Raw genomic sequence first — 70,463 nt, forward strand, 5'->3', positions numbered from 1 at the left:
CAGAGGAATCAAAGGACTTGCTTTGGGCTTCTGTAGCTGTGCCTGAAGCCAAAAGACTTTATTGGTTAACCCCGTCTGCTCATTCTTTCTCAGACTTTTCTAGTGCTCCCAATAGACTGCAGCTTATGGAATAAGAGTTTGGGTGTGAGGCTGTTTAAGTTCTAATTCTGCTTTCATTTCAAAAGGGAACTAGGCTTGATAAACACCAAGACACATGAGTTCAAGTAATAAGACAATCAGAAAAGAGAAAATGTTAAGAGCCCAGACTGCTTTTCTTTCCTTTTTCTTTGGGTGTGTATGTAGAGGGCGTGTGCATGTGGGTATGAATGGAGTAAGGAGTGGAGCCAGGGGTCAATTTCAAATAGCTTCTTATCACTCACCACCATAGTTTTGTTTAATTTAGTTTAGTTTATGAGACAGAGTCTCTCATTGGGCTGGAGCTCTATGATTTAACTAGACTCCCTGAACAGCAACACAAATAAGCCTCCCTTCACTCCCTTCCCAGGGCTGATAGGGTTACAGCCATGCACCCTCACGCCTGGATTTTATTTGGGTGATAGGGATCTAAACTCATGCTAACACTGACCCATTTCTCCAGCCCCCATACTGCAGTCTGCCAGAATAACTTACTGCTGTGGAAACTACATATCTACAAAGAGCAGTGCTTTGCTATACTGGGCACAATACACTGACTGGGCTGAGGGTGGTCACTGATGTTTATAATCCAGCACTCAGGAAGCCGAGGAAGGATAATTACAAGTTGAGGGCAAGCCTGGGCTACATAGTGATCTTGTCATAAATAATAATAGTAATTATGATGATGATTCTTTAACTGGATTATTATCAGGAAGTGCTGCATACAGTTACTGCGGCTCTTTTCATTTCAAAAGTCTGACCAGAAAACTCCCTAACAAGATTGCCCAACAATTTGTCTTTTAGCTAGTTCCAGATCCGGTCAACCAAGACTGACAAAAACACTAAGTTAAGTTATATATATATCCTTAACTATCCACTCTATCACAGGCAGCTGTAGTGTGCTTACCCAGCATGCGAAGGGGCGGGCTCCTAGCATAAGGTCACCTTCCCTCGTCTTATGCTGGAATTTGCTTCTTTCATCTTGCGTTTCTTGGAGCAAACAGGGTAGAGGCCCTGAAGTCTATGTGCTTGGTTTCAAATTCAGAAAGACCAGTAACGGTAATCTTTCTGTTACTCTGTCTTGGCTTCATTTGTAAGGTAGAGAAGCTAATAGTACTTTATTTGTAGTTGTGGGTAAAGACCCTATGGGATGTTATCTATAAAATGTTCAACATGGTGCTTGGCACACATAGAAAACATCCAATAAGCGTTGTATACTTATTATTCAGAGTAAACAGACTGAAATAGTAACATGATGGGCAGAAATGTTACTAAAACAAGAGATCAAAGAAGCTGAATTGAAGTTTTGAGGCAAAAGAGAAAGGGGCATGAGGTAGACAAGGTTGAGTCAGAACCAGATAGTAGCAAGCAGGAAACTGGACTCTGGAAAACCTTAAAGAAGCATTTCTGTAGATTTGGGATAGAGAGGAATTGTAGACCTTAGAGATTTAATTGAGGCAAAAATTAAGATCTAGAGGGTGGGAGTAGATGAGATGGACTTACTCTTATTTGCCTTGCTTAGGGCAACTCGGGGGTAAAAACAGCTGAACTCCAAAGTGTGGGCAGAAATAGTAAGTAAGGAATTGAGGACACTGGGGAGGAGAGACAGCTCAGCTGGTAAAGCAATTGCCATGCAAGTGAGAGCACCACATAAGATGCCAGTTGTGGTGACTCAACTGTAACCCCAGTGCTGGGAAGGCAGAGAGAAATGTTAGCCAGTCTAGAGGAATATGAGAACTTTGAGTACAATGACAGACCTTACTTCAAAACTAAGGTGAGTGGGGCTAGCGAGATGACTCAGTCATTAAAAGTACTTTGTGGTCATGCAAAGGCTCCCAGTTTGGTTCCCAGCATCTGCAGAGGTTTTCAACTGTCTGTAACTCCAGTTTCAGGGGATTCGACTCCTTCTTCTGACTTCTGCAGGCATGGTATGTGTCTTAGTTAGGATTCTATTGAACAGACACCATGACCAAGGCAACTCTTATAATGACAACATTTTATTGGGGCTGGCTTACAGATTCAAAGGTTCAGTCCGTTATCATCAAGGCGGGAACAAGGCAGCATCCAGGCAGGTATGGTGCAGGAAGAGCTGAGAGTTCTACATCTTCATCTGAAGGCTGCTAGTGGAAGACTCAATTCCAGACACCTAGGAGTAGGGTCTCAAAGCCCATGCCCACAGTGACACACCTACTCCAAGAAGGCCACAGGTCCAAATAGTGCCACTCCTTGGGCCAAGCATATACAAACTATCACAACATTTCACCTCCAGATGTCTCAGTTTACCTCCTAAGCAACAAGGATATTCTCTTACATACCCACAATATTACTAATTTGGAGGGGAAACATCACATTAATCTAATACAACCACCAACATACATTCTGTGTTCAAATTTCTCCAGTTGTCAAAAGAGAGAATGTTTAAACACTTTTAAGAAGTTCAAGATCAAAGCATTTCATCTGCCTGTTACATTGTTTCCAGTCTTCAGTTTGAATATTCTGTTACCTCACTCTGTTCTTCACAATATTATGTCCTTCCGTAGATAGTCTGGACCAGTTATCCTCTAAAAAACTCCACATTCTGGATTTCTGTGACTCTTTCTCTTATGAAACCAGGTCAAATATTGCTAAGCAAAACACTACAGTGGTGATGGTGCATACCTCCCACTGTGTCAAATCAAGAGGCACATTGTGTGGTGTCATCTTGATACTGTGACACTTGCCAAATATTTCCATTGCAAAGGTAGATTTTCCCCCTTGGAGCCAACAGACATTTGGGGTAGTGATAATTTGATATTCTGTTTCCAAAGAACTTACTACTGGCTTGAAATATACTGATGATAAAATTAGAATCTGAAATGTTTCTCTGACTTTTTATATTTTCTTCCCAAAAGATTTAGTGTGTGTGTGTGTGTGTGTGTGTGTGTGTGTGTGTGTGTGTGTGTGTGAGAGAGAGAGAGAGAGAGAGAGAGAGCAAGTGCCCAGGGATGTCAGAAAGAGGCATTCCATACCCTGGAGCTGGAATGTGAAAATTTATTTTGCAGGCTTGATAAGTATATATATATATATATATATATATATATATATATATATATATATATATATATATATATATATATATATATATCACTCATTCATTTAAGCAATAAGTTTTTGTTTCTAGTAAATGTTTTTAGCATCTCATTTTAGTTTTATGTAGTACAAGAGCCTCAACCCACACCTCTAACATGCTAGGAAAGCATGATACCACTGAGCTAAAGCCCTTAGGGATTTAATTTTCTTTTCTTTTTTCTTTTTTTTTTTTTTTTTTTTTTTTTCCGGAGCTGGGGACTGAACCCAGGGCCTTGCGCTAGGCAAGCGCTCTACCGCTGAGCTAAATCCCCAACCCCTGGGATTTAATTTTCAAAACTCATTCTTGATTAGTTCCAAATAGCTTGTCACTTCCATTGTGACTCTGTTTTATCTACATTGACAAGTTATTAAAATAGAGAAGCCTTTCTTTTCATTGTGTTAATTGAATTAAATTTAATTTTATTGTGATTAGGATAAAGAAACAAGTGTAATAAAGAGACAGCTTTTAGCATATTTGAAACCATCATAGTTTTTAAAAAATATTCTAGATATTTAAAAATAAAGTCTTGGACTGGAGAGATTGCTCCGTGGTTAAGAGCACTGACTGCTCTTCCAGAGGTCCTGAGTTCAAATCTCAGCAATCACATGGTGGCTCACAACCATCAGTAATGGGATCCAATGCCCTCTTCTGGTGTGTCTAAAGACAGCTACAGTGTACTCATATATAATAAATAAAGAAATCTTTAAAAAGAAAAGAAAAGGCTTCCTTCACTGCCTCTCTCCCTCTTTCCTGCCTTCCTCTTTTTCTTTGACTAGGGGTTTTCCTTTATAGCTAAACTTGTTCATCCCGCCTCGGTCTCTTGAGATTTTAAAGTATTTACTACTAAGTCTTGCTATTTTCTCTTTTATTGAGTGTGTGTTCCAGATTATATCCTATGTTCTAGAGTCATTTCTATTGCTATGATAAAAAATGCTAGCAAAAAGCAACTTAAGGGAAAGAGGGCTTACTTTAGCTTGCTTCCTTGTGCTCAGCTCATAGTCTCCACTCTTAGAATTGCCTAGGGAATGTTGCCACCAACAGTGGGCTTGATCTTCCCACATCAATGAACTTAAGGCAATCTCCTAAAGACATGCCCATAAATCACAACCCAGTATAGAAATTTCCTTCTTGAAACTCTTGTCAGGTAATTCTAGGTTGTATTAACTTGACAATTTAAGCCGAGTCCTATATAAAATATAGTTCCAGATAATCTAGGCTATCCTCAAACTTGCTATGTAGTAGAGGATAGCTTTAAATTTTTTTTTCTTTTTCTTTTTTTCGGAGCTGGGGACCGAACCCAGGGCCTTGCGTTTGCTAGGCAAGCGCTCTACCACTGAGCTAAATCCCCAACCCCCAGCACCAACTTTTTAAACATCCATGACTTCTTTTCCTTCTCCTCTTCCTCTTCCCCCCTTCCCCCCATTTCCTCCTCCTCTTTTTCTTCTTTTGGTTTTTCAAGAAAGGATATCTCTGTGTACTTTTGACTGTTCTGTTACTCAATCTGTAGGCCAGGCTATCCTTGAACTCACAGAGATCCATTTACCTCTGCCTCCCAAGCACTGGGATTAAAAGAGTTCATCACCATGCCTGGCAAATTCCATGATTTTTTTAAAATGCAACATGCAAACCTTATATGACAAAACAGGTAAAGTAAAACAGGCATTCATATTAAGAAAAAAACTACAAGAAACTTTATCTTTAACAACTTAAAATAACCTACTTGTGGTTGCGTTTAACTGAACTCAATTGCTGTGAAGAATACAGCTCATGCACATGTATGGATGAAAGATTTGTACATTTTTCAAGCCTTCACTGAACACAACCTTATATACGCATATACATTAAATTTGAGAGAGATGAGATGACCCAGCTGTACTTCACCTTTGTTCTTCTTTTGGAAGAGGTCATCTAAAAGCAAGGGCATGAGGCTCTGGCTCTTGAGTCATGTAATGAACCTGGCCTAGGCTCTGCTGTCCACAGAGTCTCCTCCACTCCTCTTTGGACATCAGATGAGTCTTAGGGACTTGTTTAGAGAATTCTCTGGGTAACATGACATGCCAGTACTCGTACTGCTCATTGAAGTACTTGTCTGAATAGTAGATCTGCTTGTGGGCCACCCTGCCAGGCTCAGAGGGAAAAAATAGAAGCAGGAAACAGAGCTCAAGGGGCTCCATGTCCGTCCAGGGTCGGCGCAATGACTCCATGTCCATGCTTTTCAATTAGTTCCTTTCCATTTAAACTTATTTTTAATTTCTCTTTCATGGGTTTGCTTTATTAGTTGTCTCATAATTCAGTCTAATGTTTTGTCATACGTACCCCCCAATTACTTCAGTGGAATGAATTAATACCCCTACTGTTAGCTGTTCAGTTTGTGTAAACATTTCCTTGGAATTCCTATATACAGGCAATTTCTTTAAAAAAAAAAAAAAAGGTATTTGCTGAGAAGGGATGGCACACGCCTTTAATCCCAGCACTCAGGAGGCAGAAACAGGTAGCTCTCTTGAGTTAGAGGCCAGCCTGGTCTACAGAGTAAGTTCCAGGACAGCCAGGGCTACACAGAGAAACCCTGTGTCATAGAGGGATGGCTCATTTCCCAGCATCCACATGGCTATCAACAGCCATCTGTAACTCCAGTCCCAGAGGATCCGATGTCTTCTGGCCAACATGCACACGGTACATACAGGTAGGCAAAACACCCATATGCATAAAATAAAAATAAATAAATCTTTGAAAAATAAAATAAAATAGGCTCTCACATAGTTCAGGGTGCCCTGAAACCTACTGTGTAGCTGAAGAAGACCTTAATCCTCCTGCCTACCCCCCAAATGTTGGGATCACAGGTGTGTGTCAACCATACTGGGTTTGTCAGGTGCTAGGGATTGAATTTAGGACTTTGTGCAGGCTAGGCAAGCATCCTACCAATTGAGATTCATGACTCAGCTACTCCAGGCACTTTTGGGGTGGGAAGTGTCATTTTCCTCTCTGCAGTCATCCTGATTGCTTTAGGGTTTCCTTATTTTGGCCAAAGATGCCCTGCCTAAAGTCAGGTTTTGTTTGTTTTTAATCCTCCCCTCCCCCTCTCCTTCCTTCCCTTTCCCATCCTCCCATCTAGTGTGTGAGCTCATTTGTGAGTGCAGGCATGTGGAGGTGAGAGGACAACATTGAGCATCTGACCTTGTCTTCCACTGTAAGACAAGGTCTCTTAGTGTTCACTTTGGTATGTTCCAGACCCAAGTGCTGAGATAGACCCCGCTTTGCCTCCCGTCTCCTGTAGGAGCCTGGGATGACAGACCTGTGCTACTGTGTCCAACTTTATCTTAGTTCTGGAGCTCAAAACTCAGGTCTTCACCCATGGACAGCAAGCACTTTACCCAGACATGAGGAGTTTGTCCTTCTGATGTAGAACTTTAGGTCTCCTACTCTGTTATGCTGTTCAGGAACACCACAGAAGCAGTGAGTGACCTGATAGTCTGCCTCATTATTGTGTTTGCAATCTTCTGCACCTTGAGCCCAAGTTCTAAATGAATTACAGCTTCAGCCAGTGCTTGGCGACTGCTTACTCAACCAAGTTTCTAGAACTTTTTTGAGTTAAAGCTGTGGGCCTGACCCTAATCTGTCTTAAGAGCGTGCCGAGTCCCTGGTACCCCAAAGGGCTCTCCTTCCTCCTTACTTTTGCTCACTGGTGAGTTGAAAGCACATTAAATCTTGAGATTATATTAACCCCCAGCTTCTGTTTTGCTTGTTGCTGACGACGTTGTTTCAGATGTGTGAAGTTGTTTATATTGGTTTGACGCCCTCTTCCCCTCCATCTTGTACACAACAAATGTCCTAGAGAATTTCAATGAGTTTGTGAATGCCTCATTAAAAATCTTCTCCTCACCTGGAGCTAAGAATCATTTTTACGTGATTAACTATAGAGTTTCCCCTCCCCACCCCAAGATAGGGTTTTTTCTGTGTATCCCTGGCTGCCCTGGAACTTATTCTGTAGACCAGGCTGGACATAGCAGTTTAAGTATCAGTCCTCAGAAGAATTGGCATTTCTATGGGTTCCCCAGAATCTACCCAGTACCTCTCAGCTTTTTTTGGTAGTTATTTTCTCCTTTGGTGGTTTCCAATCCCTATCCATCAGTATTGCCCAACTGTCTTCATCCTGAGAATGCCCAAAGCTACAGGCAGTGAAAACAACTGAGAGTTTACCTTCATCAAGGATCACTTGGTTCATGGGATTCCCCAGTGCCTGAAAAGTTCTCTGCTCCACATAGGGCATTTATTGCTAGCCTTTTTCATTTATGACCCTAAATTCTGTCATTGTCGTCGTCGTCTTCTTCTTCTTCTTCTTCTTCTTCTTCTTCTTCTTCTTCTTCTTCTTCTTCTTCTTCTTCTTCTTCTCCTCCTCCTCCTCCTCCTCCTCCTTCTCCTCCTCCTCCTTCTCCTCCTCCTCCTCCTTCTCCTCCTCCTCTTCCTCCTCCTCCTCTTCCTCCTCCTCCTCTTCCTCCTCCTCCTCTTCCTCCTCCTCCCCCTCCTCCTCCTCCTCCTCCTTCTTCTTCTTTAAAAATATCTCAGTGAGGACTCTAGTGATTACAGAGTACTTGTTGCTTTTTCAGAGGATCTGAATTCAGCACCCATAACTCAAGTCAGATAGCTCACAACTATATATATATATATATATATATATATATATATATATGTGAAAGTATAACTCAAGTTTCAGGAGATCCTATTCTCTCTTCTGGTCTCTGTAGGCACTCACACACAGGTCTCACACACACACACACACACACACACACACACACACACACAAAGAGAGAGAGAGAAAGAGACATATACATAAATAAAAATCAATCTTTTGCAATCTTTTGCAAGAATAAAATATATTTTCTCGGTGAATTCTCACTAGCTCCTCTTTTGTTTTCAAGACATATTTATGTGCATGTGCTCAAACGTACTCCAGAAAAGAATGCTGATGTCCTACCCTCATCTCCACCTAGTCTTTGAGACTTGTTCTGTAGGTGCTGGGATTCCAACTCTGAATCCCAGGACTATGTTGCTAGCACTGCTAATTGCCGAGCCATTTCTCCAGCCCTCCTCTCCTTTCTCTATAATTGTCTTACACATTTTGGATGCAGTGCACACAAATGACATTTCATTAGCTACTCCGGACATGATATCAGAAGGTTTCATCGAACTTCACAATCATTTCCCACTGACCTCACCCTCTCTATTTTTAAGACAGCAGGGTTTAGCCTTCTGTCTTCTAATCACAGTCTTGTGGTAGCTAGTTTCCCCCTTTTCACATTCCGTAGTTTTTCCTGTCTCCCACTTAGAAACGGCATCTTGGAAGGTGACATTTCAGCTGTAGCAGGCAGTGTCATTGGTACTGGCCCAAAGCCCAGCCTGTACTTCTGTTGTAGATCTTCGCTGACACTCCCATCAGGAGGATGAGATTGGAAAGTTATGTAGTTGAGAAATGAGATGATCCCTAGAGGAGGGAGAAACGAGATGTGGTTTAACAGTTGGTCACGTAGCTCTTAAAATTCATATTCATCCTTTTATGGTCTGATTAGAGTAACACCTCACCCCTTGGGATTTCAAAGATGGTGCTATTGTTCTCTGTGTTCCCTTAACCCAAATGACTTAACCCATCCATCCCTCATTTTCAGAACAAGTTACTAATTCTAGGCTTTTGATGGTCAAATTAATGCTTTCCCATCACACCCCCTACCTCTCCACGTACAGACCTGCCGTGCGTCCATTTCTTCTCCACTCTACCTCATTTTACAGAAATGACTTCCTGCTCCCTCCTCCTAAGCCCAGCGCAGGGGGTTGACTCACCGGCACAGACAGATAAGAAATCACTGCTCCAGTTAAGATAATAGGTCCATAGGAGCTCAGACTCCATGGCACTCTTCGTGTGCCATTCAACCTGGGCCAGAAACAGGTTGAGGCAGAGGAGCAAGCAGATGGCTGGGACCAAAAGGAAAGATGTCACAATCTATCAGCATCTTCTGTCAGCCTTGGCTGCCACCCCCAGCTCCTTTTTCATTTGTAGAAATGAAAGGGCAGAGATCAAAAGGTTTAAAACTTGGGGGGGTTAGCCAAATGAGAAAGAAGGGGTCCTCTACCTTGGTATAAGACAGTTAGACTGTGTGTTCCATGCAATGAGATAGGGCAAGGAAACGGCTACTTGGTGTGATATTGAAGAGACATATAGGATAGGAAAGACTATAAAAGCCCCCAAAGACACTCAGTTTCCTTGACTGTGTTACCTTGGTGCATTTACTACCTTACTAGTCCATACCTGAGCAGAAGCTGAGCATGGACACCTTCAGATCCAACTCAGAGGATACTATTCTTTCTGTAGGGCGGCAAGAGTTGAAGAACAAGCCAAGACCAATAAGCTCACAGAGGACAGAGATGATGAACAAGGCCCTGGAATACTGGAGATAATCTGCAAGGAGAGAAGGAAAGGCCTGGTCAGTCCAGTAACTGACTTCCTCTAGGAAAGCTGGAGAGCCAGGCATAGTGTCATACACATGTCATCCCAGGATGACTCAAGACATGGCAACAGGAGAACTAGGGAGGTCTGGACCAGCCTGGGCTACATAGTGGCTAGCCTGAACTACTTGAGACCTTGTCTCAAACAAACAAACAAACAAATAAATAAACAAACAAACAGGTAACTAATTAAAGCTCAATAAAGTCTCAGAGAAGGGACTAGGACAAAGAAGGGATATGGAGTTTGCCATGTAGTACCATGGACACCAATAAGAACCTCTCTTCTAAGTTTTCATTATCACTTAAAATACCTTTTCCCCCTTCTGAGACAGGGTTTCACTATGCAGCCCAAGCTGGTCTTGAATTGCTGACCTTCCTATGTCTGCGCTAAATTATAGGTACACTCCCATGCTTGGCTACATGGATTTTCTTTACTGAAGACAAAGCCTTTGTTGGTAAATTAAGGATAATACATGAATATTTAGGTTATGTAAATTAGTTTATGAAAGGACTGCCATCACAAACCAGTTTAAGACCCTTTTTTTCTAATTCTAGTTCTATAAGCAATATATGTTCAATCTAAATATGGTAATGAGCACTAAATATAATGAAACAAGAAGACAGCCACATTCTCAATGATTAGAAGTAACCATCGTTAGCATTCTATTGCATTGTTTTACCTTATTTTGTTGTTGTTGTTGTTGTTGTTGTTGTTGTTGTTGTTTGACGCAGCTTTCATGTAGCCCAGGCTAGGCTCAAACGTGTTAAATAACTGAAGACCTCGGACTTTCCATCCTTCTGTCTCTACCTCATAAGTGCTAGCTATTTATTTATTTATTTAGAGAAAGAATGTTATTCTAACTCATTATCTACTGAGTTTGGGCCCAACTTAGACAACAGAGTAAGAGAAACTGGCCTACATTAACCTCCCAAACACTGGGATTGGTTATGCCACAAGCCTTTAGTCCCAATACTTAGGAGACAGAGTCAGGCAGATCTCTGTGAATTCAAGGCCAGCCTAGTCAACAGGACAGTCAGGACCACACAGTGAGACCTTGCCTTAAAACAAACAAATAAACAAACAAACAAACAAAGATTATTTCAATTTTGTCCAGGTGAGGTAGTACACACAGGTAATCCTAGGACTTAGAATATAGATTCAGGAGGAACAGAAGTTCCAGATTTCCTCAACTGCATAGTCAGTTGGAGGCCATAGAAACTACTTGACACCCTATTAGAAGAAGAAGAAGAAGAAGAAGAAGAAGAAGAAGAAGAAGAAGAAGAAGAAGAAGAAGAAGAAGAAGAGGAAGAGGAAGAGGAAGAGGAAGAGGAGGAGGAGGAGGAGGAGGAAGAAGAGGAGGAGGAGGAGGAAGAAGAGGAGGAGGAGGAAGAGGAGGAGGAGGAAGAGGAGGAGGAGGAGGAGGAAGAGGAGGAGGAGGAGGAGGAAGAGAGGAAGAGGAGGACAAACAAAACAAAGCAACCAAAATACCAAAGAATTATGTCTCATGAGGCTGGAGACATGGCTGAGCAGGTAAGAGCATGTAATACTCTGGCAGAGACCAGACTCATAACCTTCTAAAGTACCAGTTCCAGAGGATCCAACATCCTCTTCTGGACGTTGCTGGCACCTCCACTCATGTGTACTAAACATACGTACTTAAAAATTCAAGTTTTTTTTTAAAAAGCTAGCATAGCCTGCTCCTTGTGGTAAAAATCATTATTTCCACTGATAGAATTCATAAGCCTAACTATGCAGGTGAATTGCTTTGAAGCCCCCATCAAGTTAGTCACATTAAAAAGAAAATAACTTAAAAGTAGCTTATTTTATAAGGACTGTGTCACTGAGAATGAACAGTCTGTGTAACCTCAAGAAGCGGCGGCTGGGACTAAGCTGTAGGAAGCCTACAGCTAGGTATATTTTGTAGTATTTAGCTCTTGATGCCTCAAATAGCCTATCCTTGCCTACAACTGCCTAAGTATAGCTAAGGGGACAAGACAGGGAACTTGGCCTGAGTTGGATCTATTTGATTATTTGGTTTGGAAATGTGGATTTCCTCTTGCTTGTGTGAACTAATGAGTTGTAAGGCTAAGCCTGCTGTCGGCACCAACACCCTGATAAACAGGAAAACCTGGGCTGTGGAGATAAAAGCAAACATAAACAATGATGAGTGTCAGCTGGTCACGGGAGAGCCTGAGAGACTGGATGGCCTGGTTGTCTTTGTCTGAGAGCCCAGTCCTGAGTCCCTTCACACCCTCTGCACTTCCTGCCCTTGGACTTTATGACATTATCTCTCCCTTATCTTCTAAGACGTTCACCCTTAAGCTTCCACTTAACCAGTCCACATGGTTCCGGTACTGGGGTTGGGGGGACAGCAAGATGGCTCAGTGGGTAAAAGCACTTGCTGCCAAGCCTGACAACCTGGGTTGGATCCCTGGGACTCACAGGGAAAGGAGAAAAGCAACTCCAGAAAGTTGAGCTCTGATCACCACAGCAAATGCATAACCAGACATACACAAATGTAAATAAATAAATGTTTAACACATAGATGTCAACATACATTCACATGCTTGTGCTTGCACAGATGCACACACACACACACACACACACACACACACACACACACACACAGGTCTGGCTATGTAACCCAGGCTCCTCTCAAACTCGATGTCTTCTTCCCTCAGCCCACCCAGGAATAAGATCACAGGCATGTGCTGCCTACCACGCTTAACATACTTTTTCTTTCCTGAGACAAGATCACATGATTAGAAAGAAATAGGCTTTTGTATAGGTCAGGCTTTCTCAAACCTTTCTGATCCTACTGTCTCTGCCTTAGGGGTGCCATCACTGCTGGTTTATGCTTTGCATAACCCTTGTGAATGGTAGGCAAACACACGGCCAACTTAACCACATCCTCACCCTCCACATATTTTGCATAAGGCAAGTGAGGGAGTGCTCAGCGAGTGAGCTTCAGCTTCTGAAGGTCAGCAAGCTTAGCTGTCAAAGTTTCAAAACGTTTAGGACCTCCCATACGTGTATTTATCAATAAGAAGCCTTGACCTAGGGCTGGAGAGATGGCTCAGCGGTTAAGAGCACTGACTGCTCTTCCAGAGGTCCTGAGTTCAAATCCCAGCAACCACATGGTGGCTCACAACCATCAGTAATGGGATCCAATGCCCTCTTCTGGTGTGTCTCAAGACAGCTACAGGGTACTCATAAAATAAACAAAAGAAAATTAACAAATCTTTAAAAAAAAAAAAAAAGAAGCCTTGATCTAGAAAGAGGAGTGGTCCAGATAAAAAGGACACTCCAGCATCAATTATGTGGGTCACCTGAATCTAAACCTGTTCCAAGATAGTATCTTATAAATGTCAAAAGAATTCTACCTAAAGAATAGTAGCAGCTTTTATTCATTTGGGACAGGAATCCACCCAGGAGAGGAAAGAGGATATACAGGATACCAATAAAAAGGGCAGTCATATTCACAACTTGTCTCAGACCCAAAGATCTTGAAGGAAGAAAGTCAGGCCTGCAATTGTGAGGCCGGTGATACTGATTTTTGTGGCACTCACAGGGTGGCTTGAGTATGTGGCTCCAGCACAGCTCATGGTTGCACAAGGTCCAGAGTCCTGCGTTGAGCTCAAGGCCATTGTTGGTCACCAGGAACTGCACCCAGTGCATTGGGGACGTGCAGATCAGTAGCAAGAGACTAAAGCCAGAGAGGCTGGCACAGAACATCCGGGTGTAGGTGTAAGCCTCACTCAAATACTGCTGTCGCTTCTGGGCTGACATCGATTGTTTGTTGGTAGGAAGGGTAGGCTACAAGGATGAGGGAAATGTTGCCCAAGAAGTTAATCCCAGATCCCTGAGGTCTCCTATCTCTCTCTACCACAATATCCCCAGGTGGGTTTGATCTTACCTCTTTTTAAAAGTCAAAATTTCATAGGTGCTCTTTTCTATCTAGCTCTGTGCTCAAGCCAAGCCCTCTTCCTCCCCTCTGGCCTACATCCTCTCCTCACCTGTTGGTATTTCAGGTCCCCCTTTATTTTGTTGACCTTGGGACTGTAAAAGGTCATGGCTTGTTCCTTCCTCCTCTCCATCTTGGCAACCAGTTCAACTGCCACGGAATTCGTCTCACACCTCCTCACACATGCAGAAGAATCCTGGGTGTAGACCCTGTTTCTCTTTTCTCTTTCGTTGTATTCATCGTTTTCAGTCTTAGAACACTAGGAAGAAATTATGAGAGAGAGAGAGAGAGAGAGAGAGAGAGAGAGAGAGAGAGAGAGAGAGAGAGAGAGGAAGGGAGGGAGAGAGAGAGAGAGAGAGAGAGAGTGTGTGTGTGTGTGTGTGTGTGTGTGTGTGTAGCCTTCTGTCTTTACATGTGTTCTGGGACTCCAACTTGGGTCACCAAGCTTGTACAAAGTGCCCTTACCTGCTTAGCTCTCTCTTTGTCCTTTCATTCCCTCTTTTCAATATCTTCTGTTCATGGACGAGTACTCTACCACAGACACGCTGCACGCTGCTGACAGGGCCCACTGTAATGCTGGTAACCATTGCCCTGGACACTAAAATCTGAGGCACTAAAAATGATAACTCTGCAAGATTCAGAGGTAGTGCTGGGCTCTACGTGAAAGCCCAGCCGATGCCCTAGTGACACTAGCCTTACAAACTGTCTGCATCTGAGCCTCACCCCTTACCTCCTAAGAACTCTACGTCAAAGGTACAGTGCAGGTGGCATTCTGTTCCTCAGCCACGTCACCAGCTCTTGATTTGCTCACATGTAAACACTGGTTCCTAAATCTAATCTGAATCCGCATGCCTGACTATAAGTTTCTGCCCGCACACCCTCTTCCCAATTCCCATGACCTGTTGAAGCCTGTTCTGTATTTCAGCTGGTGAGAACTACTAGTTCTACACCCTAGTATATGCCCATGCTTTATTTAACATACAGACTCCTCTTGTGGATGTGGTGTATTTGTATGGGACATGTATCCTCATATGAGCTCCTGTGTATGCAGGTACATGTTTAAACAAGCATAGGGAACTGTAGTTTGACAACAGTTGTCTCCCTTGATCAGATCACACCTTATTTTTTTGAGACAGGGTCTCCATTAAACCCAGAGCTTGCCGATATGGCTGGCCTGGCCAGCAAGGCACAGGGAGCCTTGTCTCTCCGTGTTCCAGCACTGGGATTACAAATGCATGCCATAGCTCTAGGCTTTGTATGAGAGTATTGGGTATTGTGTGACAAGCACTTCTTTTCTCAAAGGTTTCATTTTCTTTTTATGATATGTATTTGAATACGTGCATGTCAGTGCAGGTGTCTCCAGAGACCAGAAGAGAGTGACAGATCTCTAGTGAGCTGTCTGATGTGAGTGTTGGGAATCGAACTCGGGTCCTCTGGAAGAGCAGCCAGAAGTGCTTTTCTAACCGAGCTATCACCACAGCTCCTCTGGTGTAACACAGGCCGAGTATTAAGTGGTGAGACTGGGAGACCAACAGATTTCTAGACGACTCACTGAGGTTGGTACAGTGGAAAGAGTTGTTACCACTAACAGGAGTAGCTATATTTTAAAGGGTTTCCCAGGTCATCAACCTGGAGGACATTTGGGGTGAAGATTTGTCCCAAGACAGGAATCCACAAAGGGCCCGAGATTCTTAGGACACTAGCAGTTGGGTTCTACTAGGTACAGAATAAAGGTTGCAACTACGTGTGATGGCTCACGCCTGTGATTTCATCATTGAGAAGTCACGGGGAAGGTGATCACCATGAGTTTGAAGCTAGTCTGGGCTATAGAGTAAGTTCTAGGCCAGCCTGGCCTACAGAAGAGATTCCAGGCCAACCTGGATAAAGAGTGAGATGTTGTCTAAAATACAAAGCAAAACAAAACAAAAACACCGTATGTCGCTCACCACAACCAGATGGCTGTGGTGAGTCCACTGCTGAAGGTGTGTCACACTCTGGTTATAGGACACACAACAGTGGGAGGTTAAGTAGGGCCTGACCTCTAAACGTCTGCCCTGCTGGCCAGCTTCCACAGAGCCAGCAGGTATGATGCGGGCCACTGGAGGAGAGAAGGATGTCAACCGTCTTACCCAGTGCTGGATGCTGAGTATTACTGGATCATCCTTGCAGCCCCTCTGCTGTCTTTGCAAGCTTGCTCAAATGCAGTCTCGGCACAAGCCACATTACAACAGATAAAATACTAATATTGGTAGGAAAACTGTTAGCCCTGGGATCCCTGGAATCCCTTCACTGGCATTAAACAAGCACACCACCAAACAGATGATGTTGATGTAATGTGGAATACCAGACCATTTGTGGACAGTGACTAATGAATAAAACACTCTACTGTTTAAAGGAACAGATTGGCACCAGCCGACTCTCAGGCCTATCCTGAGCACTTACCCCAAAGAGCAGGACACATGACTAGCTAGGACCTTGCTAGGGACTGTGATGGGTATAACAAAACACGCGTGTAAATTCAGTGGCTGTGTATGCTGTCAGTATACAATCAAACCACAGTCATTGTTTTGAAAAGCAGTCTTATAAGAAGAAAATGTGGAATAACTATTTATTTATTTATCTATCTATTTATTCATTTATGGTTTTCTGAGACAAGGTTTCTTTGTATATCTCTGACGGTCCTGGATCTCTTTAGACCAGGCCTTGAGCTCACAGAGATCTGCCAGTGGCTGTCTCCCAAATACTGTGATTCCAAAAGCATGCATAACCACTGCCCATCTTTTTCACTCTGAGAAAGATAATGTAAAGAATATTTTGTGGGGCTGGAGAGATGGCTCAGAGGTTAAGAGCACTGTCTGCTCTTCCAGAGGCCCTGAGTTCAATTCCCAGCAACCACATGGTGACTCACAACCATCTGTAATGGGATCCATGCCCTCTTCTGACCTGCAGGCATGCATGCAGGTAGAACTCGGTAAACAATCAATAAATCTTTAAAAGAAAGAAAGAAAGAAAGAAAGAAAGGAAGGAAGGAAGGAAGGAAGGAAGAAAGAAAGAAAGAAAGAAAGAAAGAAAGAAAGAAAGAAAGATTATGTAAATAGGATGACCTTCAACTTAAGAACTTCTATTCACCAAATAACAGCACCCACAGTGCAAACAGGTAATCTACAGAGTGGAGCGTTACCTTACAGTATACACATCTAGCTAAGAACTTCCTGCTAGGACACGTAAAGACTCTTTAGGGCAGAAAGGTCCACTCAGCAGTGAAGAGCATGTGCTGTTATTACATCAGACAGCTCGCAACTGCCTGCAATTCCAACTCCAGGGAACTTGACAACCTCTTCTGAACACTGCAGGTCATACAGGTACCTGCCCACACAAGCACATACACATATATACATACATGCATGCATACATACATACATATAGACAGACATATATACAGACAGATGGACAGATAGATAGATGAACGGACAGTCTTTAACAACAACAACAACAAAGAATTATTTTACCAGGCGCACAACTTTAATATCAGCACTCCTCGAGAGGCAGAGGTGAGTAGATCCATGGTTTCAGAATCAGCCTGGTTTACAAAGACAGTTCTAGGCCAGCCCAGGGAACACAGTGGTAAGACGGGTCAGTTGATGAAAGCTTGAGAACCTGCGTGTAGATCCTGGCTCTCACTTCAAGAAGCCAGGGATGGTGGCATCTGCTTGTAATGCCAGCACAGGGGAGCAAAACCAGATCCCGGATTCACTGGGCTGCAGATCCAGCCTCCTAGGCAAGCTTCAAGAGGTGGAGAGAGAGATCATGACTCAAAAAAAAAAAAAAAGTGGTCAATGCCAACAGAACACTACCTGTGGTCGACCCCTGAGCTTCACATGCCTGTGCATACATAGGCATGTACCTCTGTACACACAGGAACACACATCCGAATTATGTCTAGGTTTTAGGTAATTCCAATATTTCCTGGGTTGGGGCTTGGGTCCTAAAGTTAGGAATAAGGCTATTCTGGGGAGAAGCTGTTGGTCCCTGTGTAGTTGAATTGGTAAACTGAGGATCTTGTTTTCTACACACAATATTGTGATGGTTGCATTAAATACTACATATGGTGTCTATAATAAAGAAGTGAAATCAGCACTCTCCACATCCCCTTGTGAGTGACTCTGTTCTCACTGGCAGCCATTCAAGGCTGGAGTTGTTTGTCTCTTCATCTGTGACAGGTTGGCCTGGCGCATACTAGACAGCCAAGGACAGACTCAAACTTCTTCTAAAGAAGGTTTGTTTTTTGTTAAGATTTATTTATTATGTATAAGTACACTGTAGCTATTGTCAGACACACCAGAAGAGGGCATCAGATCTCATTACGGATGGCTGTGAGCCACCATGTGGTTGCTGGGATTTGAACTCAGGAACTCTGGAAGAGCAGTCAGTGTTCTTGACCACTGAGCCATCTCTCCAACCCTTAAACTTCTTTTAAAAATTTTTTTCGAGGGGTTGGGGATTTGGCTCAGTGGTAGAGCGCTTGTCTAGCGAGCGCAAGGCCCTGGGTTCGGTCCCCAGCCCCGGAAAAAAAGAAAAAAAAAATTTTTTTCGGGGTTGGGGATTTGGCTCAGTGGCAGAGTGCTTGCCTAGGAAGCGCAAGGCCCTGGGTTTGGTCCCCAGCTCCGAAAAAAAGAACCAAAAAAAAAAATTTTTTTTCAACATTTTTTCAAATTTTTGCTTGTCTGTCTGAGTGTCTGACACACACGTGCAGGCACCTTTAAAGGCTACAACTGCCTGATGTGGGTGCAGGGAACTGAACCTTTGACCCCTGGAAAGGCAGTAAGTGCTTTAACCTTGAAGCTGTCTCTCCAGACACTGAGTTTCTGATCCTCATTCCACAAAATGCTGGGGTTACAGGCACAAGACACCAGGTCGTTTGGGGTGCTGAGGGTCAAACTAAGACTGGCACACGCTAAGCAAACATTCTACCAACTGAGATACATCCCCATCTCTGCTTTTGTTGGAGACAGGGACAGGGGGATTACAGACATGTACTTCCATTCCTAGTAAGTTCTCTGACAGGAACTGGAGGTAGCAGGAGTGCAGCCCTAGGTTCAACTCTTAGAACTGAAACCTGTATCACGTCTTTAACTTTTTCTACGTGTGCGTATATATAAGGTGCTTCTCTATGTGTTTTATGTGTGTGTGAACATATGTGTGTGAAATACATTTGCACACATGTGTGTACGCAAAGACAGACATTCACTAGGGGAGCTTGGAATGCTAAGCACATTGGGCCCTTTCAGGAGAAGGAATACATAACCTTTTATCTGCCCAGAAGGCACCTGGTGACCTTTATGCTATCTGTGTGTCGAGAAATCTTCTGGCACAAGATCTTCCCAAAGACCTTTATTGTAAATTTATTTCAATCAATCTATAGAACCTATCTTTATGGGCTTTACGAAGAAAAGTATATATGTGTGTGTACATATATATATATATGTGTGTGTGTATACATATGTATATATATGTACATATGTATATATATGTGTGTATGTGTGTATGTGTGTATACATATATATATACATATATGTGTATATATATGTGTGTATGTGTGTATGTGTGTTTATACATATATATATATGCTTACTTTGTTCTTTAAGGAGATTTATATCTGCTTTATAGTACGCATTGGATTGAGTTAATTTTCACCTGAATAATTTTCACCAAATTGTGTTTGTTATGCCTAAAATAAACCACTTGTGGCCCAACTCCTGGAATTTGAACCCACACTGAGTCGTTGTCCGCTGCTGGTTGCTGCTGGCCGTATAAATCACAGCATCCCCTGGAGAAGGACACCAAGTGTATTATTACATTTAAGACACAGAGAATCTTCCCATTTCTGGGTCATCCTTACACTGCCTCCCATCACTAAGGAAATGGGAAGATTCATATTCTTCAGCCTTTGTCTCCATGATTAGAGCTGTAAGCTCTCCCCAATTGCCAGTTTGCTCCTTTGCTGGCTGAACACCCTTTATCTTTCCACTGGCCTCCTGGCACTGTCTGGATAACGAGGACCCAAGGAAGAGAGCAGATACCTTTCTGTGCAGTTCCTTTAGGAAGAGTAGTCAGATGCTGCTCCAATGTTGACCTTATCCAAATCCTGAGCTTACAAGTTGTTTCTTTTCTTCTGAAGTTCTTAGGTTGTTGAAAGCTGACAAGTTCAAGGCCATATCACTCCTTTCTAGAATAAAGCAATAGAATAAAATACAGACATGGGCGTGATGAGCTGCGTTCAATCTCAAGGATTCCACATGATCTTAAGCATCTGTGACGGAGAATCCAAGGGGTGCAGACAGACTTCCTGACAGGGGTCCGTCCACATATGCATTCCCCATTCCAGCCCTGTCACTCTCTGGATATATTTCACCTTGGTAGAATAATTTCACTTAAAAAATTTTATTTGACTCGGGCACATATATCTGTAATCTTAACTTTCAGGATGTTGAGGCAGGAGGATTGTAAGTTCAAGACCAGCATGATAGCACTTGTGTTTGTTTTTGTTCAGCTGTTGGACAAAGGCAGGTTGACAGGTGCAAAAAACAAATCCTCTTTTGCAACCCAGAACTCATTGTTCAGTATGAGTTTTGATACATACAAGAAGGAATATAAGCACAACGGTGTTACTGATGAGGCTGTTTCTAGCAATGTTCTGTGTGATTTATCCTATAAAGAAGCACTGGCATTTCCTTCATAAAGATTAGGATTCTGAGTGTTAGGAATGGACATGAAAGACTCTACAGAGATGTTGGGTGTCACAAGGGAAACCTACCTTAAAATGGTTTTTAAAGCTAATTGAAGAAGGGTCCCTAAATTAAAGTAAATTGAAGAAATCCACAAATCTTCTGGCTAAGAACTTAGAAGTTGCCAATGACTGTTGGAAAAGACAGATAAAAGAGGGCTAAAAATAAAAAGCACAACTGGATGCCCTTGAGGAAAGGGCTATTTTCAGAGTGCCTGGATGGACAGCAAAGAAATCAAACCAACCACTTAAATAAAAATTTATTGACAATAAATAATTTTATACATTAAAAAAGAACCCTTAAAAAAAAAAAAAAAAGACCAGCATGAACTGGCTACATAACAATTTCTTGTCTCAAAACCAGGGCAGCAGAGAAAATGTACGGGGTTGCACTGTGCTACATGCATTAAGGGACACATTTATTAATTGACCAAGCCAGCTCAGTCAGTCATCAGTGTCTCCAGGGAGGGAGGGAGGATTGAAAAGAAAAAGACAACTAGACAACACTGTAACATGTCTCCAGCCAGTGCTGAGACAGAAGAGGGTTTATTTTTTTTCCAGTCTGCTTTTATATCATTCTAGGTACATACAAAGAAAACGGTCAGTCCTGAGGCATAAACAAAGCAATCAAGGAACAGACAGGACAATAATCAAAGTAAATAAACGAGGTAATCAACAAAGTCCCTTGGTCGCTGTGCCAAGGGGTTTATCAGAATGACTAAGAAACAAGAAATACCATACATTCCTGGGCTGCATTTACCTGAGCCTACTTCCTTGTCCTAGCCCAATGTCAAATTCCTGCCAAATTCCTAGAAGTGGCCCCACAAGCTCTCCTCAACTAATCTTATAACCGTTGAATACCCAACTATGCACCCCGAGGGTGCTAGGTGCTGAAAAGTGTCGCTAGATGTAAACTGGCTCTTGAGGACCAGCATGTCATGCTCTGTCCCCAGTTCCTTCCCCTTACATGACAGGCGCAGATTAGGTTTTTCCAAGATCACATCTAGCTCTTAATATTTAAGATTCTCAAATATTTCTCTTAGCTTACTAATATTTTCAGTACGTATTTATGTGTATGTGAGTGTGACTGCCCATTTATATGTGCACCACGTGTATGCAGGGGTCAAGAGGCCAGAATAGGGTGTCAAACACCCTGGGACTGGATCTGGAGGTAGTTGTGAGCCCCCTGGTGTGGGCAGTGGGAACTAAACCCAGGGCATCTGCCAAGTCCTCTCACCAGCTGAGCCTCCTTCCAGACACTGCTTTAGGGTGAGAAGAGCTCTTCTGTTCCCTTAGTTCATGCACACACACAGTAGCAGAGTAAATAAAGCTTTCAAACACACAAACTGTGTCTGTTGATTTGAGTTGACAAGAGTGGTGCTTCTCCCTGAGTCTCTGTGAAGACAGCATTGCGTTCTGACCAGTGGTCTAATGTGGCTCTAACTCTGCCAGCTTCCTGAAAAGAGTAAAGGAGGGGTTGGGGATTTAGCTCAGTGGTAGAGCGCTTGCCTAGCAACCGCAAGGCCCTGGGTTCGGTCCCCAGCTCCGAAAAAAAAAGAACCTGCAACATTTAGGGGTTGGGGATTTAGCTCAGTGGTAGAGCGCTTGCCTAGCAACCGCAAGGCCCTGGGTTCGGTCCCCAGCTCTGAAAAAAAAAAAAAAGAAAAAGAAAAGAAAAGAAAAGAAAAAGAGTAAAGGGCAGGGCAGGGACAGCCAGAGCCTCAGTCCTAACCTCTAAAGAACATGGTGTATTGTGTGGCCCACATCACTATCGATGCCTTGGAGCCATTTTGACCTGGTTTAAGCTCACTTGTCCTAAACACCCTGCCATCCCTTTCTAAATCTCTTCCCAGGGGAAGGATGCATAAAAGTGTGTGTGTGTGTGTGTGTGTGTGTGTGTGTGTGTGTGTGTGTGTGTATGCACGCGCACACACGAAGGAAAAGTCTAAGAGGAGGAACTATACACAGCTGTATAGAATATTTTTTTTCTATTCTTTTTTTTTGTTTGTTTTCGGAGCTGGGGACCGAACCCAGGGCCTTGCACTTCCTAGGCAAGCGCTCTACCACTGAGCTAAATCCCCAACCCCCATAATATTTTTAAGTGAGGAGAGGTAATCTAGGGACACGGCTGTGTGGGTAAAGTGCATGCTGTGTAGACGTGAAGACCTGAGTTCGGATCCCCAGGACCGATATTGAAAAGCTTGGACTGACCACTCACATCTGTAACCTTAGCGCTGGGACAAGTGGCTCCCCTCAGCTCGCTGACTCAGTCTGGCCAGGTTCAGCAAGAGAGTTCATCTCAAAAAAACGAAGCAAAGAGCGACTGAGGAGGAACGCAGCAAGGACCTCTGGACTCTACACACACGTGCAGGTGTGCACACATGCAAAAATCCACACAGCATGCACGTGCTTCATACACGGAGAAAACTGTGCCAAAGAAAGAAATCCACAAGAAACACTAGGGCAGATGGGAGGAGGCGATGGCGGCCAAGAGTGCAGCACCAGCCTAGCATGCACAGGCTGGTGGTTTGATTCCCAGCACTGACAAGAAAAGGGCATTTCACATAGAAGTTACTTTTAAAAAGAACAAGTTATTCTCTATATTTATTTTTATTTTATGTGCATTGGTATATTGGTACATATATGTACGTATGCCTGTGTGAGGGTGTTGGGTTCCCTGGAACTGTGGTGCAGTGGGTGCTGCCACTGAACCTAGATCCTTAGGAAGAAAGTTCACTGCTCTTACACACCCACACCACACCCACACCCACACCCCAAAAGAGATCGGTGAAATGTGCTATTTGAAAATTATATTTTCTGTTTTGTGTAGGTGTGCAGGAACCTCTCCATCCACCATATGGACTCAGGCTTCAGGCTCCACCTTTAGCCACTGAGCCATCTCAGCCACTCTGGAAACTGCAACACTAACGTGTCACTCATTTTCTGAAGCTAAATATTAGTGAATGGCCACAGCACAGAAGGACTCAGAAGTTCTATGCTATAGGTTTCTAAAAGCTGGGGGTGAGCTGTTAGTCAAAAGGAAGGAGATGAGGGGTTGATGAGCACTTGCCTAGAAAGTGCAAGGCCCTGGGTTCGGTCCTCAGCTGGGGGGGGCGGGGGGGGGGAGGAAGGAAGGAGATGAGAGAATGAGAGGTAAAGACTGACAGACAAAGCTTCCAGGGCCAGCTAGAGAATTCCTGTGAGCCTCAAGGCCAGGGTGGAAGGCTTTCCCACATTCCATCCTGGGGTTTTGTTTCAATGTTGCCTTCTCTTGGGATGGCAGGGAGGTGCTAGTTCCCGTGGCTGTGGCTGAGTGTGGCTTCTATGCCTAGGGGCATAGAAAGAGCTAGGAAAAGTTTCTCCAGGTAGTGAGGTGAGGATGAAAAGAAGTCCCAAGTCCAAAACAAAAGAACAAAAATCTCAAATTGCTAAATCTAGAAAGCCACGCGGTGCGGTGCAGGCCTGTAATTTCAACACTAAGACTCCTGAAGCATGAGGAATTCACATTTCAGGCCAGCTTTGGCTATGTGGTAAAGTAAGATCTTCTTTTTAGAAAGGAAGGCACAGGCGTTGGCAAGATGGCTCCACGGTTAAGAGCACTGACTGCTCTTCCTAGAGGTCCTGAGTTCAATTCCCAGCAACCACAAGGTGGCTCACAACCATCTGTAATGGGATCTGATGCCCTCTTCTGGTGTGTCTGAAGACAGCTACAGTGTACTCCTACACTTGATCTTAGCCAAAAGACTGAGAAGCGATTACAGTGTACTCCTATACATAAAATAAATAATCTTAAAAAAGAAGCAGAGGGAGAGGGAAGAGGGAGGAGGAAGAGGCTGAAGAAATAGCTCCCCAGTTAAGAGCACTGGCTGTTCTTCCAGAAGACCTGGAGTGTGGCTCAGAACTGCATGCAACCCTAGTTGCAGGGTACCCAACACTCTCTTCTGGCCTCCAAGGGTACCTGTATCCGTGTGGGGCACACACGTTCACAGGAGTAAGAAATTACTACTTACAAAGATAGAAAGAGCTCTGGCTCTCCTGCTCTTCTCGTGTTCTCTTACTTTCTTCCCACTGTGTCCCTTCTCTCGCCATTCCCCTCAACCCTCTCTCTCCCTATGCTCATGGCCAGCCTCTCTCTACTCCTCTATTTCTCCTCTCTCTCTCTCTCTCTCTCTCTCTCTCTCTCTCTCTCTCTCTCTCTCTCTCTGTGTGTGTGTGTCTCTACTATCTCAACTTCCCTCCCCACCTCCAAAATAAACTCTATTCTATACTAAGAAAAAAAAACAAAAAAATCAAACAAACGAAAACGAAAACGGAGTTTTTTTACTTATTTTTGATTCATGGTTGGCATTTCACAGTATGTCATAACCCAAGAGCCATCTTACATCTGGAAGACTTTCAATCTAGTGCAGAGTAAGAGAACAGACTGCTGGAGCACATCGTTGTTTTAACAACATAGAACCTTAGGGCCCAAAGACATCATATGCACATTATCACACAGAGGAAGAAACTGGGACACTTGGCGTGAGTGTGTGAGGCCAGAGGTTCTCAGATCCCCCTGGAACTGGAGTTACAGGAGGGTTGGAGCCACTAAACATGGGTGCTAGGAATCAAACCTGGGTCCTCTGCAAGAGCGCTAAGCAGTCTTAATCACTGAGCCATCTCCTCGACCCTGGGCCTAGGGCTTTTCGGAAACCTGGTGTGAGAATTCATAGGAAGAATTCATGTAGCACAGGTCTGCTTTACTAGCTCCATTTATCCTTACCCTGTAACTGGTTAGTTACACCATCAGGATTTTACTAGTGGAACTTTTCTTTGTTAAGTGCCTCTAACCGACTTTAACTAAGGCAAAATTTTAATCAGTGGAAAGGTGCAGTCAGGTAGAACGTATATACATAGAGACACCTGTCCACCTGATATTGAAAGGGAACATCTGAACCAGGTCATGACATCACCACACGATCACAGTAGCCACTACTAGCAGAACCATAAAATCAAATAAGGTTGTCTAAGCCAGTCATGAGTCATAGCACTGATCACTATGAGCTGCCATCTGGCAGCAGGGGTAGCCAAGGTCTGTTTAGTCAGGGTGACAGCCCTGCAGTTTCAGCTGTACTGCCATTAAAACGCACAGAGTTATTTCCAGATCAACCAGCTGAGATCAGTCTTAGAAACATTTCTTCCGATGACAGTCATTATCAGAAGTTGAGATAATCCTTCTTTAAATACATCCCCACACACTGATAAGCCGCATTCTTTTTTGAGGATCTGTCTCAACAGCCAAGGATGAATAACCAGTTACTCAAAGAATCCAACTACACTCATTTCTCTGCCCAGAAGAATAATGTTTTCAAACATGGGAAATGAAGTTCTCTTCATGTTCCTCAAGCATGGTCTCTGTGCTGCCTGGGGATGCCTAGTCTTTTCAACTCTTCAGAATCCAGCTTCCACGGTAAACCCCCAAGATGACTATTACAGGATTCTAAGCACCTTTGGATTTCTGCAAAAGGGGTCACTGGTCCGGGTATGTTTTTTGATTGTCAAAAGTGTCAACATCTGGATGGAATGGTTAAATACCTAATGAGCAAGCCCAAGGGACAGAATTCAAATCTCCAGAAACCATGTAAATGCTGGGTGGTTATAGTGGTCCACCTGGGATACCAACCTCAGAAGGATCCCAGAGCAAACTGGCTAATGGCGAACGCTGGCTTTGACTGAGAGAACCTGCCTCAGTGGCTGAGGTAGAAGGGAGATCACAGATGAGTGTGGGCATTATCTTCTGATTCCCACATCAGCGCACATCCACACACATGTCCTCATCACATGCAGACTACATACACACTGATAGAGTGAGTGCCTTGCTCAGCTGTTCCTGGTTAACACAGAAAGGAATATCTGTCGAGACAGCCTGTCTTCCGAGGTTGTCTGCCTTGCCTTGGGCAAATGATTTAAAGAAGGAGAGACATTTCACTCCTTACAGTTTGCAACAATTTCATTTCCAAGCTCCTCAGGTCGCCTTTACAAATGATCCCAGACAGCTTTACCCCTAGCACACCCCTCAGCTTCCCTGGCTGTGAGGACTAATAAATACAGTTGAAGGTCAGACTGTCCTTCCACAGGATGAACAAGCCACAGAAAGCAAACCAGTGGGCAGTGATCCTTCATGGTCTCTGCACAAGTTCCTGCTGCCAGTTCTACTCTGAATTCCCTGAGTGATGATAACCTGTGATAGAACCTTAACAAAATAGACCCTTTCTTCTTCAAGTTGCTTTTGGTCTTGGTGCTTATGACAGCAATACAAAGCAAACTAGGACACTTGACACTGGAGCTTGTTCTGACAGTACTGTATGGCCATTAAATCTGCAGACCGAGGGGCTGGAGAAATGATTCAGGGGTTAAGAGGACTTGCTGTTCTTGCAATTGAATACATGGGTTCTGTTTCAAGCATCCGCATTGTGGCTTACAACGTCTGTAACTTCAGTCTGGTGCCTTCTCTCCTCTATGGACACCAAGCAGGTACACAATGCACTTAGATATATTCAGGTAAATATTTGTAGACATTAGAAAATAATAGTTCTGGAGTCCAAGCCAGGCATTGAGGGCAAATGTTTATAATCCTAGCCATGCAAGATGGGAGGAGAGACAGGAGGGCCACAAGTGTTCTATTGGGTTGGGTTACAGAGTGAAACCCTGTCTTAAAAACAAAAAAACCTTTTAGTTCAGGAAAATGACTCAACCGGATATATAATCTAGAAAAAGAAGACTCTAGTGATGGTGCAATGAGTTAAAATTTTAAAGTGATCTGGGAATGTGGCAGAGTTGGTAGAGTTCTGGATTATATGCATTAAGTCCTAGATTTGATCCCTAGAAGCATATACACCGAGTTCGCTGGTGCATACCCATAATTCTGAACACTCAAGAGGTAGAAAAAGGAGGATCTGAAGTTCAAGGTCCCTCTTTGCTACGAGTTGGAGGCTGGCCTTCGATATATGAATAATAAAACGAGACCTTGCAAAGATCTTTTCTTGCTTTCCTCATTTCCTTTTCTGACCTCAGTCAGTCGATCAAGGATTAGTCAAGTTATTGTCATTGTCAGAGTCAGTTCTGCCCACGTAAAATGGAGATAAAGATGAACTTCAACATTTGTGAGGAAAAGATAAGATAACACCACGGTTTGGTTTGGTTTGGTTTGTTTTTTAAAGATTTATTCATTTATTATATATGAATACACTGTAGCTGTCTTCAGACACACCAGAAGAGGGCATCAGATCTCTTTACAGATGGTTGTGAGCCACCATGTGGTTGCTGGGATTTGAACTCAGGACCAGGACCTGTAGAAGAGCAGTCGGTGCTCTTTTTTTTTTTTTTTGGTTCTTTTTTTCGGAGCTGGGGACCGAACCCAGGGTCTTGGCTTGCTAGGCAAGCGCTCTACCACTGAGCTAAATCCCCAACCCCGCAGTCGGTGCTCTTAACCACTGAGCCATCTCTCCAGCCCTTGTTTTGTTTTACCTAGGGTCTGACTATATAACTCTGGCTGTCCTGGAAGTCACTATATAGACCAGGCTGGTTTCCAATTCACAGAGATTCACCTCCCTCTGCCTTCCCAGTGCTGGCATTAAAATCCTGAACCACAGGGTCCAGGGTAGTGTACACCTTTAATCCCAGCACTTGGGAGGCAGAGACAGGTGAATTTCTGTGAGCTCAAGGCCAGCCTGTAGAGCTAGTTTCAGGACATTCAGGGCTACATAAACCTTGTCTCAAAAAATAAAAACCCAGCTTCCAGCCTCATGATTAATTTGATTGTAAATGCTGTTAAATTTAGAATCACTTAGAAGACACACCTCTATGTCTGCCCACGAGGGCATTTCCGGCTTCAGTGAGGTGGCAAAACCTACTGTCTTAGTTTTTGTTCTATGTTATGAAGAGACACCATGACCTAAGCAACTCTTATAAAGAAAAGTATTTGTAAGATGGAGACTTGCTCAGAGGTTTAATTCATTATCTTCATGGCAGGGAGCATGGTGGTACACATGGGTTAGAGCAGTAATTGAGACCGACATCCTGATCCTTGGGTGGCAGGCGGAGAGGAAAGGAGAGAGAAGGTGGAGAGAGAAGGGAGAGAAGAGGAGAGGAAAGGGAGGGAAGGGGAGAGAAGAGAGACTGGACCTGGCATGGGTCTTTGAAAGCTCAAAGCCCACCCCCAATGTCACACTTCCTCCAGCAAGGCCACACCTCCAAATTCTTGTAATCCTTTGACTCCTTGGTGACCAAGCATTCAAAGATATGAGCCCATGGGGGCCATTCCCATTCAGACTGCCACAGCCAACCACAATGTAGGTAGCACCTCTTACTGGCTGGGGTCCTAGACTGAACAACGAGGAGAAAGCAAGCTGGGGACCACCACTCATTTCCTTCATCTTCCTGACTGTGGACTCAATGTGATTGGCTGCCTCACTCACGCTCCAGCGGCCTGCTTTCCCCTAGATGATGGGCAATACCTCAGTCAGCCGAAATGAACCCTCACTTCCTAAGTTGCCTCTGTTGTTGTTAGTTTTTTGTTTGTTTGTTTAAGTCAGGGTCTCTCAGTGTGGTCTTGATTGTCCTGGAACTCACTCTGCAGACCAGGCTGGCCTCAAAGTCAGAGATCTGCCTGCTTCTGCCTCCTGAGTGCTGGGATTAAAGGTGTGGGCCACCAGGACCTAACTCCTAAATGCCAGATGGTTTATCATGGCAGGAAGACAACAAGCAAGACACATATTACTAGTACAGAGTGAATGACTCGGTGATTTTCTACTTCAGTCTTAGTTCATGATCCAGTTTCCACTATTTCTTTTTTTCTAGCCAGATACAGCAGTTCGATGGTGCCTCCTCAGACTCCCCACAGATCTCTGCTTTGGTTTGCCCGTATTAGTCATCCGACATACACTCATGAAATGTCTGCTATGTGCCAGGCTCTTCTGGGACCTTGGATCCTTGAGTGAGCACATCATTGTTTCTCCTTGACCGTTGCCTCCCTCCACAGGCTGCCCTCTTCTCTACGCACTGAGTCAGGCTGGGCTTGGAAATCTAACACAAGTGCTTCCTTCATGCCCTCACTGAACATTTCCTGCCTGCAGAGTCCTGGCTTAGGCAGTAAGGGTACAATGGTCTCATTCATCATGTGGTCTTATGGGGACAAAGGGACCAAAATGAACCCTGTAAAAGCAATGGAGACGAGACATGCTTCACACAGCGCTTATCCTCACAGCACACATGCACAATGACCATGCTTCCTTGGAGGGTGTCAGCCAGGATACTAGCGTCCCCAAGCCCTGTGACCCCATTTCATCACCTCTTCTATAATCACAGTGTACTTGTTGAAATCCTCTACTACTAGGGTCTCTGCAACCACCAGGGCTGGCAGAGTAGTGACCCATGGGAAGCAAGAAGGTAGTTCGGTACAACATGACTAAATATCGGTTCTGGTTCAAACTCCAGGAGTCCGACCTCAGGTACTTTGTTTTAGGCATATTTAAGCACAGCACAACTTGGCAAAAACTTTCAACCCCATGTGCACAACAAAGGAGACATCTCCTCAAGGAACAGTGTAAGCTAAATACATATCAGACGTGACATCAAAACTCTTTGTAAAGCATATGTGACACCTTCCATAGAGATGGGCTCTATAGGTTGAGAAAAACATACTCACATAAGGGTCTAGGGAAGACTCAGTGGGTGGTCTCATCCACATAGATAGGACAAAGGTCACCAGGGCATCAACTACCTCTGCTCCCAGCCTTCTGGCCAGATAATAGGCATCCCTTCCTTTGAAGGCATCCTGTGAGTGTTTTACACTTCAGGTGCCTCTAATGCTTATCTGTAAATACAAGGCCCTCCATGACTCACACACTGTAGGCTAACTCCTAAACGATAAGTACACAATGAAAAAGAAAACAGAGGGGGCTGGAGAGATGGCTCAGAGGTTAAGAGCACTGACTGCTCTTCCAGAGGTCATGAGTTCAAATCCCAGCAACCACATGGTGGCTCACAACCATCTGTAATGAGATCTGGTGCCCTCTTCTGGCCTGCAGTCACACATGCAGGCAGAATGCTGTACATAAAATAAATAAATACATCTTAAAAAAAAAAAAAGATCTTTCAGGATGGATGTGTACTATCCTAAACATCAGAGAAAGAAAAAAGGAAAAAAGAAAAAGAAAACAGATAGTGAGGGAGGAAGAACACAATGAATACAGAATATGCCCTTAAGCAACATTTTAAGATTTTTTAAAAAAAGGTAAGTATATGTGTGTGCAATATATGCACATGCCACCACATGCACGTGAAGGACAGAAAATCTCTGGGAGTCTGTTCTCCGTTCAACCATGTGGACCTCGGGACCCTGGTTGGACTCAGAGTATTTGAGTACAGAGCAAATGCTTTTAACTGCTAAGCTATCTCAGAGGCCCAACACCTCCATCCATTTTGATGGCAGATGATTAACAATGGCATATGTAGTATAGAGTGTGTAATATCTGGTTGTTTTCTACAGTTTTCATTTACAAAAGGCAGCTGGTCAAATGAATTAATTTATTATATAGCTCTGAAATGTGGGGTGGGGAGAGAAATGTGGGGTGGGGGGAAGATTTTTGCCCAAAAATCAGAGTCATTCCTGCAGACACGAAGAACAGGGAAGGCTAAATTTTGACTGGGAAAACCTTTTACAAGGGATGTGAACTTTGAACTGTCCCCTAAAAGTGTTAGTTAGCTAGACAGGACAAGGGAGCTTGTGACAGGCATAGAGAGTGAATGGGGGAGATGTACGGGGTTTATGGGAGTGGCCAAGACAGTCCTTATTTGTAGACTCTCTACTGTAGCCCTCCCAGGTAACATTTTACGTTGCACTGGGCTCTGCTACCTACTCGTGGGTCTAAAGGAAATTTCTTCTCATACCCAGCTAAGATTGCCATTTCAGATTTCGTTATTATTAGAGTGCTTATACTATTCCACTTCATGCTGTCTTAGTTTGGATTACTATGGCAATGGTGAAACAAACACCATGACCGAAGCCAGTTGGGGCAGAAAGAATTTATTTGGCTTACATGTCTACTTCACTGTCCATCACTGAAGGAATCCAGAACAGGTACCTGGGAGCAGGAGCTGATGCAGAGGCCACGGAGGAGCACTGCTTACTGGCTTGCTTCTCTTGGCTCTATCAGCCTGATTTCTTAAAGCTTCCAAGACCACCAAGCCCAGGAGTGGTCCCACCCACAATGGGCTGAGCCCTCCCCATGAATCACTAATGAAAGGATGCCCAGAGGTTTGCCTAGAGCCTGACCTTCTGGAGATATTTTCCCCATTGAGGCTCCCTCTTCTCCTAAGACTCTGGCTTGTGTCAAGTTGATAGAAAAATAGCCAGCACATCTGTCCATTTTGTCTAGTTTTGGGGAGGGGGTAGATCTCTCTATGTTGTCCTTGCTCTCATCAAACTAAGATCCTTCTGCTTCTGCCTCCCAAGTACTAGGATTAAAGATGTACACCATCACACTCAGCCAGTTTCCTGTCCATTTGTTTGTCTTCCTTCGAGTAAAAGCTGTCGGGGCCAGGATGATGACAGAGTGGTTGAGAGTGTGTACTGCTCCTGTAGAAGACTGGAGTCCGGTTCTCAGCAGCCATAGTAGGCTATGAATGTTGATTCATTCAAAATTTTCTATCTCGGGGCTAGAGAGATGGCTCAATGGTTAAGAGAACTGACTGTTTTTCCAGAGGTCCTGAGTTCAAATCCCAGCAACCACATCACATGGTGGTTCACAACCACCTATAAAAAAATAAATAAGTCTTCAAAATTTTCTATCTCTATGCTAGATTCTGGACATTTGTTTGCATTACCATTTTTAAAAACCTATTACAGTTCAGAAACCTTCTGACTACCTGATGTAAGGCTCAGTCAGTAATGAGCTTGCCTCAGAAGTATGAGGACCTGAGTTCAATCTCCAGAACCTATGGGGGAAAAAACACAGTCAAGACAGTATATGCTTGACAGCCCAGTGCTGGAAGGCAGGGACGGGGAATCCTTTCTACTCACTGACTAGACCAAAGTGGCCTAACTATGGAGCCCCAGACCAGGGAGATACTTGGGGAATGACACCAAATACTGCCAACTGGTTCACACAAGCAACACGTATGCCCATACATTCACATATACACATGTACCCACACACATGTAACATGCTCCCCCAAACACGGCGAGGCTGGCGTGTGCTTATGATGTATCACAGAGAGTAGAGAGTTTGTCTTCATACCATGCATGAACGTGGGCTTCATAAGACTCTTAAAGCTTGGTTTGTAAAGGTTTTATTTATTCTTTGTATATGAGTACAATGATGTGTCAGACACACCAGAAGAGGGTACTAGATCCCATGACATATGGTTGTGAGCCACCATGTGGTTGCTGGGAATTGAACTCAGGACCTCTGGAAGAGCAGTCAGTGCTCTTAACCACTGAGCCATCTCTCCAGCCCTGTTTTGTTTTGTTTTTAAGATGACTGCAAGCCTTAGGACTATGGTTGTAGAAATTATCACTTTATGGGATACTAGGTTTAGCACAATTAAAGACCTAGGAGAAAGTTCTCCTTCTTTTCTTCCACTGTTCCTCTTGCTCACTTCAGGGCTGAGGGTTAAACCTGGATTCTCATGCATGCTATGAGTTATCTACCACTGAGCTACACCTCTAGCTAAGAGAAATTTTCTTAAGTTCTCAGTTACAGAAGTAAAAATATGGCCTCTGCATTTGCAACAATCTTTCTGCCTTGACCTGCTGAGCACTGGATTATAGGCTTATGCCAACTCACCGGGTTCTGGCACTCACTAGATAGTCCACACTTGGCTATAGACATCCATCAATCTTCCTGCCTTTCCCTCACAAATTCTGGTATCAAAACCAGGAGTCACCACAAACTATTTTTTTTTAAAGATTTTATTTATTTTACAAATAAGATGAGTGCGCCCTGGCTATCTTAAGGCACACAAGAAAAGGGCACTGGATCCCACTACAGACAGTTGTGAGCCACCATGTGGTTGCTGGGAATTGAACTCAGGACCTCTGGAACAGCCAGTGCTCTTCACCACTGAGCCATCTCTCCAGCCCCCCACAAACGATTTTTTAAAAAACATGACTTTGGGACATCTTTCAATTGCCCCAGGTTGAATGCCCTAGAGCTGATGATTACTTATACTGCTCAAGTGCCTTTTCTGCCACACAGTTGACGCTAATTGGATTCTTGTTCTTCTTCCGGTATTTCCTTGTCCCTGCTAATACTTCATGCCCAGGGGCGGAGTCTGCCTCTAGGTTACAGAGGCTTGGCAAAGGCGGGGATCGATCCTTCCCGCCCACCGGGTCTGGAGCTTTGGAATCAGTCGCCAAACGTTCGCAAACATCGAGCCCGCCCTGCCTGCTTCCCGCTCGCTCACGTGACCCTCCGATTGTCACGCGGGCGCCGCTCACCTGACCGGGTCCTCACGTGGGCTCAGCCTGCTGGAAGGGGAGCTGGCCGGTGGGCCATGGCCGGCTGCAGGCTCTGGGTTTCGCTGCTGCTGGCGGCGGCGTTGGCTTGCTTGGCCACGGCGCTGTGGCCCTGGCCCCAGTACATCCAAACCTCCCACCGGCGCTACACCCTGTACCCCAACAACTTCCAGTTCCGGTACCATGCCGGTTCGGCCGCGCAGGCGGGCTGCGTTGTCCTCGACGAGGCCTTTCGACGCTACCGTAGCCTGCTCTTCGGTTCCGGCTCTTGGCCCCGACCCAGCTTCTCAAGTGAGTCACTGCCCGCTTCTTCCCTCCGAGGAGGCTGCCTTCCGTGCGTGGGTCAGCCCCGGCCGGGCTCCCAGACACCCTCCCATTGGCCTCTGCACAGCCCAGTCAGTCACCCCCCACACCTTTCTCCCCTTGCTCTTTATCCAGCTAGCTGGCCTCCCGGGCCTAGCCCCTTCTCCGTTCACCCCTTTATTAATCTGACTCCTTGGGGTCACAGTTTATCCGGAATCCTCCTTTTGAGAGCTCTATTTAGGCTTTCACTTTTTAGAAATGCCTACTGTAGGACCAAAGTTCAATCAGGCTGTCAGAATATTGGCGATAACGTTGCCAATAGACATTTAAGATGATCCTTTAGAACATGTTCAAGTGGTCAGGGTTCCCGTGAGTCAGTGACCAGGGTTGCAGAGCGGAACCCAGCATGTGTCTGGCACATAACTTTGTTAGTAAATGTTTAAATGTGAGAGAAATCAGAACCCAAGGCAAAGAGCTTCCGGAGACCTAGGCAGAGGCGACTGGAGCAGACGCCCAGGTGGCTGTGATGAACCTGTGTGTGGGGGGAGCCACAAGGATGGATGTGAACAGTGTTGGAGTGCCTGTCCGTTTCGGACCTCGGTACTGTCGATGCTAAGCAGAACAAGCTGGCTCCTTCCCAAATCCGTTTATCCTAGAGTTGAAAGCAACATCTGGTTCTTCTGCAGCCGGGATCGGTATTTGATTAGTTTATCCTTGGGCAGTAAACAAGTGGCTGTTTGTAAGTCAGGTCATTATAGTCTGAGTCTTCTAAAGTTGCCTCCTTTGGACTTTTCTTCCCTAAGGGTGCCTGTAAGCAACATGGTTAGTTCTATTGTGTGAAAGAGCTGTGATACAAGGTTGGTTCTTTCCTGTTCTTGTGTTTATTACCAAAAGCTCCGCTTTGGCTCGACGTCAGAGGAACGAGTCCCTCATGAGAGAGCCTAGGAGCCTGAGCTTGAGGCAGCTTGTCACAGTGCACAGCAGTCAAGGATCAAATAGAATACTTTGCCATTTCCCTTCTCTTTTTCTGGCATGTGAGACCTTGCCGTCCACATTTGGAGGTGGGTGGCGTGGTTGGGAGGGTGGTGAGGTTGTCTTTGTTCCTGAGTTAAAACTGTCTCAAAAGCACCTTTCTTAGGTAATTGCAAATCATTTGTTAAAAGAGAAGATTTATTCTACATGGCATCTCCATCCTCCTTAATTTTTCCTAAGATCATCAAAAGAGAAGTTGATGTGCAGGTTTCTGATTTGCTGATTTCGAGGAAGTCGGAGGAGCAGGGACCTTGTAGCCTCTGCCCAGACTCCTTTTGTCACAGAATTGGAAGTGCGAAATGCATCTTGGAGAGACACAGCAAAGGTCAGGCAGCAGGGCTGGGAAGGAGTAACGAGCAGAACTCTCCTTTCTACGGGCTGTTGGTAAAGTGCAGTGAGCCGGGTTTTGAATACCCTGCTGCATCTCATAAAACCTGTCATGATGGCATATGCATTTGGGAGGTAGAGCCAGGAAGATCAAGAGTTCAAGGTCCTCTGTCTTAGTCAGGGTTTCTATTCCTGCACAAGCATCATGACCAGGAAGCAGGTTGGGGAGGAAAGGGTTTCTTCAGCTCACACTTTCATGCTGCTGTTCATCAGCAAAGGAAGTCAGGACTGGAACTCAAGCAGGGCAGGAAGCAGCAGCTGATGCAGAGGCCATGGGGGGATGTTTCTTACTGGCTTGCTTCCCTCGGCTTGCTCAGCTTGCTTTTTTATAGAACCCAAAACTACCAGCCCAGGGATGGCACCACCTACAATGGGCTGGGTCTTCCCCCTTGATCACTTGTTGAGAAAATGCCTTACAGCTGGGTCTCATGGAGGCATTTCCTCAACTGAGGCTCCTTTCTCTGTGGTAACTCCAGCTTGTGTCAAGTTGACAACCAGCCAGTACAGTCATCTTTGGCTACTTAATGAATTTCCCTTGGGCTGTCAGAGACCCTATCTCAAAACAAGTGAAAAAAAATCTGTGCGCTCTTAAGTGGCCTTGTGGTTATTCTTGTAGAAGACTGGGTTGCCTTTACGTTTATTGCTTTCAAAGAGGAAGAAAGTTTCTTGATGACATAGAGTATGTTGAAATGATACATAATGAGAAATAATGATAAAATATCTTTAGAGAAGAGGTAGGTATTAGGAACAACTGTATTTAGATGAGAGCCAAAAATATATACTTATTATATATTTCATTTTGAACTTTCAAGGCCTTGGGTGATTTTTGTCCATAGTCTTCAACGGGCTGGGTGGTCTTCCTTCCTTCCTTCCTTCCTTCCTTCCTTCCTTCCGTTTCTTTCTCTTTCTTTTTTTCTTTCTTTCAATATTTATTTTGTGTATATGAGTACACTGTAGCTGTCTTCAGACACACCAGAAGAGGGCATCAGATCTCTTTACAGATGGTTGTGAGCCACCATGTGGTTGCTGGGAATTGAACTCAGGACCTCTGGAAGAGCAGTCAGTGCTCTTAACCACTGAGCCATCTCTCCAGCCCTGGGTGTTTTTTCTTATTACTTAGATCATAATGCCTTCGGAATAATTCTGGCTAATTCTAAGCCTGAGAAGCTCAGCTCCTGTGGTGTGTGTATGAAGTTTATGTATGGTATGTGAAGTCTTTGAGTCTTGTTTCTTTGGGCTGCACTTGTTCTCCCTGCCTTTTGGACATTGTGTTTGAAGTCTGTGTGCACTGTGGGCTGAACTCTGAAACCCATGTATTCATCACTTATCCTAGGGCCTCATAGGAGCCAATTCCCAGACTCCATGCTTCTTCCTCATTCCCCTTCCACCCCTGTTTGTTTTGTTTTCTATCGCCCGACCGACACTTGGAACAAAGTAGCTGCAAACATCTTTGCACTCTTTGAAGGAAGGTATAATAGTGGGGAAGACTCGGTGATGTTTTCAAATAAAATGTAGTTGAAGCCCCCAATTAGTGGTAGATCACTTAGCGTGCACAAATTTCTGCATCTGATCACCACCAACAAAATAATGAGAGAAATATATATATATAAACTCTGGGCTGGGGATTTAGCTCAGTGGTAGAGCCCTTACCTAGGAAGCGCAAGGCCCTGGGTTCAGTCCCCAGCTCCGGAAAAAAAACAAAAAAAACTCTGGCATGCCGTCCTCCCATTTCCTTATTCTCAACTTCATTTCAGACGAGTAAAGTAGGGCCTCAGTGAACTTGACCATTGGTTCTGTTTTGTTTCCTTTACAACAGCAGTTGTTATAAGTGTAAGTCTAAGATCTCATGCTTGGGTATGTTGTAGCTTTTTTGATTGTTAAAGTCATAGGTTTTGATTTCCTTCACCGCTCAAGAAAATGTTTGAACCAAAAGCAGGCATTGTGGCACGTGCCTTAGGCAAGAGGATATCTCTGTGTTCTAGGCCAGCCTAGTTTATATAGTGAGGTCCCAGCCAGGCTACTTAGTGAGACTTTGTCAATACATACATACATACACACATACATACATACATGCATGTATGTCTGACCAATCTGATTAATGAGCTTTTTCTCCACTATTGTAGAGCTATTAACAATCTGAGAAGCTCAGGAGACTGGGTTAGGTATGTAGACATGAAAGGGGTGTGTGAACATGTACAATATTTTATGTGACCTGCTTCAAGGTCATAAAAGTTCACAGTCTTAAGAGAAACAGATTGAGTTTTCTTCTGTGTTCTTTGCTGTAGCAAATACCACCATGCTCAGGAGGTATTCTCTTTCTGTGTTTTTGCCTCTGTCTTAAGTTGTGACTTTAAGTTTCCCCAGCTAACAGTGGTGTGCCCGTTGGTCAGGCGTGAGTGTGGCCAGAGTTCCTTTTATGGACTTGTCTGCTCCAGAGCAGGAAGTGGGGTGCCCATCAGCTGAGCAGTCAGCCAGCAGCCTGGTGCTTTTGTAAAACTTTGGGGCAGAAATGGGGGAGCCTGCTTATCAGGTACAGGGTGCTACCCTCACCTCTCTCTACTGTTCACCTTTGATGTCGCAGTACAGTAGCCAAGAGGACACGTGTACTGAGACTGCAGGCCTGGACTGGGCAGATTAGGAGTTTCGGTCTCCCTTTCTTTGCGTGTTAGGTTGTCAGGCTGTTTGCCATGTGTGCCAACACACACGGGTGGAAGAAGCCTTGAAGTTGATTGTTATACTCTAAGGCACCCACTCCCACAGCTCCTCTGGGTAAGTGCCACATAATAGGGTGTGCTGTGGCAAAATGGACTTCCGAAAGGGCAAGGAAATGTGTGTACTGAGTGGCAGGCACTTACGGTTCGGCATGTTTTGTCAGCCTGCTCCGTGGGCCAGTGTCATTCCTGTTTGCATGAGACTTGAAGGCAGAACGGCTGTCACAGTTACACAGCTCCTGGCTCGATTCCATCTAGATCTGTCCATCAAGATTTTCTCTCTTCTTGGCATCCCTACAGTGCTCACGAAGATCTTTGTCAGGACAATTAGTCATTTGGAAGACTATTAACCTCTGGGAAAATTAAGCTCTGATCATATCTTAGTGACTTCAAATAGAAACATCTAACATCTGACTTCTCGTTACCATTCAGTTAATGAGTGCTTTCTTTCCTGTCTGCATTTATCACTTCCTAAAAGTATTTCTAGCTTCCCTCCTTCCTTCCTTCCATCTTTACTACGATCAGTGCTTATTAATCAACTATAATTAGTTATTAGTGCTAAGTTCAAAGACTATATTAATCAAACTGCTCTCATCCCTAAATAATTAACAATTACGGTCTGGAGATGTAGCTGAGATGGTAGAGTACTCGCGGAGCATGCACAAAGCCCTGGGTTTGTGTGCACGTAGTGGGCGTGGCGGCACACATAATCCAAATACTCAGTAAGTGGAGGCAGGAGGATCTCAAAGGAGATCTTCCTCAGCTGTGTAGTACATTTGAAGACAGCTGTGTGTAAAAAAAAAAAAAAACAGTCCCTGAAAGTGAAGATATAAACATACAATAGTCTATTTTTTCTGTGATATTTGATGACTACAGAAGAGGAGGACTGATCCAAGTGTAAGGATGTGGGGAAGGTGTATTTGGAAAAGCTTTTCTTAGAAGATGTCGGTGATGCTGAGCTATTCCACCCCAGAGAACGTCTTGTAAAGAAGCCTTTTAAGCCTCATTCAGGACACTCAAGGTCAATGTGGTTGGTTTGAACAGATCTCAGGCGGGACAGCAAGTTCTGAATAGAGTCACCAAGCCACCTAGTGAGCAGTCATAAGTAGGAGCATTAGAAGAAGGCTAGCAAGTATCATTACACAGGTAGCATCAGCTAAGTTGGTGGCCTGGGGGGCATCAGTGGTAATACTTAGAGGCAGGGACAGCAGTTTTTGTGGTGGTTAGTGATGACAGTAGCTGGACTAGTTGGTGGCTGCAGGGACTTAGCCTCTCTGGACTGCCCAGGGGTTTCAGAGATGATGAGCTTGGAAGTCTAGAGTTAGGATGAGGGTGGGGTGCTGAAAATGACTCCCATATTTGCCATTTAGCAGTGTGAGTATTTGTTCTAACTCACTGCCAATTCACAAAAATAGAGGAAGAAAAGGGGAAGTGCTAAGGAGTGAAAAGAGAAAGAATTGACCAAGAGACCTAGGGTGGACTGATCTGACTGACTGTAAGTCTAGCTGTGGGTGTGTCTAGTACAGGGCATCATAGCCAGTTGAGCGGTAATAAAGCTTGGGAGATTGCAGAGACCAGAAGGTTCATTAGGTCCCTGAACTCCCCTGGCTCCCAATGGCTGGAGGCTGTTTGAGGAGGAGGAGTAGGTTACTGACATTACTAGGAAACTACTAAGCCAGAATGTGGGCTAGTTCTTCCTCTGATTGTCCAGGTCTTATGACAGCCACAAGACTCCAGGGCACATGGTGCACATACCAAAGTGCCTAGGAGCTTACGGAGTGCCGTGGTTGGAGAGACTCCAGATTCCACGGCTAGATAACCTGAGTCACGGAAGACGGGCATGGAAGTAGGGTCGGCCAGGGAGATGGTCAGAAGCAGCACCACGTCTCAGCTCTAGGATGAGATGACACTTCTTCTCAGAGCTAGGTGTGGGGGTGGGGGGCATTGTTCTGGAAAGAACGGAGGGAATGGAGAGAGCTGGTGGTGTGGGAGTTAAGTAGCCATGAAAGGGTGTGCAAAGGTGGCTGGTGTGTGGACGCAGGGGTCGTGGAGGGATAACCTTACTGGATGGGAGTGTAGCATAAAATGAGCTAGGGGGCTTATATGTTTTTTTTGATCATAAAATTGCCAGGGAGATAGACCAACAAGACTTAATGTGGGAACTTAACGTGTGTTCAAGGGTATATTACGTGGTTAGCATATTGCTAAAGACTGTTTCCAGTCCGGAGTGAAGAGATGATCTATCAGGAAATATATATAAGGATGATTAGTTGTCCATTTGGAAAAAGTAAACTCTACCTCTTGCCACACATAAATTCCAGATAGACTAAATGTCTGAAGATCAAATCTCTAAGATAGAAGCATTACTGGGAATTTGCAGTCCTAAGCCTTCCTAAGCGAAGGTGAGAACATAAAGAAAAACTATTTGCTATATGAAAACTAAAGGAAATTGCAAAATTAAAGATCAAGAGGGGCATGTGGCTTCCATCTGTAGGCTCACATTTCAGTAGGTGGTTGCTGGGAATTGAACTCAGGACCTCTGGAAGAGCAGTCAGTGCTCTGATGCTGAGCCATCTCTCCAGCCCTTGTCACCACATTTCAGAGGCTGAGGCAGGAAGATTACCCAAATCTGAACAATCCTGGATTACCATGAGATAACCTTGTTTCAAAACACCAATCTCCAAAAAACAACATAGAAAGAAAAAGTGGATAAAATAGGCCAAGTATTTGCATCTTAAAAAGATAAGGTTAATTCCTTGGGATTCCATCAGTAGTAGAGAGAGCACTTGCCTAAACCTGGCAAAGTTCTGGACTTACATAAATAAAGCAGACAAGGTTAAAAATCTAAAAAAGAGTTTCAAAAAGCAATAAAAGAAAAATAATTAGCCAGGCATGGTGGTACACTAGTGATTGTGAACAATGCTTAAAATTGTTAATGAGAACGTGCTTTTGTTTGAATGTTTGAAGGTCTCTGTGGCTGTGTGTGACAGTGCTCACAAGTCCAGACAAGGGTATCACACCCCCTGGATCTGGAGTTATGGGTAGTTGTGACTCATACCATATGAGTGCTGGGAACTGAACTCATCCCCGGGAAGAGCAGCAGGCTCTCTCTTAACCACTGAGCCATCTCTCCAGCCCTTCTTTTGTTTTCCTAACCGATTAGTAGAGAGAGACTTGAGAAGGGCTAATGGTGAGAGAATGTGGAGAATTGGCTCACATCTGTGGGTTTCAATTGCAAATAAATAAAACATTTGAAAGTATCATAACCAAAAAGTTTCATATCTGCCTAATATTCCTGTCTCTTAAATAAAAAAAAGTGTTCTGCACCTGGGTGGTGGCGGCCCACACCTTTAATCCCAGCACGTAGGAGGCAGAGTCAGGTAGATCTGTCTGTGAGTTTAAGACCAGCCTGGTCTATAGAGCACGTTCCAAGACACATAGAACCCTGTCTAAAAAAACAAAAACAAAAACTTAAAATTCTCATAAACAACTGCTATAATATAAAAACATTAGAAATAGGGGCTGGGGATTTAGCTCAGTGGTAGAGCGCTTACCTAGGAAGCGCAAGGCCCTGGGTTCGGTCCCCAGCTCCGAAAAAAAAAAAAAAAAAAAAAAAAACATTAGAAATATTAGGAGCCTTCAAAGCATACAGGCTTAGTGGGTAAAAGTGCTTGCCCCAAGCTGGACAACCTAGTTTTGATCTTCTGGACACCACAGCAGAAGAGGAGGACTAGCTCTGCATGTTGTCCTTTGACCCCCACATACAACATACATGTTGTGAACCCCCTACACCCAAACTAAAAGTTTTAAAATAGTAGGGCGTGGTGGTGCACCCTTAATCCCAGCACAGAGGAGGCAGAGACTGGTGGACCTCTGTGAGTTTGAGACCAGCCTGATCTACAAAGCAAGTTTCAGGACAGTCAGCTATTAACAGACAGGAACTCTTGTCTTTGCTGGAAGAAAAGATTTTTGAAATTCAGAAACTTCAATGTCATAAAAAGGAGTTAGATACGTTAAGGAGTGTTCCATTAATTCAATTTGTTCACTACTTACAAATAATGGTGGATTCCCCTTGATATTTAAAGATCTACAAATCTCATGCTCATGTACATAAAAATCTAAAGTTGTATGGAGTGACCCTGCCTACCCTAGTCACACCTAAATATGTCCCATGCTGCTGGAGACCTCTGAGAACACAGTTGTGCTTCCAGATCATACACAGGGGCTTTCTGGTGCTAAGCCATCTTACCTCTCTGGAGGCAGTTGTGCTGTCTGTGTGCCTTAGCTCATCACAGGGTGTAATAACCATGTGTCTTCCCACTACACTGTGAACTCCTCGAGGGCAGGGACCAGGGCAGGTTTTTCTTTTAACCGCCCCAGCACTTAGAACTGTGGAGATGCACAGTGAGTGCTTGATGTGTCTTAGTTGGTGAGGCCCACATGTGATGAGTGGAGAGGTGGAAGAGGGAGGAGGACAGAGTGCCCATAGAACAAACCTTGTCACTTTAGAATGCCAGAGCCTATGGGGCAGGCAGGGTAGGCAGAGTGGGAAGGTGTCCTCTAGGGGCCAAACCAAATGCCACTTTATAACAACCCCAATCATTTTTTTTCCTGCATTGCCAAGGTTTTGTATCCAGTGCACGACAGATGGGGTCCTTTGATTTGGGAAAGAGTGAGCTGGGTGGAGGGAGAGGAGGTTTTGCACTAAGGTGAAGGTTTGTAGTTCTCAGGTGCCCTACAAAATTTCCCCTCTAGAGATGTGGAGGGGCCTAAAAGCTTTTGATTTATAGCCCCAGTGTTCTTCAGAGAGTGTCTGAAAAGGCGCTTTGTATAAGCCTGGGTCTGTTCCTAGCACCCTTTCCCAGATTTGGGTGTGTAAGGACTCTGTAGGTTAACTGTTTACCATTTATGGCTGACTATGGTGTAGCAGTCATTATGCATCCATAGCATTAAATGTGCATATTTTAATTGTAGCATCATTCATTTTTTCAGCAAACACTTATTGACTGACTACCGTGTATCAGGCACTGGGAACACAAAGACACAGATTGGTCCCTGCTGTTGAGGAACTTACAGCCTAGGTGAGGAGATAGACAGCTTTTATTAAGATAAGTGTTGTGAAAAATGTATGTGTACTCCATGGTCACATAGGAAGCTCTCAGGAAAGGGTGGGGGAACGGCCAAAAGAGTCTTGTAAAAGGAAAACCAGAACTATTTCTTAGCCCAACAAGTGTTGCCAAGTTTGTTTTAATTGCAGGAAGCAATTTGTAATGAGAAAAGTATGGATAAGACAGGAGTATTCCAGGATTCTGGGAAGAGCTCACTTTGCTATGACGAGGATTCCTGAATAGATCAAGAAAGAAGATGAACCTTAAGGTCATCATCCAGTGGCCTCTGGGCTTCACCTGAAAACCACGGGGCACTATTAGACCAGAGGATCTTTTCTTGCTTTTGGTGCTGGGTGTCAAATGAGCTTCATGAGCTTCATGAGCTTCATGATGCTGGGCAAGGGGTTTTTCTCCCAGTTGCATCCCCAGACCCATTAGGAGGTTTACTTGGAGATCGTCATGGTCGGAAGTTCATGCCAATAGAGTCCCAGAAGGTAGTGAATTGAAGTGAGGAATGTGTGGAGGTGGGGAGGGACCACCTGGGTGGTGTTTTATGTGGGAGAGAAAGTACAACAGGCTGAACTGAGGCTTTGGCCCAGTGAGGGTGTGGCACAAGGCTCAGAGCTGATGATTGGGGTTTTTTTGTTTGTTTGTTTTTTCCCCCTGGAGCTGGGGATCGAACCCAGGGCCTTGCGCTTCCTAGGCAAGCGCTCTACCACTGAGCTAAATCCCCAACCCCCTGATGATTGTTATAAGACTTAATTGGATTTTTTATTTAACTGCTGAGCTTTTAGAGCTTCGGACAATGTTTAACACTGTTCTGAGTGAGTGGGTCTGTATTCTCCTAGGTGGAAAGTGTTGAGGAGGATACTTTTGGGCGGGTGAATATGCACTGTTAGCAGAGACTCGCCCACTGAAGATGCAGTGGCTCTTGACTCAGTTGGCCAGATGTGTACAGTTGTAGAGCTCCACAGAGGGACTGGCCAGAAAAACAGAATGAGGGGTGACCAAGGAGGAGGGAGGCCTAAAAAGAAAACGACTGTCTTTCTAGGTACCTACAAAACACTGGTCGGTCGAAAGGCACAAACAAAGGTCCCTTGATTACTGTACTCAGAATCTTAGTAAGACCCGTCAAGATACAAAGAACACATTCCTGAGATGTATCCTCTTGAGCCTACTTCCTTGTCCCAGCCCAATGTCAAATTCCTGCCAAATTCCCAGAAGCAGCCCCAAAAGCTCTCCACAGAGGAGGAAGAGAAAGGCTGGCATCTGAAAAGATGGCCATGTTCAAGGAGGTAGAAGACCAAGAGAGCAGAGTCTCGTAAATCAATGGAAGTTTGTTTTCATTTTGAGACAGGGTCTCATTACATAGCCCTGACTAGCATGGAATCCACTATGTAGATCAAGCTGTCTTGAGGTCAGAGGGGTCCATCTTCCTCTGCCTCCCAAGTGCCGGGGTTAGAGCCCTTTGCTACCAGAGGCCACATAGAGGAGCTTTGTTTCCGTTCAGGCTTTATCAGGGATGCCTGACATCCAGAAAGAGGAGAGTGGTCTCTAGGACAGCAGGATCTTCCTGACAGCAGGGATTTTTTTTTTTTTTGTTCATTTTGATCACTGCTGTATAAGCCTTGCACTTAGTAGGCCCTCGGTAAATATTGAGTGACTGTATGATATGAGTAAATGAATGAACTGGAAAAGATCCCATGAACTTAGTTACAGAAGCACAGAATTTTGGTGAAGCCATTTTCAAAAGAGTGTGTCTAGGGAAGCCAGGTCATAGTGGAGAGCAGAGACTGAGGCCCAGCTGGCAGATGAAGGATTTTACTCCTTGGCTATGATAGACAGGCTATTGGCAGTTGTTGCCATTACTCCTGTGTGTCTGCCCAGCAAGTAAGGAAACAGGCAGGAGAGGATGTACAGACAGGAAGTGGGGGAACTGTGTGATAGAATCCAGAGAAACTACCTGTGTGGGACTTGTGTGATGAGAAGGCCCTTGTCAGAATTCCATGTGAAGTGGGGGAACTGTGTGATAGAATCCAGAGAAACTACCTGTGTGGGACTTGTGTGATGAGAAGGCCCTTGTCAGAATTCCATGTCGGTAGGAGTGAGGGTTGTCAGTGAGGGAACCGAGGACGGGGATGCGATGCTTACAATGTTTTTAATATTCAGGTACCTTTGGGCTGTTTTACTTTTTCAGTAACTTCAGTCAGAAAAAGGATACAAACTTTTTTATAAACCCAAAGAAGAGAACATTTCATTTAAGCTGATAAAAGCAGGATGCCGAGCAAGGTTGGAGGTAGAGGACATGACGTAGGACCCTGAAGAACTTTGTCCATCTGCAGTCATGGATAAGTCATAGGAGAAGGAATGTGGTCACCCGGGCATTGTTGTGGAAGCCCAAGACCTGCTTGGTTTGGCCATTGCAGAACCAGCTTTCGCAACCTTAAGCAAGCTTGCTTATGCTGCGCCTGGGCACCTGAGCTTTCACAGCTTCCTGTTCTCCCAGCTGATCTCCTGGCACGCACACCTAGTGTTTGCTGGCTGGGTGGATTCTACCATACCCAGCCTCCCCCACCTCGGTTCTTAATGCCAGGAGTGTTGGTGAATGTAGAGGCGGCTGTACCAACTCCTACCTGTTTCCTGCTTTCTTCAGAGCTGGCACAGTAGCAGCATAGAGGCGGAAAACAAATGGTGACACAGTGTTTACATTCTTTCAGATGACCCAGTGTCCCTCCTGTTTTGTCACCTCCCCCAGACCTTCCCTCTGGGAGCTTGTTTAGCCCCAGCCTTGGCATTGACTTTTATCAGCACAAAGCCAGGCAGTCCTGGGAGTGTCAGGGTTCACACAGTATAGCTGGAGAGGGATCCTTATCTGTGGGGAAGGGCTTTCCTACTCTAGGTCTTCAAAAGACTCTGTGACACATCTCCTCACCCAGATCAGGGGCAGCAAGTGTGTGTGCTTAGAAAAATAAATGCGACATTTAACAAAAAATAGGCATTTCCCTGCTTTCCAAGTGGTGGCTCAGACAAGCCTGCAGTTTGCAGCTTGACTCCATTTTTCCGTCAGGACCGTGATGGTGGTAAATAAATGTGGGTGACTTGTGACTTCTCATTGGGCAGACTGAGGACCAAGAGGATGACAAGGAGGCCTGGACCTTTCTTCTCTTCCCTGAGAGGTTTAAGTAGGGATTAGTGGGTTGGGGATACAGGATGCTTAGTGTGAGGGGAGAGATCTGTTTGACTTTGGGGGTAGAAAGATACTGAGTGACTGGCATCTTGAGAGCTGAGGTGTAGACACACGGCAAAGCCTAGCATCTCTGGTTTGACTTTCTTCACAAGGCTTATGGCACTTGGGTCCCTTCTGCTTGGAGATGGGTAACATTTGGGATTGTTCTGGTTCTGAAGACTCTCCCTGCCTTCTTGCTGCCAAGCCACCCTCTCCCTAACATTGTAATTTGAAAGGTGTTAAGGGTATTGCAGAGTCAGCGACGTGCATACAGCTCCAGGAAAGAGTGGAGAGCTTCATTCAGCTTAAGGCAGTAAAAGCAGACCACTTTGCAAGCTGAGTGGTGGTACATGCCTGAAATCCTAGCACTCAGGAGACCGAGGCAGGAAGATTGCTGCACACTTGAAGTTAACCTGGGCAATACCTTGTCTCACAAAACAAAATAGACCAAAAAAAAAAAAAAAAAAAAAAAAAGCACTCTGAAATCCACAGAGTTAGAAAATAGGGAGAGAAATGCTTTGCCTTTCTGCCTGAGTGACCTGGGGTCTGTAGTCAGCAGTGCGGACTGGTTGGCGCATGCAGGAGGGCTTTTCCCTTTGAGAGCAGAAATTTAACCTAGAGAACCTGCTGGGGAAAGGACAGTGCAATAGGCTGATGGCCTAGCCGTGGGCTGATAGACTAGCCGTGGGCTGATTGCCTAACCGTCATCCTCATCACCGGGGCCTCCTGGCCACTGTTCTGTCTGTGCCTTACCTTGTGGGCTTTAACAAAGTGGGACTTCCTTTATGGGGAACTTTGAAAAGCAGTACTGTATAGAGTGTCCTGGTCTACAATAAGGTAAGGGTGCACATATCCAGTCCAGATGTGACCTTAGGTGTGGCAGCTTCCTAATTCTAACCCCAGCCCTCAGTGGGCAGAGAGGCAAGAGGCTTGCCGTAAGTTGGGGACCAGCTTGGTCCCCATAACAAGTTCTGAGTCAGCTAGGGCAACAAAGCAAGATTCTGTGTCAAAACAAATTGATCATGGAAAAATGTTTCGGGGCAGGGGGAGAAAATGTTAATGAATCCTGTGACATGGCTGGTTTGCCTGGTAGCTTCCTATGTGGTGACCAAGTAGCAGCAGAGTCTGTCCATCAGGGTGTCCTGAAGCCTTCTCTGTGAGCAGCTGCCGTGGAGACTTTGAAACTGTGCTTGGGGCTGTACAGAGGAGACTGATGGGGAAAGATGCCAGCTAGTTCAAATGGCGGCAGCAGCGGCAGAGCTGGCTGCTAGGGGAGGTAGGAGCATGGGCTGAGCAAAGGCTGACCAGGCAGGACCAAGGCCAAGAAGAAATGCCCTCCCTTTCAGAGGGACCAGAGCTAGGGACCTTCCTAGAGAGCTGTGGGATTGCCTGATGACTCTGGGGGAGGTCAGCCCATTGAGACTACTTTGTCTTCACAGAAAAACAGCAGCCGTTGGGGAAGAACATTCTGATGGTCTCTGTCGTCACAGCCGAATGTAATGAGTTTCCTAATTTGGAGTCCGTAGAAAATTGTAAGTACCATTCTGTTTTCTGTCTTCAAATCAAGCTCTTGTCTGGGACTGTCCCTCCAGCTATCCTGGGTTAGGCTGCTGCTGAGTGACCTTAGGGTGGGGCTCACCAAGTGTCAAGACTCACAGAAAATGCCACATAGACTCTTAACTAAGCCCCATGGAACACTGGCCTTCTGGACTGATGAAGAAATGACGACACATCACCAGGCATCGTTGCACTCACCTTTAATCCCTGTACTTGGAAGGCAGAGGCAGGCAGATCTCTGTGAGTTTAAGGGCAGCCTGGTCTACAAAGGGAATTCTAGGACAGTTAGGGTTACCCAGAGAAACCTTGTCTAGAAAAAGAAAAAAAGAGGTGTGTGGACACTTTGCTGGGTTTTTCTCAAGGACATTGGATACTGGAGGGAAGTTATATGGGGTCATTTATACTATAGTGAAGCTAAGTCACTGGTCCTGAGCTACAGATTTGGGACTTTGAAGTCTCCAATGTAAATATTGGAGTATTGGATTCTTCCTCAGATTCTTGGGTTAATTGGTGAAGCCTGGATGAAAGGCAATTTGAGGTAGTAAGTCGCAAAGGCTTGTCAGTGTTGCTTCCTGGATGGAGCCTGCAGGCCAGCTGAGGTCACACTTCTTGGCTGAAAGCTAATAGGAAGAATCCCATGATTCTTGTGGGGAAACTTAATCGGCAAGCTGGGTGGTTGGTGCTTTGCAGAGGACCCTGCCTAGGGTGAACCACATGTATCCTTGGCCAAGCCTGCTGTTTGAATGTTTGCTGGTCTATTTACTCATTTGTATGTGTGAATTGTGTCTGTTTGTCCGTGTGTGCACATGAAAGCCAGACTTTTGTCTGAGGTGTCTTCCTTGGTCACTCTCCACCTAATGGTGGAGACACCTAATGGTGTCTTTCCTGAGCCCGCAGCTCGACATTTCACTAGACTAACTGACTAAGCGCCTGGGATCTGTTTGTCTCCACCCTGCCTCCCATTCCCCCAGGACATCAGTTGTGTGTGCCACTGAGTCTGGCTTTTACAGGGATACTGAGAATCCCTGTGATGGCAGGCATCCTACCCTGTGTTGTCCTCAGTCCTGTTTGTTTGCTTTCTTGTTTATTCAGAGATTGATACAGGATACTTAATTTTTGTCATTTCAGACACCCTAACCATTAATGATGACCAGTGTTTACTCTCCTCTGAGACTGTCTGGGGCGCTCTGCGAGGTAACTCGGTGGGGAAGGCTGTGACACTTAGGAAATAAAGAGGCTAATTGGGGCATTGCTCGTCCTGCAGCTGTGTGTAACTTGCTGCTGTCCTGCTCACTCAGACACAGTTGGGAAGTCTTTAAGAAGGAAAGCTAACCCAGGCAAGCCAGTTGTGTATGCTAATAGTACCAGCAAGTCAGGAAGCTAAAATAGGAAGATTACTTGAGCTAGGAATTCATTCTGGGTAATACAGCTAGACTACCAGCCATCTCAGGGAAAGAGGGAGGGAGGGGGGAGAGAGAGAGAGAGAGAGAGAGAGAGAGAGAGAGAGAGAGAGAGAGAGAGAGAGAACGAACGAACACAAGTGGGATATGACTCATGCTGTAGTATGTGCTCTTAGGAGGCCAAGGTTGAGGCACAGTACCAGTTTCTGTTAATTTACTACCTGCCTGTATACTTTGAAGAAAAAATACACAAACCCCACTCTGTCCTCTGCTCTCTTTCACAAAAGGTGCAATACTACAGATTTGAGATCCCACTCTAAGTGGGAAGAGGTCCAGACAGCACACAGTAAAGTACTTTACAGGTCCTGCCTAACCATTGAGGTCTGATGAGTCTTTTATCTTGCAATCTGGGCACTCAGGATATTTTGTGGAACTTCTGTTGTTTCTCAAAGTAGGGCCCAAGCCGCTGAGAATACGCAACACTCTGAACTCAGTCTGCTAGTACTTGGGCCTTAGTAGACTCCAAGTCAGTGTTGGTGATTAGGCAGACCCTGAGGGTAGTTGCTGCCTCTCATACCTCAGCCTTCGACAGCTGAGCCCCCTCAGAAACAGAAGAAGGGCAGCTGTGGGTCCAGATTCCTTGATCTCAGGGTTGTGATTCTCTTTTCTTTTTTTTTCTTTTTTTTTTTTTTTTTTGGAGCTGGGGACTGAACCCAGGGCCTTGCGTTTGCTAGGCAAGCGCTCTACCCCTGAGCTAAATCCCCAACCCCCTTTTTGTTTTTTTTTTTTTTTTTTTTCGGAGCTGGGGACTGAACCCAGGGCCTTGCGTTTGCTAGGCAAGCGCTCTACCCCTGAGCTAAATCCCCAACCCCCTTTTTGTTTTTTTTTTGTTTTTTTTTTCGGAGCTGGGGACTGAACCCAGGGCCTTGCGCTTCCTAGGCAAGCGCTCTACCACTGAGCTAAATCCCCAACCCGTGATTCTCTTTTCATGGTTCACTGGGAGACGTTATGGTCAGCACACTGGCGTACCCTTTCCAAGTGTTCAGCACACTGGGGTACTCCTTTTCAAGTGGACACACCTTTTCACTCCCAGGGTCTTCACTCTGCCTCTCCTCTCCTCCACAGGTCTGGAGACTTTCAGTCAGCTTGTTTGGAAGTCAGCTGAGGGCACGGTAAGTCTGGCCCCAGAGGAGTCTGGGAAGAAATAGGGTAGAGTCTGTTTGGAGATACTGTAATGTGGGTCATTTAGCAATTATCTTGATGCCATCTTGCTTTGAAGAAAATAAGCCTGCTGGCTTTGGGAAATTCCAGTTTGAAGATTGAGTAGCACATGGGATGCTTGTGTTTGGTTGGTGTGGGACAGTTGCTTTCGATCTTTGATGGGGAGAGGTTGGTGGGAAGAGTAGAAGGAAGTTACTTTGGAGAACATTCACACATTATATTTTGGGGATCTTGGGAGAGTCTTTCTCCTGTCCCCATGGTAAGTTCTCTTTGAATCCTGATACATTCAGTGTTTGTTCCACACAGTTCTTTATCAACAAGACAAAGATTACAGACTTTCCTCGATTCCCTCACCGGGGCATACTGCTGGATACATCTCGCCATTACCTGCCGTTATCTAGCATCCTGAACACACTGGTAATCAGGCCTAGTTCTGGGTAGTGGGCACAATAGAGCATTTGTATACAACTCTGTGAGCCATGGGAGAAGACTGCCTACTCCAGGATAAGGTGGGCTTGGATACAGTGTTGCTCACACTGTTTCTGAGGCTGGGGACTGCAGTTTAATTAGGTCAAGATGGTAGGAAAGCTGCTCTAAAGCCGTGCTGGGGAAGCTGCTAACCTCCTGTGTTCTGTTGTTCTTGTTCCCCTGCCGCATGTGGCTCCTTTTCTTTGTCCCTTTGGTGGAACCGGGGGAGCTGACATAGATGTCAGCTTTGGCCTCTGTGAGTTGAGCTATGGGGCAGCTGCGTTCCCAGCAGGCCTCACAGTTAGATGGGAGGAGCAGGAGGTGTTGCTCTGAGATACAGGAGGACTTTAGAAATCGAGAGGGCTCTACAGTGACTGCACCTCTCCTCAGTGCTGCAGTCAGAATTCATCTGGAAGATGGCTCTGAAACATGCTTGCTCACAGGAAGATCTGGCCTAGATCTGACTTAGAGAAATACAAGTGCATCCCTGGAACTTGAGGAAGGTTAAGTTTTGCTGTTGTGTGTAGAGCAGTCTGCCCAGTCTGGGGTTCTTATCTGTGCTCTGACCCTCCAGGATGTCATGGCGTACAATAAATTCAACGTGTTCCACTGGCACTTGGTGGACGACTCTTCCTTCCCATACGAGAGCTTCACCTTCCCAGAGCTCACCAGAAAGGTATGAGTCACCTGACACAAGCGTGGTCTCCAGGTTCTCAAGGGCAGTAGTTCTCAACCTAACCAATCAGAGGGAAAGAGCAGCAGCGTTGACGTGAGACCCACGGATTAAAGTCTGCACATTAGACTGTTCTGTAGCCTTTGGTGGCTAGTGTCTCCTGGTTTTGGTGTTTGATGTTAGTCACACACATTCTGTTAAATGGACATAATTCCTTATCTATGTCATTAGCCTTAGAATCCCAGGTAAAGCAGATGTTGTCCTGGGAAGGTGGGGCAGTCTGCTGAGGACTTGGGGAGGGGGAGAATGGACGTGGGTCCGTGGAGCTCAGTGCTGAGGTTCAGGTTCAGTGAGTGGCCCTGGTCTCAATATTCTATTGCTCTGAAGAGACACCATGATGACAGCAACACTTATGAATAAAAGCATTTAATTGGGGCCTTGCTTACAGTTGGAAGATTTAGTCCATTGTCATCATGCAGGCAGCCATGGTGCTTGAGAGTTCTTCTTTCAGATCTGCAGGCAGCAGATCTATGGGAGAGTGAGCCACTGGATATGAGTACACTGTCTTGTCGCTCAGTCTCACCAGAAGAGGGCATTGGATCCCATTACAGATGAGCCACCATGTGGTTGCTGGGAATTGAACTTAGGACCTCTGGAAAAGCAGTCAATGCTTTTAACCACTGAGTCAACTCTCCAGCCCACATGGGAGCCATTCTTACTCAAACCATTACAAATCCTGTCTCAGGAAATAAGAGAACATTGTATAGGAACACGCAATGGGGCTGCTGCATGCAGGTATGCACATTCCACAGAAGGGAGCAGTAGCTGTGATCGCTTTTGGGAAACTTTATTATCATAGTTTTATCATATTAGACTCTTGAAGAAGTCACCAGTACATATGGGCTGTAGACAAGTGTTCTAAAATTCAGGGTGTTTGAATAGCTTCTGTTCCAAATAGCCACAGAGAATGAGAATCTGAAGGGTATCTTCTGCTTTTCAGGGGTCCTTCAACCCTGTTACCCACATCTACACAGCACAGGATGTGAAGGAGGTCATTGAATATGCAAGGCTTCGGGGTATCCGAGTGCTGGCCGAATTTGACACTCCTGGCCACACTTTGTCCTGGGGGGCAGGTAAGAATAGTGCCACAGTTGGAGGGTCTGCTCAGGGGGCTCCAGGGCCTTGGCTCTTATATGTCCAACTGTCCTCCATCAACTCCTGCCCAGAGGAAGTTCATTCCAGAGGTGGCTCAACTGAGCCTACCAGCACAGTCCTCACCCTTGCTTCCTGCTACGGAAGTCATTTCTAAAGGTGTGTCTTGGCCGCAAAGTCTTCCTGCTCCAGGCTGCTCCTGGGAAAAATTTAATTTATGCAGAGAGCACTTTCACTATTAAAATTATGGGCAGATGGAGCTGGAGAGATGATGACTCAGCAAATAAGAGAACAGATTGTTCTTCCAGAAATCCTAGGTTCAATTCCCAGCACCCACCTGGCAGATAATTAACATCTATAACAGTAGTCCTATGGGATCTGATATCTTTTGGTGTGCAAATACACATACACAGACAAAACATCCATATACATAAAACAAGCCTTGAAATGATATATGTATGTATGTATGTATGTATGTATGTATGTATGTGTGTGTATGTGTATGTATTTGTGTAAGGGAAGGGGCCAGGCATATTGGTAGACATCTATAAACCCAACACTTAGGAAACCACGAAGGCAAGAGCATCTCAAAGTCAATGTCAGCCTGAGGCATAAGTGACTCAGGCTTCTGCCCTCTTCCCTGCCCCCTCCCCTAACCAAATCAAGTGTTTCTCAGGCACTGCTGTAAGTTCTATGCATTAGAGTAGATACCGAGGAGTTTGACCCCTTGGGTAGAACTTGTATGAAAGAAGATGGGACCTGGGGGTGATGGCACATATCTTTGTCCCAGCACTCAGGAGGCAGAGTTGGGCGGATACCTGAGTTTAAGGCCAGCCTGGTCTACAGAGTGAGTTCCATGATATCCAGGGCTACACAGAGAAACCCTGTCTTAAAACAAAACAAAAAGATTGAGGCTAGCCTCCAGAGATCACCACTAAATGGTAATTTTTCCTGCTCACTCACTTGCTTCTGTATCCACGAACCCAGAGTGAACCCCCAGATGACACCTATGGGGAGATTAGAAAGGGCTGCTACCTGGCCTCAGCCACACCTGGAAGCTTCCAGGCCCAGACACAGCCCTCAGGAAATGTGGAACTGGGCAGCAGGAGCTAGAGTGGAGAGGCTGTCAGTGGGTGCTGTCGGGCCGTCCCCTGGAGAACAGACAGTAGCCTTGAGGAGCTGGAGAACGTGTATTGAGACAAGATCGTACACATCAGTGTTTATATACCTGTAACCCAGCCTCAGTCTCTGATGGTAGATACACTTGTATTTACTTGATTGTGACTAAACAGGTTGTTACTGATGTCTGTGAATAGCCAGTACTACACATGTGGATGAACATAGTCATGTACTCTACAGTAGGGCCTAATGTGCAGGAGTATACACTGGCAAGTATATTTGTAACACTTGTGGGTTCTCTATTAACTTAGGTGTCCCTGGATTATTAACACCTTGCTACTCTGGGTCCCGTCTCTCTGGCACCTATGGACCTGTGAACCCCAGCCTCAACAGCACCTACGACTTCATGAGCACATTCTTCCTGGAGATCAGCTCTGTCTTCCCTGACTTTTATCTCCACCTGGGAGGAGATGAAGTTGACTTCACCTGCTGGTATGAGCCATTTGGACTTCATGCATCAGCCTAAGGGTGGGTTGCTCAGTGTGCCAATACTTAAGGACCCACTTCTGAGGGGGCCATGGCCCAGCCCAGAGAGGCCCTTATGTGAGGAACAAGGTTGTTGGTGTGAGCCCTTCCTCCTCCGCACATCCCTGAGATAGTTAAGATGTCCTCATTCTGAACCTAGAACTCTCTTGGAAAAATGGAAGGTAGAGAAAAATAATCCCCTCGTAAGAAGGCTTAAAATAATCCAAGAGTCTAGTGCAAGCTAGAGCATTGACTGATGTTACCAGAGGACTGGGGTCGGAGTCCAGCCCCCACGGTAGACAGCTCAGGAATGCCTATAGCTCGAGAGCCAAGGGATCTGATATCTTACAGCCTTGGTGGGACCCTGCACACATGCATGCACATATATACACATAAAGTTTTAAATCTAAAAGCATGAGTCTACATGAACTACAGAATTCAGGATTAATAAGTGAAAAGACCTAATTAATGTTAAGTCGTAAAGTTCAAACTCTCAGATCTACAGGGCCCAAAAGGGACCAAGGGGCCTCTGAGAGGTAGGCCTCAGAGTTGAGTCTGAGGAAATAGTTTGTGTTTGGGAACATGATGAGAAAAGCCTGGAAGCAAACACAGACAGGTTAGGTTAAGGAGTCTGCAGCAGGTCAGAGGTCATAGGCTATTAGGACAGCAGAGGCAGAAACCAGTGTGATCCAGAGAGCAAATGGAAGATGCATTCTCCCCGAGAGCGTGGACTCGAGACTCCTCAAGAGCAGGCTTCTTTCTTTCTTAGCCTGTGTCTGTTGTTCCATACAGCTTTGCATGGCTACAGTTTCACTAGAGACCTTTGGCTGTCTCTGGTGGTTTTGGTATTTTAGGTGAAAGGGGCATTTGCAGGAGGTTAGATGACTAACTTCAGGTTGTCATGGCTTCAAATTGATGGAAGAGCTAATCATGACTCTTTTCTGGCTTCTCAGGAAGTCCAACCCCAACATCCAGGCCTTCATGAAGAAAAAGGGCTTTACTGACTACAAGCAGCTGGAGTCATTCTACATCCAGACGTGAGAAAGGAAGGAGGGCGGGGCATAGTAGGAGTCACCTTCTGTGGGGAATAGTGTCTGTTCTCAGTACTAGAGTCAGCCCCTAGGACCACTCCCTGCCCCCCACCCCCCAGGGTCCCTTTGTCCTATCCTTTCAGGTTTAGAGTGGTCAGGAGATAGACCCAAAGATGGTCACACCCAGTCAGGGATAGGCCCTGCCAGGCTCAGCACCTAGAGGGCTGGCACACACAGCCGAGTGACACTTACAGCCGAGTGACACTTTGCTGATGCTCCTCTCCTCTCCAGGCTGCTGGACATCGTCTCTGATTATGACAAGGGCTATGTGGTGTGGCAGGAAGTATTTGATAATAAAGTGAAGGTGAGCCAGGGGCAGAGGAGAGGTGCCCCTGTCTCTATCTCTCTGGCCCTCCCCGACCTCTGTAGGGACCAGCCATGTTGCCAGTAGGCTCTGTGGTCAGAGCACTGTGTGGCATCTCTCCAGCTCTCTGAAGAGCTACAAAAGTGTGACTGCTAGTGTTCGGAGTCAGGGCCTCTTATCTAATTGTGGCTGTTTGGGATTCTGAGGCTTGATGTGTTGTGTCTCCTCCTGAGTCATGGACTTAGATCCTCTGTTTCTTTGCACCCCATTGCCATTCCTCCTCAGCTCTCAACCAGTAATTACTTCTTCATGTAGACAGGGAAGCTGCAGTGGGGCTGGGAGGGGAGCACCAGGGAGCTCTGTTAAGTAGTGAATACCTCAACTCTGTCAAGGATGTGTGTGAGATCAAGGACGGAGTCCGAAGCATCCTTTGCTGCTGGGAAGTAGGGAGCTCTCGGTGGCCTGGGTATGAAGCATAAGAATGAACCTGGAGGGTCTTCTGAACTCCGTGTCATGACTGCCTCTGACCGTTCATGACAGGTTCGGCCAGACACAATCATACAGGTGTGGCGGGAAGAGATGCCGGTCCAGTACATGAAGGAGATAGAGGCCATCACCCAGGCTGGCTTCCGGGCCCTGCTGTCTGCTCCCTGGTACCTGAACCGGGTGAAGTATGGCCCTGACTGGAAGGAAATGTACAAAGTGGAGCCCCTGGCATTTCGTGGTGAGAGTGGAGTACTCTGTGAGCCGGCCAGAGTCTGGGCACAGATGCAGGCTGGGAGTTAAGAGGGGCGACGAAGACACTGTAGCTTAGGAAATGAAATAGCCTTTCTGAGAAGAAGGCCACACTAGGATAGTTACAAGGGAGCCTCACCACCATGGTCTGTTGTTTTCCCTCAGGTACACCTGCACAAAAGGCTCTGGTCATTGGAGGGGAAGCCTGTATGTGGGGAGAGTATGTGGACAGCACAAACCTTGTCCCCAGGCTCTGGTAAGGATTTTGGGGTGAGGCCAGGAGGGTAGAATAGAGGATGCAGAGCTTAGGCTTGAGGCCAGGCTTAGGCCTCACAGTCTCAGTTCCTTCTGGCTACCCAGTGCCTCCCCCTGAGAGGAGGGCATTAAGATGATGCTTCTCCTTGCATGGGATGCTCACGTCCCACATGGCTTCTCTGTGTGTGCTTCCTTCCAATAAAGCATTAGGTATGCAGGAGAATGGCCATTGTCTCCACTAAACAAGCACCATGAAGAACCCAAGGGTAAAGGCATTTTCTCGGTAGCCTTCCCAAATACTGTTGGGTACGCCAAGTTAACTCTCAGCTAACATGCCTCTGAGGCTTGCCCTTGTTCCTGTATTTGGGAGAGGAGCGGCTTGGGATCACTGTTTCTGTACTAATGAGCACGGTTTTAATGAAGTGGAACTGCCTGAGAGCCCTCATCCAGTTGTTGGCCTTGAACAAGGTGTCTGGGAAGGAAGACACCCGGGGCCCAATCTGCTGTGCACTCCCTCCTGTAGGCCCAGAGCAGGTGCCATTGCCGAAAGACTGTGGAGCAGTAACCTGACGACTAATATGGACTTTGCCTTTAAACGTCTGTCCCATTTCCGCTGTGAGCTGCTGAGGTAAGCAGGCTATGGGCAGATCTGAGAAGAAAAGAGTAAAAGCCGAAACTTTTGGAAGCTTCTTGTGCCAGGTACCATTACTGACAGCTCCGTCCTGCTAAATTTGTATCATAGCCCACAGGTTGGAAAATTTTGTCCTCATTTTCAGAGTATCCTGAGTACGTTATTAAAAATCGGTAGAAAGCAGGATTTGAACCTGTCGCTCTGACTGACTCTCATGAATGCCTGTACCTCCCTTGACTATGGCTTGTGTAAGCAGTCATTTGATAGCCTAGAAACAGCAGACATGGCTGAGAATCCTGCATCATGGGCCCGAAGACATTGAGCGATTGAGCTAGTATTTGGTTACCTCCAAGCATGTTGGGTTTTTTTGTTTTGTTTCTTTTTTTGTGTTGTTGTTGTTGTTGTTGTTGTTGTTGTTGTTGTTGTTGTTGATAGTAATAATGGCAGTATGCTTGGAGGTCCCTAAAGGTCAGTTCTTAGGACATCGAGCCTTAGCTCCAAGGACAGGTTGGTCCCCAGCTCAGTCTTTTCCACTGCTGTGCTTAAAGAACATTAGAAATAAGTAGGAGTGGACATCTGAGTGGGCCAAGAACATCAGACTCCTTCAGGGCCTGGCCTCTTTTCCAAAGTAACTGAATTTGGGGGGAGTAGAGACCTGCAGGAACCTTGGAGTGAGGTCACAAGTAATTTGAATACAGTAATATTCTGAGATTCATTGAAATGGGAAGGGGACTCTTGGTTCTTGTGGAGACAGTGTTGCCATAGTCCAAAGCCAAATACTTGATCTTCCATTTCTTTGTGCTCTCTTACAGGAGAGGAATCCAGGCCCAGCCCATCAGCGTGGGCTACTGTGAGCAGGAGTTTGAGCATACTTGAGCCAGCAGTACTGAGCACCCAGGAGGCCTTAAGAGAGCAGTTCCCGGGTTAGGCTTCCACTGCCTCCCTGCAGGGGGAGAAAGCCCCTGGCCCATGTGCTCCTGTGACTAGAGAGGAGGAGGCTGGTGCTGGCACTGGTGTTCAATAAAGATCTATGTGGCATTTTCTCTAATCAGCTTGGGTCACCTGTGTAAAAGAGAAAAAAAGCATGAATGGCCCACGGGTCACCACTGGTTAGACTCAGGACCTGCACCTGGGTCATACAGGTTCAAAGGCGATGGATACTTTGCCAGTTCTCCCACATGTCTGTCCTCAGAAAGGTCACTTCATTGTGTGTCCTTTCCAAGCCTTCTGCATATGGAAGAAGATGCTCTGGGAGCTTAGAGGAGCTCCAGATTGAGCCAGGTCCCAGTAGTCCCTTCCCTTGAGCCTCTGCTCTACTGTCTCCTGGGTTCCTGAGTTTCCATGACCCACTATGTATGTACTGTTGTGGTTCACACACTGCTGAGATAAAGTATTTCAATTTTCCTTTTGTTTTGAGGCAAGAGTTTTATGTGAGTCAGGCTAGCCTCGAACCTGATGGCCTTGAATTTTCTGAGCCTTCTGCCTCCCAGGTTGCCACACACCAACACCCACATCCAAGTGTTGAATTTGAAGGACTTGTTTCTGAGGCGTCCCGTCTGGGCCAAGCACAGGTTCCCACTGTTCCCTCCTGGTTTCAGCCTGCAGGATCGTCAAGTGATTGACACAACTGACTTGGAAAGTGAAGCCCTGGGGGCAAGCTCAAGTGTCCTGAGGAGGGTGTGGCCTGGTGTTCTCTAAGAGGAACTGTCTTAGAAAACTGTCCTGCTGCTGCCCCCTGCTGGTTGCAGGTCCCTTTGCCTGGTCTGCTGAGGCAATGAAGAGATTTCAGGTAGCAGTTTGCAGAAGCCGGGCTGAGAGTCGATCTAAGCCAATCTTGGTCCTTAACTTCTACCCTTCATTCCCTCACTCAGGTTCTTTGGGGACCTGATTGGCCACTAGAATTGGCCTCTGTGGCTGCCATTTCTACAACACCTGAGAGTGACCACCTTCTGCTAGATCAAAATTCTTAAGGAATTTTTAGTCCCACCTAGCCAAACCTGGGATTCTAACCTACAGCCATATTCTAATTCACCACTACACCAAAAGAGCTCCTTCATCTCTGATACTCAGAAGCCTGAGGGTGCTTCCTGCTGAGGACTCTACAGAATCAGACCTGCTAGGGTTCTTGATGCACCACCAGGGGGCAGAGAAGTACCCATATTGGCCCTGGTGCTCCTCTGAATGTAAGGAGGAAGTGCAGGACCAATAGGAATTAAAAGGGAGCAGATTGAGCGCATGGCCTCCCTTTCCTTGGTAAGAGTGGATACTGAGTGGCGGGTAATGCACCTTCCAGGACTATTATTAACTGGTGTCCCCAGTGTCTTCAAGTGCACATGAGTGGGTCATAGGGATCCATTGATCATCAGGGCCTGGGGGTCCAGCTGCCACTACAGCACTAAGAATGCTGTGGTGGTGTCCAGAAACTTTGGGACCACTGAAGTGAGGAAAGTCAGTAACTGGGAAGTTATAAATGATGTGATCTGTGTTCATATGGGACATACGAGTTCCCATCTAATATCCCTAATACTGATGAGGTCTGTCTATGGAATTCTTATCAGTAACTTAGGTTAGCCTGACCCATGGTCTAGATTAAGAGTCTGATGACCTGGCATGACAAGAGTGTGTGTTTGCTCTATTTTGAAAATAAGAATTAGGGCCTGGAGAGATGGCTCAGCGGTTAAGAGCACTGACTGTTCTTCCTGAGGTCCTGAGTTCAATTCCCAGCAACCACATGGTGGCTCACAACCATCTGTAATGAGATCTGATGCCCTCTTCTGGTGTGTCTGAAGACAGCAACCGTGTACTCATACATAAATCTTTTTTTTTCCCCCGGAGCTGGGGACCGAACCCAGGGCCTTGCGCTTCCTAGGCAAGCGCTCTACCACTGAGCTAAATCCCCAGCCCCTCATAATAAATCTTTAAAAAAAAAATCTCGGGCTGGAGAGATGGCTCAGCGGTTAAGAGCACCAACTGCTCTTCCAGAGGTCCTGAGTTCAAATCCCAGCAACCACATGGTGGCTCACAACCATCTGTAATGAGATCTGATGCCCTCTTCTGGTGTGTCTGAAGGCAGCTACAGTATATATACTCATATATAATAAATAAATAAAATATTGAAATGTAAATAAAAATATGCAATAAAATTTAAAAAAAAAAATCTCAGCAACCATTTGCTTCCATTCACTGTAACCAGTTGAACCCAAGACACTGTGCATGTTCGCATGTTAGTAAGTGCTCTCCCACCAAGCCACATCTACTGCCCAAGCTATGTATCTTTAAAAAGAAGAAACGTGGGACTGCTAAGCTGGCGCACCAGGTAAAGGTGCTTGCCACTAAGCCCAAGTTGTTCCTTGACTTCATAGAAGTTCTGTGGCTCAGGAGCGTGCATGCAATAAACTTTAAAAACAAAAAAAAAAAAAATAGGTACTTTCCATAACAATTTAAATCACAACAATTTAAATCACATTTTCTCCGCAGTGTCTGGTACTTAGCTGATTTTCTTCCTTTTATTATTTTTTTTGAGCTGGATGGTGCACACCTTTAATCCCCCCACACATGGGCAGCAGAGACAGGCAGATCCCTGAATTCAACGTCAGCCTCGTCTACAGAGGGAGTTCCAGGGAGCCAGGGCTACACAAAGAACACGTCTCATGTGATATAACCCAGGCTAAACTTAATTCACTATTTGAAATCCTGACATCATCCCCGCACATCCCCAGTGCTGGGATTACAGGCATACATCGCCATACTGATCCATTAATAACTTGCCTGTGGATCACATTATAGCAGATACCGGGCAGGAGGACGGTCTTAGAAACTACAGAAGGGTGTAAAAGAGGCAGAGCTGCTGACAGGCAGACACTGAAGGAAGATAGGAGTGTGCTCCACTTGGCTAAGTGTGAGAATGGGAGCAAGTGGTCAGTTACCTGAATACTTGATCCTCAAAAAGGATTGTTGAATGGAGAAATTCGGGGGACGCTGCTGATGTTTACCTAGTCTCTGTAAGTCTGAATTCCTGGACAATTCTGGGCAACAAAACACTTTGCACTCCTCTGTGTTGGTTATGTCAAATGTGTAGAGTACTCGGCAATGATGTTGGGCTAAGGATGTAACTTAGTGGTAGGACACTTGCCTGGTGTGTAGGAGAGCCACCCACCACACCAGTGGGTGTTCATTTCATCCCCTTATTGATGTCACCATTATCACCATTATCCTCACTGGGCTCCTCTTCCTTTATGATTAACACCCTGATAAAAGTACCCTATGAAGGAAGGAGGTTTGGGCTCATAGTCTGAGATTACAGTTTACCGTGGGGAGAAAGTCACATTTGTGGAAACTTGAGGCAGCTGGCCACATTGCATCTGCAATAAGGATGCTTGCAGGTTTGCGGGGCCCAGGGCTTCAGCCCTCCAAACGGTGACACCTACGTTTATGGTGGGTCCTCCCACTGCAATTAACAAAACCAAGGTATCCTTCACAGGTATTCCCAGAAGCTAATATCAGCTAGATAATCACCTACGAGTACACCCAAGGCTGAGTTTACATCTGGCCAAATTGACAACCGTCACAGGGACAGACCGAAAGGTTTCATGACTCAGTATGATTATACAGATAATTGAAGTAAGCATTTGCTTAGAGAATGAAGCTTCAAGCTCAACTCTACCTTCTACTATGCCACCACTGGCCACTACATTAGATGTCTTCTTGTTTGGACACACATGACACACATATGATGCTGGCTACTCTGCTACGTCTTGACGAGTCAAGTTTTATTTTTATTCATGACAGGGCCTCGTGTATCCCAGACTGCTCTCAAGTTCACTAGATAGCAGAGGATCCCTTTGAACCTCTGGTCCTCTATGTCCTGTATGCTGGGATCCCAGTTGTGAACCACCATGCTCAGTCTGTGCAACACTAGGGAGTGGAGTGTACAGCATTTTACCAAGCTAAGCCCTAGCTTCCCTCTGCCATGGCATGCACCCCATCTTTCTCTAATGGCTAAAGCCTCCCAGCATGGGGTTTCTCACTGGCACTGACTTGTTTGCACTTTTCCCTTCCCGTCCTGCCCAGGACACCGCAGTTTGGTTTTATAGCCCTATCCAGAGCCTTTCTAAGGAAAGCCGGGACAAGCTGCATGTTAAAGCCAGGACACATTTCAATAATAAGCAGTGTATCTTGTGACCTGATTTTGTATTTTGAATCTTTTTACTTATTCCTCTCGAAAATCTTCCTTGCCAGGATTCTGTGAGATTCTTTCCGGCCACCCTCCAGCACTCTTTTAACAATGCTCACCCAATGGTGCTGAAGCTGAGAGATTCCTGTCCTCCTTTTATCCCTCCCTCCTCTCTTTCCTCCCTCTTTCTTTCTTTTTATTAATACCAAAGATGGGAGGAGAACAATCACAAAGCCAAATCATCGTGGTCAAATTAATTAAAGCAATTAATTGATTGATTAATTAATTAATTAAAACAAGCTGCTTTCCCTTAAGGCCATGTTCAAGAGGTCAGCATTGAATATGAGGAAGACAAGGCTTTTGTAGCTTAGTGGTAGGGGTTTCCAAATGAGAGGAAACAGGCAGGGTTATAGGAGCAGGACTAATAAGTCCTAATGACCTCTTGAAACAAAGGCGTGGCTGCAAGGTGGAGGAGCAGGGTAGTCATAGTTCTAATAGGTAGTCAGTAGGTGGTCTTATAGCCGTTTGAAACAAAGGGTTGCAAGATGGTTATAAATAACGTTTTGAAACAAACACATCATTGCCATTCCTGGAATAGCTAAGGTTACAGATGGGGCATAACCCAACCCTTGAAAAAGAGAGGTTTAATCATAAACAAGAATGAACCTAGTTTGTTCTCACTATAAGGTGGCTTTTCAGCCTAAGACGGAGGCAGGCTGGTTCGCCATTTCCCTTCCTTGGAACTCACTATGGAACCCAGGTGAATCTTGAGGTCGTCACAGTCCTCCTGACTTAGCCCATGAGCACTGGAGTTGCAGGCATGAATTGAATCCGGTGCTCTTCTTAGGCTGAGCAGTGCTCTGCTGCGGAGTTACAGACCCAGTCTTTTTGTTCCTCCACAGAATATTATCCATGTGTAGACAAACTCCAGTGCCTGACTTTTTCTCATAAGTATCTTTGTGTTTCTATATGATGTCACTTGTATGATTCTTCACAAAGACATACATATATGTCCACATGTACGTACCCTCAGAATTGCCTATCCCTTGATTGTCCCTCACACCTCCTCACGGCTCACCACTTCAGTATTACACAATTCCACTAGTTGAAATCCAGGAGGCTGGGGCAGTGGTGGCACACGCCTTTAATCCCAGCACTTGGGAGGCAGAGAAAGGCAGATCTTGGAGTCCAAGCCAGCCTTGAACTACAAAGCGAGTTCCAGGACAGCCATGATTACACCGAGAACCCCTGTCTTGAAAAACAGAAAAAAAATCAATCAATCAATCAATCAAAGATTTCTATCCCAATTTTTACTCATATGTGCTCATTTTACATCAACAATTCTAAGTCCATTTATTTCTGTCTACACTGTTCCACCTCTGCTCAGGCTGGGCACGTTTAGAATCACATCCTAGTGGATACACTTGACCCAAAGCTTCCAAAAAATATTTTTTGAAGGTTTATATTTATTTATTTACTTATATGAGTACACTGTAGCTGTCTTCAGACATATCAGAAGAGGGCATCAGATCCCATTACAGATGGTTGTGAGCCACTGTGTGGTTGCTGGGATTTGAACTCAGGACCTCTGGAAAAGCAGTCAGTGCTCTTAACCACTGAGCCATCTCTCCAGCCCCAGAAAAATATGTTTTAAAAGTTGTAATTATGCATGTGTGTTGTTTATGTATTTGAATATAGGTGCCCACAGAAGCCGAGAGAGGGAAAGAGAGCATCAGATGCCCTAAAAGGAGTTACAGGAAGTTGTGAGTTTCCTAACACAAAACTCACCCTCTAAGACATCGCTCCACTCTAAATTTCTTTTAGTTCTTAAAACTCATTTTACTGCTAGATCACTCAGCATGGAAGTCCAGCTTTCTGCTTCTAAAGGAGCCATGTCTTGAAGTGCCATCTCCTATCGCTCTACCTGTATTATCTACAAAGAAAGAGACTGACTGAAGCAAAAGAGATGACACTTCCTTACCATGTGTAAACAGTTCCATAAATGTAAATGTCTGGTTATGTAAGTCTAGATAAACATCAGTGGACGTCATGTGACAGCAGTAGGCATCACCTGTTCCTAAGAATAAACCTCATGCAGATAAAAGCAGCCAAGAGTGCAGGAACACACCTGTAGTCTCAGCACTTGGGAGGTGAAAGCGGCAGGAGGCCCAGAAGTTCAGCCATCCTTGTCTATAAAACGAGTCTGAGGTCAGCCTGGGCTACATGGAACCCTGTCTCAAAACAAACAAAAACTCCCCAGAGCAGAACTTTATGGGAAAAGTTATTAAATGTTTGGAAAAACAGAAGAAGACCCATTGTCTTAGGGTTTTATGGCTGTGAGCAGACACCATGATCAAGACAACTCTTATAAAGGACAACATTTAATTGGGGCTGGCTTACAGGTTCAGAGGTTCAGTCCGTTATCAAGATGGGAGGACAGCAGCATCCAGGCAGGCATGGTGCAGGAGGAGCTGAGAATTCTACATCTTCATCTGAAGGCTGCTAGCAGAAGACTGGCTTCAGGCATCCTTTTTTTTTTTTCCTCCGGAGCTGGGGACCGAACCCAGGACCTTGCGTTTGCTAGGCAAGTGCTCTACCACTGAGCTAAATCCCCAACCCCCAGGCATCCTTCTTAAAGTCCACACTCACAGTGACACACCTACTCCAACAGGGCCATACCTTCTAATAATGCCACTCCGTGGGCCAAGCATATACAAGCCATCACACCCATATATAGATATATGACATAATCATGGATGAGAAGTTTCAATATAGCAAGAGCTTAATAATGGTCTATAGAGTCAATGTGATTCCAAACGAAATTCTTTTTTTTTTTTTTTTTGAGACAGGGTCTTACTATATAGCCCTAGCTGTTCTGGAACTCCCTGTGTAGGCCAGGCTGGCCTTTAACTCAGAGAGATCCATCTGCCTCTGTCTCTCAAGTGTTGAAATTAAAGGTGTGTACCACCAAACCCAGGGAAGTCCATTTTATTTTTTGCAATAGTGGGATTAAAAACTAGAGCCTTCAGCGATTAAGAGCATTGACTTCTCTCTCAGAGGTCCCGAGTTCAATTCCCAGAAACCACATGGTGACTCACAACCAACTGTAATGGGATCCGATGCCCTCTTCTGGTGTGTCTGATGACAGCTATAGTGTACTCATATAAAAAAAAAAACAAAAAAACTAGAGCCTTGCACATGCTAAACAATCAACCTACCATGGAGGTGCACTTCTAGGACCTCAGTTTTTATTTATTTTTTATTTATATCTATTTATTTTGGTTTTTCAAGACAGGGTTTTTCTGTGTAATCTTGGCTGTCCTGGAAATCTGTAGACTATGCTGGCCTCAAATTCAGAGATCTGTCTGCCTCTGCCTCCTGAGTACTGGGATAAAAGACCTGAGGCACCATCCTAGGCTAACACCTCAATTTTTAAATTGTTGAACTTGGAAATGATTTTAAAGTAACTGAAAGAATAAAAAGCCAAGAGTAACAAACTATTTTTCAAGAAGAGAAAATCAATTGTATGTTCTGGAACTTCCTTTGAAGAGCAAAGTAGCTTTCAGAGATCCTCTTGCCTCTGACCCTCCAGTGCATTCACCAAGACCAACCCAATACACATTACTTTTTTCCTCCTTTTCTTTTTCTCAATGTGTAGCCTTAATTGTCCTAAAACTCCATCTGTAATCCGGGCTGGCTTCAAACTCACAAAGATCACCCGTGTCTGCCTCCCTATTGCTGGGATTAAAGGCATGCACCACCACTGCCTGGTCCATTATCTCTTCTTAAAGGCCAACACACATATTATGTGGAATATTGCCACGACAATACCAGGTATCAAGAGTCATTATAAAATCAGGTATGATACATGCCTATAATCCCAGCACTTAGGAGAAGGAGGCAGGAGGATTAGGAGGTCAAGGCCAGCCTTTGAAACATAGTGAATATGAGACCATTCTAAGCTACAAAATAAATAAAATAAATGGGGAGCTGGACGTGGTGGCACACACTTAAATCCTGTAGCAGGTAGTTTCGGCTGCCTACTTTGTGCTCTTAGCTGGTCGCAGGCGCATACCCACCCACGAGCTATCTCACATCTGCAGAAGAAAGACACACACATATTAGCTCATTTTAAAGCTGCCTTTGGTTCTAGGGCTAGGCTCACCTAAGCCCTCTGCAGCTAGTGTGCCCTTCCCTTTACTCCTAGCTCAACGCCTGTAAATCAGCCCTCAATGTAGTTGCCTAGTTCCCTTTACTCCTGGCTCAACAACTCTAAAATCTGCCCTCAACATAGTTGCTGGATATCTTCTGTGAAACTCAATGGTCTTGCTGCCCAAGACACTTTCCAGCTGCCCTTCTATGGGCCGGTTTCCTTTTCTGCCTGCATTTTGGAAGATCTCCCCTAGAGCTCCCTGTTCTGTCTCTCTCTCCCAAGTAACTGGATCTCTTCTTCCAACTCTCTCCTCTTTCCTCCCCTGTAGAAACCTGGAAGCCCGCCTCTTTCTTTCCACCCAGCCATTGGCCACTGGCATCTTTATTAATAGATCAAAAATCAATTGGGGGCAAGGACCTTCAGCATCAGTAAACACAGATTCCTGATTAAATCAAAGCTTGAGAACCATTCCTCTATAAAATCCTAGCACGAGGGAGGAAGAAGCAGACAGATCTCTGTAGGATTGAGTCCAGTCTGATCTACATAGTAAGTTCTAGACCATCCAGTGCTGCACAGTGAAACCCTGACTATAAATACATACATACATACATACATACATACATACATACATACATACACATACATACTCACCTTTAATGATAGAGCTATTGGATCAGGGATAAACAAACTCACCAAATAGGATATGAGACCCAGTAAAGACTTTATTCATATACAGACACTGGGATAGAGATTAGACTGAAAATTAGCATGAGGACTCCTAACTCTTGGATTCCTATAGAATGTGGTAGAAAACCAACTTAGAATCTTGCTAGTTCTCCTGTGAAAATAACACAGACCAAAACTATGAATTTAAAAACAACAAGGTTGCAATTACATCTTCACTGAAGTAAGAGGAGAATTTAAAAATTCCATACCATGGAGCACACTTTTAATCCCAGCCCGTGGGAAGAGACAAGTGGATCTCTGAGTTAGAGACCAGTTTGGTCTGCAGAGTGAGTTCCAGGCCAGGCCAGGACTACACAGAGAAACCACCTCCCCCAAACCAAACCAAAACAAATCAAACCAAAACCAAACAACCCCTCCTGAAGCCTATTATTTGTCCTGATGCTAGAGTGGGTAACTGGGAACAGGTTTGCCCCCTGGAGATGATAAGAAAGGCTTGGAAACACTAGAGAGATCAAACACTGTAAGTCATGGATGAGATGAGATCTGAGAAAGACTGCAATTCAAGTTTATTTATTTGAGACAATGTTCCACCATGGGCACAACTGCCAATGCTGGATTAAGTGTTTTCTGGAAAACACTTTGGATAATGTCATTGGGATGGGAATTCAAAGCTGTGCTCTAAGGATTACAAAAAGTTCTCTGGAGCTGGAGAGATAACTCAGTGGCTAGAAGTGCTTGCTGTACAAACATGAGGACCCAGGTTTCACCCCCCAGCATCCTCATGTGTTTGTCTTTAAAGGCTAATTATGGCTGTACACATGGTTATAATCCTAGGACTAGGGGGGATTCAGAGACAAGGGAATCACTGGACTTGCTTGCTCCCACTATACATCCAGAATCAATGAGAGACCTGTCTCAAGGGATTAAGGAGCAAGCAGGTCCCATGATATCTTCTCTTGGCCTCTGCATGAACACTCAGGGGTGTACACACACATGATTGTACAACACACACACACACACACACACACACAAAAACACAAACACACTCACACAAACGAATGCACCCTAAAAAACTCTTCACTCAGAAGTCCCAACAGAAGAGTGAGTTGGGAAGAGATCAATTGCGCTGGAGGCCACAGCTCAGCTTTGAACCATTCCTAATCACTAAAATTAATTTATCTCAAGCTGATCGAGATTCTGGGTGCCTTCAAGAACAAATATAAGTTCCTTCTGGAGGAAGAAAATACTACCCTCCCCAATGTACAATTATTTCTAAAAATATTTCTCAACACAATGCCTACCATATAATCAGAAGTACCCAGGCACATAAAGAGAATATTAATGATGGAATAATGACAAAGAATTTCCCCAAAATTAGTGACAGACAACAAATCAAAGATCCAGGAGTCTCCATGGGGGCCCAACGGCATAAACACTAGAAACAACCCTCATCTAAGCATATCATATTTAAACTGCAGAAAACGAAAGACAGAGAGTTGGGGTCAGGAGACAACCAGCAGAAACATCCCATCCACCTACTGAGAAACAAGGACAAAAATAGTGTGGCATGTTTAAGAGAGAAAAAAATATACCCACCACTCTCGAATGAAGAAATGAAAAAGGAGGCAAATAGGTGGTGATTTCTCTTGTGAAGGAAGATTCAATATCATTACAAAAACATTTTAAACAATTTGTGTGTGTGTGTGTGTGTGTGTGTGTGTGTGTGTGTGTGTGTGTGTACATGCCATAGTACAAATGAGTGGAGGTCAGAGGGCAACTTGTGGGAGCTGGTTCTCTCACACTACCATGTGGGAGTAAATTTAGGCCCTTATGCTTGGTGGCAAGTGCCTTTATCAATACACCAGTTTTTTTGTATCATTTTTTCTCTCCCAATATGATCTACATCAGTGCAAATCAAATCAAAGTTCCAGAAAGCTTTTTTTATGGGTTTAGTGATTGTTATTTTAACACAGACTAGAGTCACCTGGAAAGTGGAAACTCCAACTTCATTTCTTCCATTAGATTGTTCTGTGGCCATGTTTGTCAAGTGGGAGGGTCCAGCCCACTGTAGGTGGCAGCATCCCTAGGCAGGTGGGCTTGGGCTGCAAAACAGGCTTTTGAGCAAGCAGCAGGAGCAAGCCAGTAAATGCCATTCTCCCCAGTTCCTGCTCTGACTTCCTTCAGTGATGGACGGCTTGTGACCTGGAGTTATATGTTGAAATAAACCTTTTTCTTCAGAGGTTATCTGTGATTGTGGTGCTCATCGTGGCAACAGAAAGCAAAGTAGCACAATGAGCATTGGCAAGCTGACTCTGCAGTTTATGGACACTGGGGGACAGAGTAGGTAACAAGGTATCACATGGTAACAAAGAGGATTGTCCACAGTAACAGGGTAGCAAAAGATAACAAAGTGGAGCTTTGAAGGTATTTTAAATTTGTCACAGAATAAATAAACCATTTTTAAATTTGAAAGACCCAATTATGCCCACTTTTAAAGTTACCTGCTTTATTTATTTTTTAAAGGTTTATTTATTTTAATGTATACACTGTAGCTGTCTTCATACAC

At 45.0% G+C, this 70,463-nt stretch overlaps 2 protein-coding genes, 1 non-coding gene and 1 pseudogene across 9 annotated transcripts; 2 read left to right on the top strand and 2 right to left on the bottom strand.

The window, feature by feature from the left end:
• Positions 1-4,986: 4,986 nt before the first annotated feature.
• Positions 4,987-5,594, bottom strand: LOC134480191 (cyclin-dependent kinases regulatory subunit 2-like; annotated as a pseudogene).
• A 2,504-nt stretch (positions 5,595-8,098) lies between these two features.
• On the bottom strand, positions 8,099-34,108 carry Tmem202 (transmembrane protein 202). 5 transcript variants are annotated; one of them, XM_063266183.1, is made up of 9 exons: positions 33,969-34,108; positions 19,785-19,930; positions 19,478-19,531; positions 17,214-17,487; positions 13,757-16,692; positions 13,310-13,556; positions 9,543-9,692; positions 9,077-9,208; positions 8,099-8,723 (listed from the first exon to the last, which is right to left on the bottom strand). In XM_063266183.1, the coding sequence occupies exons 5-9, from the start codon at positions 13,835-13,837 to the stop codon at positions 8,503-8,505; spliced, it is 831 nt and encodes a 276-aa protein (XP_063122253.1). In that variant the 5' UTR covers positions 13,838-16,692; positions 17,214-17,487; positions 19,478-19,531; positions 19,785-19,930; positions 33,969-34,108; the 3' UTR covers positions 8,099-8,502. The 5 variants fall into 5 exon arrangements, with proteins under 5 accessions (XP_063122253.1, XP_063122252.1, XP_063122254.1 ...); XM_063266182.1 differs by lacking the exon at positions 19,478-19,531; XM_063266184.1 differs by lacking the exons at positions 17,214-17,487; positions 19,478-19,531.
• LOC120094522 (small nucleolar RNA SNORA40) lies at positions 20,230-20,357 on the top strand. The gene has a single exon (XR_005488816.1). It is a non-coding gene; the product is annotated as a small nucleolar RNA SNORA40 (small nucleolar RNA).
• Hexa (hexosaminidase subunit alpha) lies at positions 33,994-58,932 on the top strand. Of its 3 annotated transcripts, XM_017595561.3 has the most exons (15): positions 34,138-34,277; positions 43,412-43,500; positions 48,193-48,285; positions 49,439-49,504; positions 50,836-50,882; positions 51,238-51,348; positions 51,974-52,075; positions 53,073-53,205; positions 54,655-54,835; positions 55,822-55,905; positions 56,191-56,263; positions 56,804-56,987; positions 57,164-57,254; positions 57,777-57,881; positions 58,697-58,932. In XM_017595561.3, the coding sequence occupies exons 3-15, from the start codon at positions 48,225-48,227 to the stop codon at positions 58,758-58,760; spliced, it is 1,302 nt and encodes a 433-aa protein (XP_017451050.1). In that variant the 5' UTR covers positions 34,138-34,277; positions 43,412-43,500; positions 48,193-48,224; the 3' UTR covers positions 58,761-58,932. The 3 variants fall into 3 exon arrangements, with proteins under 3 accessions (NP_001004443.1, XP_063121199.1, XP_017451050.1); NM_001004443.1 differs by lacking the exon at positions 43,412-43,500 and having other exon boundaries at positions 33,994-34,277; positions 58,697-58,921; XM_063265129.1 differs by lacking the exons at positions 43,412-43,500; positions 56,191-56,263; positions 57,164-57,254; positions 57,777-57,881; positions 58,697-58,932 and having other exon boundaries at positions 34,025-34,277; positions 56,804-56,952.
• Positions 58,933-70,463: the final 11,531 nt, after the last annotated feature.

The sequence above is a fragment of the Rattus norvegicus genome, chromosome 8 (assembly GCF_036323735.1).
Source record: "Rattus norvegicus strain BN/NHsdMcwi chromosome 8, GRCr8, whole genome shotgun sequence".
NCBI classification, from domain to species: domain Eukaryota; kingdom Metazoa; phylum Chordata; class Mammalia; order Rodentia; family Muridae; genus Rattus; species Rattus norvegicus.

What these genes read in the sequence shown, in the direction of transcription:
- Tmem202 (XM_063266184.1), bottom strand. Translation starts at nt 13,837, where the DNA reads ATGGAGAGGAGGAAGGAACAAGCCATGACCTTTTACAGTCCCAAGGTC. An exon ending in GGGACCTGAAATACCAACAG is followed by an intron (nt 13,557 to 13,756) that starts GTGAGGAGAGGA and finishes TCATCCTTGTAG; the next exon opens with CCTACCCTTCCTACCAACAA. An exon ending in CCACATACTCAAGCCACCCT is followed by an intron (nt 9,693 to 13,309) that starts GTGAGTGCCACA and finishes CTCTCCTTGCAG; the next exon opens with ATTATCTCCAGTATTCCAGG.
- Hexa (NM_001004443.1), top strand. Translation starts at nt 34,025, where the DNA reads ATGGCCGGCTGCAGGCTCTGGGTTTCGCTGCTGCTGGCGGCGGCGTTG. An exon ending in CACTTTGTCCTGGGGGGCAG is followed by an intron (nt 53,206 to 54,654) that starts GTAAGAATAGTG and finishes CTATTAACTTAG; the next exon opens with GTGTCCCTGGATTATTAACA. An exon ending in TTCCGCTGTGAGCTGCTGAG is followed by an intron (nt 57,882 to 58,696) that starts GTAAGCAGGCTA and finishes GCTCTCTTACAG; the next exon opens with GAGAGGAATCCAGGCCCAGC.